At 39.8% G+C, this 72,089-nt stretch overlaps 1 protein-coding gene across 1 annotated transcript; it reads left to right on the top strand.

Annotated features, from left to right (window-relative positions):
- Window positions 1-35,137: 35,137 nt before the first annotated feature.
- LOC111879942 (triose phosphate/phosphate translocator, chloroplastic) lies at window positions 35,138-40,594 on the top strand. Its single transcript, XM_023876368.3, has 12 exons — window positions 35,138-35,545; window positions 35,644-35,712; window positions 36,278-36,343; window positions 36,448-36,526; window positions 37,236-37,356; window positions 37,450-37,545; window positions 37,651-37,763; window positions 37,855-37,932; window positions 38,043-38,159; window positions 39,242-39,341; window positions 39,435-39,535; window positions 40,378-40,594. Exons 1-12 carry the CDS (start codon window positions 35,268-35,270, stop codon window positions 40,393-40,395), a joined length of 1,236 nt encoding a protein of 411 aa, XP_023732136.1. The 5' UTR covers window positions 35,138-35,267; the 3' UTR covers window positions 40,396-40,594.
- Window positions 40,595-72,089: the final 31,495 nt, after the last annotated feature.

Raw genomic sequence — 72,089 nt, 5'->3', positions numbered from 1 at the left:
AGAAGATTTGGATCTTGCTGACTATGATCTAACCAGTGAAGAGTACGCCCTGATGGTTTCCAACCCTAGAAAGTTCATCAAAAGAAAATTCCCAGCCAATAAGAACCGAAACTGGCAGGGAAGTTACAGTTCTAAAAAGGTGAATGACGAACCGAAGATAGGTTCGAAGTTAGAAGAATCCAAGAAAGAGGCGAAGATTGGTGGTGACTCGGGATTTGATTGCCATTATTGTGGAGGCGAGAATCACTTCGCCAAGGATTGTATGCTGAATAAAAAGGCAGAAAAGATAGATGAAGATGATGAGGATGCAAGCCTCCTGAGACGATTGGAAGAGATCAAGAAAAGAAATCAGCAGCTAACAATAAAACCATGAATGCTTTGATTGTACAGGACACAGGTAACAGTGATGAATTCGGTGGAGTGGAAGTGTGGTCCACGGATTGAGAGGACGAAGAAGTAAGAAACCCCACTCATGGCAAGGCGATGTTGGTGAAAGAAGAACATGTTGCAGGAAGGTGTTTAATGGTGACAGAAGGAGTATCTCAGATGAGAGGATATACAACAGATGATGGGATGGAAGATGAGAAGGAGTGAGAAGACAGGTGTTTTGCTGCGAAGTCTGTCAGTTCACAGATCAACGAATGTGATGAGTTGATCAAGAAGGTACAAAATATTATTGCTTCTCTAAAAATACCTGTTACTAACTATGAAAAGGAACTGAATAGCTTAAAATCTAAATTTTCTAGCATAAGTAGTAGTCTTACCCAAACCCGTGTCACAAACTCTAACCTGACTGATCAAATTAGCAGGATATCATCGAAGAGTGAGGAAAGGAGGATGTGGATTGAGCAGAAGGAGAAAGAGTTAATTAGGTCTAAGGATGAATCAATCTATTTGCAACGAGACAATCTTAAGCTTTTAAAACAACAATATGTTTTTTGTTTAATTGCAAAAAGACTTTATTTTAATATCACTCAATTGCATCTTGATTGTGAAATAGGAAAGAAGATACATCGCATGATTTTACCCTTCCTTGAGTTAAAGGAGGATGAAGTCGATGTCGAAGCTTACAACTGTGAAAATGTTGTATTTTCTGATGAAGTCTCTCCTGCATACAAAATTGGACTTGACAAAATAGAGTCCTACATAAAGTCCAAAGACCATAAGGACATGCTCAAAAATCTATTAGATGAAAATGATAGATTGAAGTTAAGAACCGAAAGTGTACAAAATTTTGACTCATTGAATGCCAAACTAAGTTCAGAAAATAAAATTGATGTTGAAAATGCATCCGAACTTAATGAGGATGATAATCTGAGTGAAATCTCTGTAGAGGATGTGGTGGACTGCTCTGAATTTGTCAAAAGCGAACCTGAAAATCACAAAAATCTCATTTCTAAAAATTCCGTTGAGTTCGCTCACTCGTCAACAAACAAGACCAAAATTCTCAAGGCAAAAGTTGTTGTGTATCAAAAGGTTCAAACCACTCCCAAACAGGTCTACACAATTCAAGGAGTCACTCCTCAACAAACCGCAGAACTAACAGCTATGGTAGAAGAAGATAATGCAGCTGGATGTGAAGAGTTCTTTTGGTCAGCACCAATAGATAACGCTGACGAAACAAAAGGCCTATCTCAGAAAACTTCATGGAGAGTGAAGGGTAGGTATGTGCCGGAACCACTTAATGAGCCTGCAAGATATGATATGCCAAGCACAAGTGGCACCAAAACATCTTTGGATGATCCAGTGTTAACTACCAGTGAGACATCTTCGTCAAAGAGTGAAAGCCATACTCGAGTTCCAAAGAAAAAGGCCAACATTCACAAAAATCCAAAACAGGTGGCAGAACGAAAACACCAACGAAATATGAGATACAAGAAGAATCTCTCAGAAAGAAAATAGTTTTGGAGATCTCAAAACCCTCATTATGTCATGTATGATAGGACGCATAAGTCTCGAGGAGAATCAAGAAGCGACCAACAGGAGGGTTTCTGTCCTTGGAATGAAAGGAACCGAAAGGATAGTTTAGGTTCACAGCAGGTAAGGAACCGAAAGGATAACTTCGGTCCTCAGAGCATCAGCAACCGAAAGAACGGTTTCGGTCCTCAACAGAATAACAACAAAAAGAATAGGTTCAGTCCTAAGTTCAATCAGAAGAACAGAAGGGAAGAGTGTTCCCGTTCTCAACTAAGGAAGAGTAATAATCAACGGTCCAACATCTCTTCTAAACCCTATTCTTCTCATTCTCATTCTAATTCTTATCCTTCAAAAGATTTAAAGGGGAAAGGAAAGCTCTTTCCAGAAGACAACAGATGCCCGAAAGAGATTCATGTCACACCCCCGAACCAGACGGCGGAAACGTCTGAGGGCTCGCGTGACTTTAATTGAATATCATCACAACGAATATACATGAATCATAACATAAACATCACCATGCATCAATATATTACAACTGGAATTGTTCACATCAAGTACATTGTTTTAACATTACACATTCATAACATAAATTGTTTGAGTGTTTTCAACAACATCACATCCTAACACTACTTCGTATAACCCTTCCGCTTACTTGTTACCTGAGAATACAAGTTATTTTGGAAAAACGTCAACATATGAAATGTTGGTGAGTCCATAAGCAATTTTGTGATAAAATGATTTGTGTAGTTTGTAAAACCCAAAAAATCCAATATTTTCTGAAAAGTCTTTTGTTTATCAAAGTGTGAAGATCCATAAGTTGATGCATGAATGATTTCAAAAACATATATATGAAGGGTATTTTGTATTATAGTTATAAAAATTTCGAGCGAGTAGTATTGAATTCCCCGGAAAACCTCCGATGTTTTCCGATGTTGAAAGGTATCCGTGATTACTGATTTTTGTATTGTCATATCGAATGAATATTGATTACTCCACATTGAATATCGTCCTAATTCCGTCTACTTTGATTTCTCATAAGCCTTAGCGAACGAAGAGAAGAGGAGCACTATGTCCTGCTACTATCGTAAGTACCTTAGGCTGTCGGGGAGGCGAAAGACACGATGGTCCAACTTACATTTGATTGCTTTGACCTTACTAGCCTTACTAATGGGCCGCTAGGTCCCAATAGCACATAAAAGCTATTGAAAGTCCTTTTACACGGAATTGGGTCATAGGAGGCCCAATAATATATAAGCGTTATCCCTTTGGGCCCAATGATCATTTTGATGGACTTGCAAGATCCATCAAGCATGATTTGAAACTCTCAAGCCCAAAGTTTGTAAGTTTACTCATCGTAGTTATCACGTATCTATTGAAGTGTTTGATTTAACGATTATTGTTTTTGTATTGATTCGAGACCGAATCGATTCGTTTATAACGATATTTGGAGTTAAACGTGTATTCTTTTTTTGTTTTGTCGGTAGTCATGGATTTTGTATTTTGACTTAATGAATTAATTTGTTTGAAAGTAGAAGTTTGACATTTTCACTACCTTTCTTTTTATAAAAATAACAATTTTAGTCCTTTATATAAAAGAATTTCATTTTTAGTCCTTAAAACATTTTCTTGACACTTTTGCATCATAAACTTGTTGAAAAGACAGTTTTAACCCAAAATTTATTTTGTTAACAGATTCAGCCCTTCCAGAATGGTATTTGTCGGTTAAAACCCCATTTTTCGCAACTTTTACAGTTTTGGCCCAAAATCCAAAAACTTTACATTTTTGGTCCTTTTTGGTAGTGAAAAGCATTTTTGACCCTTGAAATAGCTTTATTACGCTATTTATCCCCTGTTTTGAAGAAAGTTTCATTTCAGCCCCTTAAATTGTCATTTTTCGCAATTTTAGGCTTATTGGGCCAAAAAGCCCAAAATTAGCACATTAAGCTAAAAATTTACATTTCAAGTCCTTTAAAAGTTTTATTATTCAGAAAAACAATTATGGAAACTGGTTTGACTCTTTTGGCCCTTAAGAAACCGTGACTTGACGATTTTTAACCCTAGTTTTGTATATTTGACATTTTAAGCCCAAAAATGGGTTTTTATGTTGAAATATGTTTATCATAATCTTATAAGTTATTGTTCTTGACTTGTTTAGTGTAAAATAACTTAGATTATGTTTGTTTCCCTTCTCATATCATAGATCTTGAGATTCACCCCTTTTTAGTTACATGTTTATCACAAAAACACATAAAAATACACATACGTGCATAAAATCACACATAACATACACATACACATAGATCTACACATTTTCTTGTATTCTCCCCCATAAAACACATGAAAACCGAAAAGAGAGGGGTATGAAGCTCACCTTGAGTTGTAGTTTTGGTTTTGAAGAGAGAAATGAAGAAAGTTTCGATCCTAGCAAGTCCTCTTGGTAAATCTCGAATTTAGTGGCTTCTTGGATGCAAGATCACAAGTTTGAATAGATTTAGAAGAGATTTTTGATGAAATGAAGTAGCTAGATCATAGATCCAAACATAAACTTACCTTGGATGATGATTTTTGTGGAAGAAACTCCTTATCAAGCTCTAAATCTCGAAATTTTTATGAAGAATGGGGAGAGTTTCTTTGAGAGAGAGTTTGAGTGAAATGTGTGTGTGTGTGTTTGTGTTGTGTTCGGCCGAGAGAAGGGAAGAGAGGAGAGAAGAGAGAGTGGATGAGGTGATGTGTGCATAGGGACATGAGTTTTGCATGGAGATCCAAGAGATAATAAAGAGGTGGCAATGGAAGTCAACCCTCTTCCATTTTGGTGTAGTTGGGCCAAGAAAGGAGAGGGGAAGAGAAAAGAATTGGGCCTTGCATGCTTAAGCCCATTTTATGGTTATGTTAGATGATTTTTGGCCCAATAAAAATCAAATAAAGATTTTTATGACCTATTAAGGCTAATTTAAATTTGTTTTGACCCAATAAGGCCCATTAAAGATAACCTAGTTCATTTTTGGCTTATAAGGCCCAAAATATTAAGTTTCATGTTTATAGGTCCAATTAGGTCCTATTTGAGAGTTCTAGGTTCAAGATAGTTAAATTGGAAATTTATTGATCCATTAGGTCCAATAAGGAAATCCTAGCCCAAAATGGACTTAAACCGGGATTTCAAGGGTTTTCCAATTCTTTGTTGACTATTTGTAGTGCTTGAGTGAAGTATTTGATGAAGTTTTCTTGTTACTGAATGAGCATCATACATGCTTTCACATTGTTGTCTCACATTTGTTATCATTGTTTAATGCTTACAAGGCATCAAATTCCTAGTTGTGACAATTAAAAAGAAAGCAGACGTCAAAATCTCAAATCCTACATCTAATGAATCAAAGCCAAACAAAATTAAAGTTTTCACAATAAAAAGAAAAGATGAAACAACTTTAGTTAAAAGAACTTATTTGGTTGATATTTCTCTTACTATTCCCTGTCCTGTAAAAGTCTCAAAAGGACCCAAGAAACTTTGGGTTCCTAAATCTGCTTAATATTTTGCAGGTTATACGTGACGAGCAGTTTGACGAAGAATGGTATATTGATAGTGGCTGCTCGCGTCACATGACAGGAAGAAATGAAGAACTGAGAGAGTTTCGGTCTCTCAAGGATGGTGGAATTGTGAAGTACGGCAACAATTTATATGGAACTATCAAAGGCTATGGAATTATTATGAATGGTGATTTCTCAATAAGAAAGGTCGCATATGTTGAAGGACTGCAACACAACCCTATGACAATTTTTATGAGTTTTATGAAACTTAAATGTGACTTTTCATATAACTTGAGGACAAGTTACAAAAACACATTTTAGAATCAACTCTTACGTTAAAATGGATTGAAATCACATAATCTGAAAGGGAGGTCATTCGAAGCTCTGTTGGTGATGTTCATTCCATTCTACTTCATCTTCTTGATGCTCATGATCCTATTATGACTATCACCATCAGACGTCATTTGGATGAAAAACTCAGACCTGCATTAGACATCCTCAGTCGAATTGAGGGTGTTTCGGTGACTAGTGTCCAGCCGAAACAAGGGGGAGAAAAGGCGAAAACTCAACCTCCTCCCGAACCTAAGCCAACAACTGAAACGAAGGATAATGAAGCTTCGGTCAACAAAAGGAAAAAGAAAATCGGCGAAGATGATACAGATGATGAAGATGATTATGAAGATACTTTGGGTGAAATTCCCTCTAAGCCTTTTCAGAAAACAAAACTTTCTGAGAAAGAGTTACAGAAAAGATCAAGAAGCAAACGGCTGAGGTGGAACAGAAGCAAAAAGAAAAGGAGATCTTGGAGAAAAAGAAGTCTATTTTTCCAGAGTGGACCATTTATTCGCTTCAAAGAAGTGCTATTGATGAACCAAGTACTCTATGGCTCGAACCTGTCATGTCGTTTGGCCTTGAAAACTCCAGGGATGCACAGTTTGACATGCCAATCACTCGAAAGGCATTTATCTTTCATTGGTTCAACTTAACTGTTGCCATCCACTCTCCGGACCCGAAGGTGGATCGGGATATGTTATTCTATCTAGAGTTCGCTCAGCCACAGTACTTGACCTGGTGCTCACAGAAGATTACTACTGTCAAGGTACTGAAGCCTTATTTAGCTGGGAAGTTCATCAACGTCAAATTCAAAGTGAATCGAGGCTCATAAGGCTCGGTTCATAACTTCTCTCTGGCTTATCTACCGAACCTCAATCCTCACGACTGGATACTCCTCAACAACATTCTGCTGTCGAATCCTCAGGAGTATCAACCGATAATAGATCACATCAAGCAAATGCTTGTTTGCTACATTCATGAAGTAGAAAAGATGGATCAAGAAATCGCCTCTGCTATTCACAAGCGAACCATAATCAAACCAATGGGTAGAGCAAGTGATGTGAATACAATGATCAAGGGCAAAATTGACACAAAATATCACACTGTCATGTTTCTCAGGGGCGAAGGTCAAAATGTTTGTTCGTTCTTGTTGACAAGCACCTGTTCTCAACTGCTTGCTTGGAGCATATTTTAGAGATCATTCAGAGGTGTAACCAGAACTCAGCAGCCGACAAGAAGATGTTTACTGACATGCTGAGATGGTACATTCAATTTCGACAGACTCTTCTTGCTATCATTCCTCAGCTGTTTAAAGTTGTGAAGACAGTGAAGCCTACTAAAAAGAAATGATTTCTTGCCTCATTTGACACAAAGGGGGAGATTGTTGGGCTTATTGTGTTGCGTTATAGGCTCGGTCCTTAGCCCAGTTTTGGTATCCGGTTTGGGCCTGTCCAACCGTGATTATTTTACTCTAGGGTTTTAGTATTTAAGGTGCATGCATGCATCCTTTGTTAGTAACGCTTTTATTATTTTTTCATCAAGTATTGTAAACCCTAGCTCGCCTCTACAGTGGAAGTTCTTCATCGAACTCTGCTAAGGCGTGACTGTATTTGAATCATAAGCTTTACTTTGATTCCATACTGTGTTCATAATCGTATTGTGTTTGAATTGTTTGTTCTTCATCATTATACCGGTGAAAGATCTAATCGATCAGAGATTTATTCTCTTCAGAGTTCTATTATGAACTTCAGGACAGAGACTGTTCAAGACTAAGAGTGACCGTGCCGCCATGCGAACAACTTAGAAGCCAAACAAATGCCTTCCCACCGGTTAGGGGGAGAGATGTAGATGGAACAGAAGTTTCTATCCTTTTTCCTTAATTCATGAGTAATCATACTTTCTTTTCGATCTTCACGACATATAATATACCACAAGGTTTTGATGTCATAATCAGTATGAATTGGTGGAGTCTACATCGAGCCGACAACAAGTGCTTTGAGAAAACAATTCGTATTAACCTCCCTTTCAACGAACCTTTAGTTATTTACGGCGACAAACCAAGTACAAACCTTCACATTATTTTGAGTATTCAAGCTCAGAAGTGCTTACGAAAGGAATAGCATACATTCCTTGTGCACATCGTCGATACGAGCCAAGAAGTGAAAAACATTCCAGAAGCACACGACTTTCCCAACATTTTTCCAGAAGAACTACCGGGATTACCACCACAGCGTCAAGTTGATGTCCGAATCGACTTAGTTCCAGGGACTACCCCAGTAGCCAAGTCGTCTTATCACCTATCTCCAGCAGAGTCAGCTTAACAAACTTCTCAGAGAGGGATTTATTAGACCAAGTTTCTCACCAATGGGGAGCACCGGTCTTGTTCGTAAAGAAGAAAGACGGATCGTACTGTATGTACATTAACTGCAGAGAATGGAGCAAGCTACTATCAACAATCCTTATCCTCTACCCTATATTGACAACTTACTTAATCAGCTTAAAAGAGCGAAATACTTCTCGAAGATATATCTAAGATCCGGGTAGTACAAGTTACGGGTACTAGAGGAGGATGTTCGCAAGATAATCTTCCGAACTCGTTAGGGAGACTACGAGTTTGTAGTGAACCCCTTCAGATTAACTAACGCACCAGTATAATTCATGTATCTAATGAATAAGGTGTGCAATCCTTACGTGGATTAGTTCGTCATTGTCTTCGTCAATGACATACTTATCTACTCCCGATAGTGAAGGGCTCACTAGGATGCCAAGCGAGGACCTAAATTCACTTGGGGGCACGAGGATCAGATGAAACTAAAACTTCCATCCTTATAGTGGTTATCAATTCTTGCTTAAACTCTAATTTCGGGACAAAATTCTCTCTAACGGGGGGATGATGTGACAATCCAAAATTTCTATCTTGTACAATCAATCAATTCAATCAAATTCAGACTCGTTTTTGCCATCTTTTAACACTGTTTAGAGTCTGTTTAAGTGTTCTAAGCCTAGTACAATCAAGAATCAGGTGTTAGGAAGTATCTGCTTGAGTCCATTGTGCCCTAATCAAACTTTAAACCCATTATGGGTAGTTTACGGCCAAACCTTCATGTTTGGGCCGTAAACTCATGTGGTGGCCATGAACTCATGTTAAATACATGAGTTTACATCATTTTCCTCATTTCTCTTCCATTTCAAGGCAAGAAACTCCATTTCTCTCTCAAGTATCATAAGATCTTCATTTCAATCTTCCAAAAATGTAAGTATTTCATCCTTTGATTTGTTGTTATATCACCTTATTTAGTAAGGATCATTGATTTCATCCATGAAATCATTCCATTTTGATAGATCTTCAAGTGTTCTTCATTTCACCAAGAACACCAAGAACACATACTAGTGTTCTTGGACTTTAAACACCTTTACAAGCTTCTATATTGTAAGTACCCTTACCCTAGCTTGTTATATGACTAAATCACTTAGTTTACACCATGAAAACAACACAAAATCAAGATCAAAAGGGAGTTTATGGCCAAGGTAATCTCCTTGGGCCGTAAACTCTATTGATGAGTGCATATGAACCCTAATTCCTTCTTAAGGCTTAGACTTGATCATAGGACACTTCATTATGACATATAAGACCTTATAACACATCTTAGTACTAAATACCATGAGTTTACGGCTGTAAACTCATGGGGAAATTACCTTGGGCCGTAAACTCATGGAGAGTTGGTCCTTGGGTCGTAAACTCTAAAGCAAAGCCATACAACCCTTAGATGCAACCCTTTAGTGCTTATAACACTTGAATCAAAGTTCTTTCCATGTTCTAGGTTGCCTATACTTGTTAAATTAGTTGTTTAATCACTAATTAGATACAAATATGTGTCATTATATGTTAAATAGGATTTGTGTGTGTGTGTTCAAATCTTCACTTGACACTTAGCATCCTATACCATCCGTTCATCCAAACAACTCACTGCAGGTGAGTTTATACCCCTTAATCTATCCTTTTAAATGATTTTAAATGCTTTTATGGGGAGGGGGATACAAGTAGAAAACATATAATTATATACTCAATCACATGTGATTTATAATTGTGTTTCAAACAATAGGATTTCATTTACTTCAAACTGTGTTTCAAACAATAGGATTTCATATACTTCAAACTATGTTTCAAACAATAGGAATTCATATACTGTAAACTGTGTTATCAAACAAACTACTTTTAAATCGTTTTATAAATTGACATCAAGTCATCCATATTTATTATTAAACTCTTCAAAAGGTTTTTACCAAACTTCCTTTTTAACTTATATATTGTCAAATGCATGTCTATATATGTATAGTTATATAAGTAATGTTCAAAGGACTTAGAACTGCTAACCCACATTATTTCCTTTTCCTTGTTTGGATGTGTACTTAGAGTAATCGGTTAGTTGTCTGAAGGTCGTTTAACATTAGTTATATATTATGTATACATATGTAGATATAAAACTACCAGTTAATCATTCAAATACTACAAAGAAGAATACTATAACAAAAATTTGTAATATCCGGATTCCCAGGTATCTTATTTTAAGTATTTATCTTGAGATTTTGGGAGGGAACCGGCGAGTAGGCGCTCAAACTCGCCGAGCAGGATCGTGAATTCTGTCTGGATTAATGACCGAACTCGACGAGTCGATGAGTGGACTCGGCGAGTCCGCGCTGTTAAGTGAAACCCTAAATCTCAGGGCCTGAGCCCTATATAAAGGCCCTTATGGCCGTCATTTGCGGCCATTACTCCCCTGTGAAAACCCTAGAGAGCAAAGAGAGCTTAGAGAGCATTTTGGAGGCTAATTCTTCATCCTTTGGTGTGATCTTGCAAGAAGGAGTGGGAAAATCCAAGCTAGATCGATTGTGGGGCTTGGATCTGTATTGTTCACACTAAGATTCACGTTTTGAGGTACAAGTTCCTTCCCATTTCGTGTATTTGATAGATTCCTTGAATCTAGGGTTTCCTTTGCACAATTTTGAGTTAGATTGTGAAGTATATGAGGTCCCTTTGGGGTATAGATGATAGATCTGGACCTTGAGAGGTCCAAAAGGTCCCTAGCTTCCAACTTTATGGGGTTTCATGTGATCCTTAAGAGTAGAACCCCACTTTAAAGGTTATTTCTCCATATTTGGTCTTATAAGCATTGCATGAACGTAAAGTTTGAACCTTTACGTGACATCCGAGTGTTAGGAGGTTAGATCTACTGGATGGTTAAGCAGATCTGAACTCAAAGGATCGTTTGAGCGTTTTCATGGGAGGAACTCGCCGAGCCCATAAGGGACTCGACGAGTCGAGTCGGGTTGCCTCGTGATTCGCGACCTGTGGTAACCCGTTGAGTGTAGGGTTGACTCAGCGATTCAAGTGAGGACCTGGGGCGAAGAGGACATGCATGGACTCGCCGAGTCACACGAGTGCACTCGACGAGTCTGGTCAAAGTTTGACCGTTGACTTCTGTTGACTTTTAGGGTTTGGTCAACAATTGGACTTGTGGACCATTTGAAGGGTAAAATGGTCTTTTGGCCTTCTAAGAGGACATGGAAGAGACTAGTCTAGCCTGGAGAGCCGTTATTGATTTGAGATAATTGCTTATGTGTTTAGGCGGAGGCTAGATCAGTGTATACGTGTGCGAGATTATCTGAGATAGCCGAGGTGAGTCTTCTCACTATACTGTACCTAGAAGGGTACCTATGTGTGACCGGAAGGTCTTATATGTTATGCGATGTATGTGATATATGCTGATATGTCATATGTATGTGTTATGTATGCTATGTATGTGTTATGTATGCTATGTATGATAAGGACCGGAAGGTCAATATGACATGGACCGGAAGGTCAAGAGGACATGGACCGGAAGGTCAGGAGGTTACGGATCGGAAGGTCGATACGGGTAGGATCGGAAGGTCTACCAGGATTTGGGATGGAAGTCCCCTGAGACACTTGGACCGGAAGGTCCCACAGAGTTACGGCCTGGAAAGGCGTATGTGTTGTATGTGGTATTTTGGGGAACTCACTAAGCATTTATGCTTACAGTTGTTGTGTTATGTGTTTTAGGTACTAGTGAGGACCGTGGGAAGGCGCCGGCATGATCCGTACACACTGAGAGGATTTATCTATTTGAAATATTTTAAGCTTATGGGATTTGTTTGTTATGATAACATTGGATACGGTTGCTTGATGTTGTTTTGATGATTGAAAATATGATTTAAAAATTTAAAATTGTTTTGAAAATTTACGTTGTTACAAGTTGGTATCAGAGCCTTGGTTTGAGGGATTCAGGTGCAACTTCGGATGTATCTGAACTCAAACCGAGGATTTGAGAAAGTTTTTCATAAATAAACAATTTTTCCAATAGAGTAAAAGATTTTGAGAAAGGCAGAACGGAGCAAGTGTGTACGATCAGCCGGCGCCCGAATGGTGATTTCCCAAAATACCCTTATATTGTGTGTTATGAGATATGTTATGATATGATATGCATGCTAGATTAAGCTAGGTATTCATATTAGGACTAGAGTGGCCTGATTTGTGATGCCTTAGCCTAGGAAGATTTTTGCGGCTATTAGATGCTTGAGAGTGAGTAGGTAGCAGTGAGGAGCTTATGAGAGGTCTACCGAACGGTAGCCAATGCTAGCGAGATGTAGAGTACTTGTGATCTGGTATCCAAGGAGGAGGACTTGGGATGAATATTGATACGGAGTGGACGGTAGTATAAGGGCCCATACTACCGAAGACACCATATCAGTGAGCAGTCCAAGTAAGAATCCTTAGGGTACTAGGGAACAAGTAGGGTTGTGTTATCGAGTGCGAGTATGCTCGAGTGGATCTTTGATATTTTATTTTGTATTTCATAGAGACATCATGATTGGCACACGCCACACACCTGAGAGCAGTGGTGTTAGTGATGAGGAGATCCGTAGGCTGATTCATGAGGAGGTGGTTGCGGCCATCTGAGTCTATCAAGACCATGTTGATCGAGACTTTTGATGAGTGGTACGCCGCTCTTACTGATGTCGCTGTTGCTGCGGCCTCCACAACCGTTGCTGTTGCCAGGCCACATGGAGGTGACTCGTTATTGTGTCGGGAGTTTAGCAACATGAAGCCACCAGAGTTTGATGGGACGCAGGACCCGATCGTTGCGATGAGATGGATTTCTGATATAGATGGATGTTTCTACACGTGTTCATGTCCGGAGCATCTGAGGGTTCTGTAGTGCCTGTGTTTCCGGGCTTTCCATTTTTAGCAATGTAATGGTCTAAGTTAACCTTTGTAACCCGTTTTGAAATAATAAGAATGTATTATTTGAGTATTATGTGTTTTGTGCTTAATTGCTTAATTATGTGTTCTGATTAATTAAGAATAAAAATAAGCGTCAAAATTTAAGCGTAAAATAAACTTAATATCTTTGGTTAATGTTGTAGTAGTTGAAACGAGGTTTCCGAATATATATAGAACACCCAAATCTGACTTCGTATGAGGAAGTTATGATTTATCGAAGTTTCGACTTAGCGGTATGCAACCTGAAATACTCGATTTGAGATCGAGCGATTTTTAGCCGAAGCAATCTAAATGAGAATCGAAGATCTCATTGTTGGTATCGAAGCGATAAAAAGTTATGCGAGAACGGACGTCAAACGAAGAAGTTATGAATTTATAACGAAGTTTTTCTGTCGCGGCCTATTAAAAATAAATAATAAAAATAAAATCAAAATTAGGCGACGAAGTCTAAACGAAAGTTATAGAGCGTAGTCTCACCTTTCCGTGGATATAAAGAACGTCGAAAACGGAGTTCGTATGAAGAAGATATGAATTTCCGAAGTTTATTAATTATTTTGTATTTAAATTAAGTCATTAATTCGGAAGCATTATCCGAAGGCGAGTCACCGATCTGATCCGAGGTACGCGTCGCGTACTCGAGTATGCCCCGCGTACTCCGAAGGTGTCGACATCGCAGCAAGTGGCTTCGGATGACGCATGCAGTGACGACTTCGGACCAGTACGCCCCGCGTACTCCGAGGCTCCAGCCTCCTATAAATAGGATGCGAAGGCAGCCGAGTCTTTTGCCAATTTCTTCTCTTCTCTCTCCCGTTTTGCATCGTTTTGCGTGCCAGAAATACCCCGAAGCCCCGGTATCATACTCTAGCCCCGAGGCAAGTCCCGAGATCCCGAAGATCCCGAGAAGTGCGGTTCCCGAGCCGAAGCTCTGCCCGCGAGAAGTTCGATTTTTGTGGAGATCTTCCAGATCTGCTGTGGATTTCTACTTCTGCAAGTCGTAGTGCTGTCCGATCATCTTCTGATCAAGTGAATGTATACTACCTTTCATAAACACGATAATAATACAAGTGCGGTTTGAGTGTATTAAGTAAATTGTGGTTTATATGTGTGAGGGTGCAGTTACTTTCTTCTAACAAGTAACTATGAAGTATTTTATGCGATATACTTGTTATGTGTATATTTTGTGATTGTATGCGTGAATGGATATTCACTTTATTCCATCTCATAGATCTGAATTGCTTTCTATGAAATATGTGTTATGTGGTATGCCTCATCTATTATGTGGAATATATATATTGAATGAAAATGATATACAGGTTATTAACTATGTATGAAAATTATATATTCTTATCTACTAATATGTTGGGTAGAACATGGGTAGATAGTTGGTGTGTAATAAACAGATGAGAGGCCTCGATGTTGTTGTTGTTGTTGATCTAGTTATTCAGCGGAGTATGGATAACGAACACGGACTCCTTCTAGACAGTCCAGTGGAACGCTAGCAGGTTCATAACCTGTAGGTGTTGTGAACGATGTGTTCACCGGTGTACTCTATCCCCCTCATGGTTGCCTTTAGGATGTCTATTGTTGAGGAAACCCCTTAGCAGTGATGTCCGTCCCGATAAAAATCCTAGATTAGGTCCCTTGAGATAGATGTTGTTTTAGGGACGTAAAGTGAGGATAACGGGAATGGGTAATCGGGATAGTGATTGGTTGGTGAAATTAAATATAACTTATTTATTGTGGGTTGAAAACCCTATATGCTCACCAGGCTCCCAAGCCTGACCCACTCAGTTTTATTTGTATTACAGGAAGTGGCACAAGGGCGTAAGATGGATGGATCATCTTGTTGTTTTGTTTACAAGTCTGTATATGTATATATTTGTTGAATGACTTGTAATGTTATCGTTTATGCTTCATGGTCTGTATCGGAACATGACATCCCGAGTTTTAATTATATAATGAAATGCATCTCTTGATGAAATGCTTTGATAAATACTATTTTATCATGTTTTGTTTTGGGAACAAATTCCGCAACTCTTTCAAATCAAAAGGATTTACTCTGAAATTATTTAAAAGCATAAATGAAAATCGGTCTTTTCTGGCCGAGATTTTGGGAATGTCACAGGTTCGGTTCGCCTGAACCAGCTTCGCTTGGGAGCGAAGGACTGGTGGAAGTTCGTGACGGCAAGCTTCACTCTTGTAGAGATTTCGGAGGTGACCTGGGAGAGGTTCACCAGCATGTTTAGAGACGAGTATGTTCCCCCGGTGGAGATGGAACGGTTGGCTCAGGAGTTCTTGACCCTCAAGCAGGGTACTGATTCTGTTACTATGGTTACCAGGAAGTTTCATGAGAGAGCGATGTTCTGCCCCGAGCAGGTGTCTACTGAGCAGGCATGCATGAGCCGGTATTTGGGCATTCTGAGGAGGGATATGCGGGAGTTCATATAGAACTCGACTTATTGAGCATTTTCCGAGCTCCAGGAAAATTCCCAGAAGAGGGAGATTGAGTTAGAGACTTAGGCCAGGGAGGAGGCCGAGTCTCGGGGGATGGATCGGCGGCCGACACAGTCTCAGCCGGCAGCCAAGCGGGTAAAGCCCGCCGATTCGAGATCTGGAGGCCAGAAGGGCCGCACTTGCGGAAAGTGCGACAATGGTCATGAGGGGGTTTGTCGATCAGGTGCTTGCTACAAATGTGGCAAGGAGGGGCATATAGCCAAGGATTGCCTCAAGGGATTCATGGTTTGTTTCCATTGCGACCAGACGGGCCACCGGAAGGCCGAGTGCCCGCAGCTGCGGGGGACATCACAGGGAGCACATCAGGGATCTACCCCTGCCGCCTTGCGAGCTACTGAGGTTCGCTCGGTGAAGGCTGAGGCACCGAAGGCTCACGGGAGAGCCTTTCAGTTGACAGCGGAGGAGGTCCGCGCAGCGCCCGATGTCATGGCAATATGTTTTCTATCATTTATTTATGTTGAGTTTGAGGTCTTGTGCTTATATTATGATATACGTAGGTACTTTTCTTGTGAATTTTGTACCCGCTTTGGTGTTATTTGACCCGGGTGCGAGTCGGTCATTTGTTTCCTTAGCGTTTAGTCAGCACATCAGTATCCGGCGAGAGGCGTTAAGCCGACCTCTGCGAGTTTCTATAGCTGAAGAGCGAGCATTATATGCTACAGATGTGATTCGAGGATGTGTACTTGAGATCTTCGATGTGGATTTCCCGATATATCTGGTACCGATTGCAATGGGGGACGTGTGTGTCATAGTGGGCATGGATTGGTTGAGTTAATATGGGGCTGTTATAGACTGCGAGCGTCAGTTGGTGACGATACGAGACGCTAGTGGGGGAGTGCTTACGGTGTACGACAAGGGTACCCGATGTGGGTCAGCGTTTTGTTCAGCCGCCAGAGCGAGGCAGAGATTACAGCAGGGCTAGAGCGGGTTTGTAGCCTATGTGATGGACACACGAGCGGCCGCTGGGAGGCCAAGTTCGATTGATGAGGTTCCGATAGTGCGCGAGTTCCCGGATATTTTTCCCGAGGAGTTGTCGGGTGTGCCTACCGAGAGGAAGGTAGAGTTCCGTATCGATTTGGTTCCGGGGCCAATGCCTATCTCCAAGGCGCCTTATCGCCTTGCACCGCCAGAGATGTAGGAGTTATCCTCGCAGCTTCAGGAGCTGCTGGGGAAGGGGTTTATTAGACACAGTAGCTGTAACACCCTGTTTATTTAATAAATAAATAAATAAATAAATAAATTAACGAATATATAGTAGCTCTAAATTCAATAATTATATATCGACGGATGGTTTCGAAGAGTTAATGGTCACGATTTTAGAAGTTGGGCGTTAAAAGTGTAAGTTCGGAATTATTTTTCAGTATTTATAAATGGCAGAGACTAAATGGTAACTTTTGGGACATCATTTGAAGAGGTTCTAGAGGTCAAGGGGCTGTTTGGTAAATTAGGGATCAAATTTGAAAGGAATTATGGAAGCAGGGTTCAAATGGTGAATATCAGATTAAATTTGAAAATAAAAATGTGAGGAGGTGCTGAAGATACACATTTGGATTAAAGTTTAGAGGAACACGGGATATATCCGGTAACCTCTTTATCTCACTGTTTCATTGTAAAAACCCTAACTCATCCCTAACCCTATTCACGTATGAAGCAGCCGCCACTTCTCTCCACCCTTATGCCTCCTCACTGACGCCGCCATCATTCCGGATCCTTCCTACCGCCGTTCGTCAACCTCCAGCCGACATCCTTTGTTCATTGTTCCGATCCGACGAGTTCTAGCCAACTGTTGTCGCTGCTCGCCTCCGTGAAGAAGACGAAGATCGAACGAACGCCTTCCTCCGTCGCTGAGGTTACTGTTGCTTGTTTTATTCTCTCTTCTCGGATCTTCGGTGCTTCACACAGTCACGACTCGCCGCTGCCGCCTGTGCAACTCTCATGTGCTCCGGTCACCATTTATCGCCCCAAAGGATTGCCATGATCGTGTTTCTCTTGAGTTCGAGTGTGCTGTTGCTTCAAGTCCAAGTAGTGTGCGTTATTTCTTGGGTATGTAGTCGAGTGTTCATGTAGTTGTTGTATTGTGAGGATTATTGGAGCGATCTTGGTCGGAAAACCCACCACCACCACCTCAAGGTGGTGGCTGCCACCGCTTTTACCGCCGCCAAACGCCACCAGGTGGGTGGCTGTGCTACTGTTCCGAGTATAGCGTGTGTATGTGTGTGAGTGTGTGTGTTAGTGTGTGTGTGTGTTTCTTTTGGGTTTTCCATTGTAAATTGTAACAAAAAAATGGAATAATGAGAAAGAAACCCTAACCACCACCGTGAGGTTGAGGTTGCCGCCACCGGCCGTTGTGTCGGGTGGCGGTGTGCCTCGTTGTATGGTGACTCGTTTGTGGTGTTTAGACAAGGGACATAAACCCTAATGGGCCTAATAGACCCTAATGGACCCAAAGAAGCTTAATGGACATAAAAGCCCAAACATTTAATTAATGGGCTTAAGGAAACCCTAATAGGTCTAATGGACCCTAGTTAACCCAAAGAGACCCTAATGGGCCCAATAAGGCCCATAGTGACCTAAAAGCCCAACCAATGGGCTAATGGGCTAGTGTTGGGTTTGGAAAACCTTAAGGGCATAAAACTCTAATTCTGAGAACTAATCGGGACACACACACGAGAATTATTTAATAGTTTGAAATATTAAATAATAATCATTGGCAAAGACTAATCTAAGCAATATAGGACTTAATAGATTAAGTTCTTAGTGGATTAAGTCCTTAATGGGTTAAGTAGGACATTTAACCCTAATCATCATGTTATGTGAAAACCTAATCCCACTTGGGTTTATAGTTGGGCCTTTTATCAGGCTTTGATGATTGAGATAATAATGGGCCATCCAAAAACAAACAATTAGGCTTGGATAATTTAATGGGCCTAGGGTAAGGCCCATGTAAGGGGTTTAGGCCCAATTTGGAAAATTGGGCCATATATGGGCCATAGTTGGGCCATAATGATTATATAATGTTGGGCCTTAGATTAAGGCCATGTATAGGCTTGGGCCCAATTTGGAAAATTGGGCCATATGATGGGCTTTGACTCATAGTTGACTTTTGGGCCTATGGATTGGGCCTTGGGCTTGAATGAGCCAAGCTTGGGGTAATGTAGTAATTATCCAAAGAATGTACTGTTGGTTATGTGTTGGGACCCAATTATTAATTGGGTGATGTTTTGATATTAACAAATCGGAAATCTGTTATCCAGCAGCTGGGGTCGAGTCTGTGGGACTTTAGCAGTGTGGGGTTGAGTCTACGGGACTTCAGCAGTGCGAGGTGAGTTACCTTCCAGTACTGGTGGGTCTAGGCAGTATATGACTTATGTGTTTATGCTATGCTTTTATGTGGTAGTGTTAGGGGTGAAATAGTCCCCGGTTACCGGTTGAAAGATACCGAAGGGGAGGCCAGCACCCAGATATGCTAGGTAGTATCCGGTCGAGAGGACCGAAGGGGAGCCCAACACCTATGTATGCTAGGCAGTATCCGGTCGAGAGGACCGAAGGGGAGGCTAGCACACAAATATGCTAGGCAGTATCCGGTCGAGAGGACCGAAAGGGTAGGTCGGGCACCTATGTTATATGATCGTATCGTATATGGTATGATGGGGGAACTCACTAAGATTTGTGCTTACGGTTTACAGTTTTGGTTTTAGGTACTTGTTTTCAAAGGAAAGGAGCCGGCTTGATCGCAGCGCATCACACTATGTTTTCCGCACATGAGATCTTTGGGATGACTCTGATATGGTTTTATGATAATATGTTTTGATTATTTCTACTTTGGTTTTGACATGACATAATATTACGGATGTTTTATTACACTGTTGGTTTTATAATGACGTATTTAAAAATGAAATTTTTGGCCTGTATTTTTGGGATGTTACAAGTTGGTATCAGAGCCTTGGTTTGAGGGATTCGGGCACACTCTCGGGTGTGTCTGAACTCAAACTAAGGACTTGGTGTGAAAATTTCCAAAAATCAAATCATTTTATAAAAGAAGTTTGAAAAGAGAAAAGAACTTTGAAAAGAACAAGGTGTGTGATGCGTGCAAGCAGCCGAGCTCAAGTAAGTCTTCCCCAAGATATCCATACATGTTATAAGATGTTATAATATCATATTATTATGAGAACTGCATGCTAGATTAGGGCTAAGGATCTAGAGAGGATGCCTTATATGCCTATTGTATGTACTTGTAGACTTGCATGTTAGTACTGATCAGTCAGTAATAGGATAGCTTGTTTAGGTTATGCCTGATTGTATGAGCCTTTGAATTGCATGTACAGATTCTTGATTAGAGGATAGAATGATTTGATTGGAATATGATAGTTAGATTTTCCATTGTCTGAATGTTGCTTGCTTTGTGCTTTGTGGGACTCTTAGTAATGTGAGTTAGCTATTAAGTGAATATGCTAAGTCACATGTGACACAGGCTGGATAATCTCAGAGTGATAGATTTGATCCTATTGCGCAGCTCTCATTTGAGTGTAACTGTTATAGGGATGAGTCTGTTACTTGAAGGATTATCTGATCTCTGTTGCATGTGGCTATATTCATGAGGTAGCTAGTTGATATTATTGGGAATCTTTCAGCAGCTGAGGATTGGGTGAGTTCGGGAACCTAGGGAAGCCTATGATATATTTCAGTGAGTTAGTAGTGAGGCTCAGTTAGACTTGGGTGTACCAGTTGAGGAAGTGACTCGGAGGATCCGGGAGGATTGCTGAGGAAAGTATGGATATGTGTGGAAGGCAGTATTGGGCCCGTACTACTGAAAGCACAGGATTCATACTCGAATCGGTGAGAGTCTTGGAGAATCTAAGAAGCTTCAAGGAAGAGTTTGTGACCCAGTTTGGGGACAGAGGATATTCCAGTTGTTGCAACTTAGCCATTGGCAAATGGGTTAGTGGGCGTGGCAGGGTGTCAGACCCTGAGGGATATGATTTCCATGAAGTTGCAGATGCGAGATCGATTTGGAGCACTTTGAGAAGAGAGGTTTGTGCTAGGTGCGTATAGTAAGGATCCCAGGAAGAGACCCATGATTTCTGATCATCAGGTGAAAGGCCAGCAGGGCCGGAGTCAGTGCAGCACGTACATGACAGTACACAAGGGAGTTTGTCGCTCCGAGGGTTTAGGCTACTTCAGGGTAGCAGGGTTGATCATGTCAGCAGAAGGTGATTAGTAATCCTCTAGATGTTGCGGGTATGTCATCTTCTATTGCTACTAGATGGATGTTGGGGGATACGTATCGTGTTGGAGTTATGAGTAAGTTTGGATAAGCTAGATCTCGGGTCGGTTGCCTACTAGTGTTTGGGTTATCAAGGATCATATATGCCATCATGCATGTCGAAAAGTCCTTGATGAACCCATATAAGGATGCATCTTGCGGAGCGGGTTCTGTGTTTACCGTTATCATTCCGGATCTTTGTTGAGATCTGGGTAGGAGTGCTGTTTGGAAGATCCTCAGTCAGGGTTGGAGTGATAGTTCTCCAGTGAAGTCAACGTTCAGGGGTTCTATCCTGGTTCTGGTATGGTCGGTAATTGTCTATGGATGAACTTTGGAGTTCAAGGTACTACTATTGCTAGGACAGGACTGGTAACATGAAGAGGGTAGTGTCAGTTGCGAGTGCTAGGCGCATAAGTGGTTGGTCATCGGATTTTCAAGAGAATTGTATTTTCGCATGGGCTGTGTTCGGTTAAAGTTCAGCGGTATTGAAAGATTGGGAGTGGGAACGAGGATTCGTCAGCTAGAGTGAAGATTAAGGTCTTCAATTGACAGCATGTTAGACGGATTGAGGTGTCAGACTGGATCAGATTTCAAGAGTACTCATCGAGATTTCCGAGGATGGGAGATCTCAAGGTTTAATCGGCGATTAAGCGCTAGCATTGGCAGGAACAGGATGTCATCAGTGGGATATTAGAAAGCGAGAAGGATTGGGAATCCTTCAATTCTCATGTAATGTGAAGACATAGTCGAATCTAAGTAGGGGAGAGACTTTTATAAAGTTCTCCAACTAGGAGTTCTGGTTGCGCGGGGTGCAATCTCTTGGGCACCCTGTCAACCAGAAGGGTATTCTAGTCGATCCGGCCAATATAGAGGTCGTGATGTAGTGGAAGATTCTGAGGTCTCCATCTGAGATTCGGAGTTTCCTGGGTCTAGCGGGTTACTACCGAAGATTTACATGAGACTTCTACGAGATTGTGGTTCCTTTGACCCGACTGACCAAGAAACCGGTGGCCTTTCGCTGGGGGCCTGAGCAGCAGGCAGCCTTCGAGACTCTCAGACAGTGGTTGTGCGAGGCACCGATTCTCACCCTGCCAGAGGGTGTAGATGAATTCGTGGTTTACTGTGACGCTTGGATCACGAGCATGGGTGCGGTACTGATACAGTGGGATCACGTGATAGCAGGTTTCGGGAACCAGGGTAGAGTTTTGGTTAGAACTCAGGTTCAGTGGTGTGTTGGGACGAGTGCGTGTGCGACCCAGTTTGGAAAGTGTTGTAAGACTACGGGGGTAGCCATAGCATTCACTAGCAGTCAGACAGTTTGGAAAGTGCTATAAGACTACGGGGGTAGCCGTAGCATTCACTAGCGGTCAGTTAGTATGGAAAGTGTTGTAAGACTACGGGGTAGCCGTAGCATTCACTAGTGGTTAGTTAGTATGGGAAGTGTTGTAAGACTGCGAGTGTAGCCGTAGCATTCCCAAGGTTAGCGAATAGTACTTAAGTGATGTAAGTTTGCGGGTGTAGCCGTAGCATTCGCTTGTTTGGTAGATAGCATGAGCGCGTTGTTAGGGCGTGGAATGAACAGTGGTACGCACCAATTTGAGTGCAACATTGAGGATATGGAAAATCCACGAACCGTATTTCGGATTTATCCAAATGGATTAGACCTGGTTAAGCCAGTAATGAGATGGTAGGGACGTCACTATAGTTATGAGATCAGGGAAGCAATGGGCTGCTTAAGGTCGTTTGTGATGTAAGACTACCATTGGTTAGGTAGCAATCACTTTTAGTCCTGGATTTGAGTATGTCAGGATTTGACACATGGACCCGGTCAGTTAGATTAGAAGGTTATTAGACCTCAGTGGCATGATAACTAGTGGCAACTAGTTCCAGAGAAGGATTTCGTTTGGAAGTCGTGTGAGGCGACTAAGTGGGAGTCCCTTGGTTCCGCAGCCAGGCTGGAACCCGGTATTTCAGATGATTGGCGAATAAATTGAGACCAGGTAAGTTTCGGTAGATGTTGGGAAGCAATATGTAGCAGCATACTGCTTCAGGCAGTTCAGTGTTTGAGCAGTTTCAGCGTTTGGGCAGTGTTAACATTTGTGCTTCAGATTGCGAGTACGGACGGAATAGCTAGATGATTCGGGGAGTGACAAGTCACTCCCAGCGGGATTAGCTGAGCCTCGACCAAGAATAAGTGATCTGCAGGGATAATTAGGTCTGTGACCCTGAATTATAGTGGAAACCTCGAGTTATCGAAAGTTGAGTAGTTAGTTGAGGGATAAATAGGCTAGATTCAACGATAATGATTCAGTATGAGTGGTCTGCTAGGGATTCAGATCATATCGAGACAGAAGACTTCAGACGGAATAGATGAGACCTGGTTTCGAGGAATTCGTTCACCTGTAGACTTTAGGGCTTTACAAGGACGGGTCATAGCTACCCTGGGAAGGCTAAGGAGTGCCCAGAATGGTGACCATGTTACTAGAATGATTGAGCGTGTAAGGAATGGTAAGGAATGATTTCGAGGATGAAATCTAATTTAAGTGGGGGAAAGATGTAACACACTGTTTATTTAATAAATAAATAAATAAATTAACGAATATATAGTAGCTCTAAATTCAATAATTATATATCGACGGATGGTTTCGAAGAGCTAATGGTCACGATTTTAGAAATTGGGGGTTAAAAGTGTAAGTTCAGAATTATTTTTAAGTATTTATAAATGGCAGAGACTAAATGGTGACTTTTGGGACATCATTTGAAGAGGTTCTAGAGGTCAAGGGGCTGTTTGGTAAATTAGGGATCAAATTTGAAAGGAATTATGGAAGCAGGATTCAAACGGTGAATATCGGATTAAATTTGAAAATAAAAATGTGAGGAGGGGCTGAAGATGGACATTTGGATTAAAGTTTAGAGGAACACGGGATATACCCGGTAACCTCTTTATCTCACCGTTTCATTGTAAAAACCCTAACTCATCCCTAACCCTATTCACGTATGAAGCAGCCGCCACTTCTCTCCACCCTTATGCCTCCTCACCGACGCCGCCATCATTCCGGATCCTTCCTACCGCCGTTCGTCAACCTCCAGCCGACATCCTTTGTTCGTTGTTCCGATCCGATGAGTTCCAGCCGACTGTTGCCGCTGCTCGCCTCCGTGAAGAAGACGAAGATCGAACGAACGCCCTCCTCCGTCACTGATGTTACTGTTGCTCGTTTCATTCTCTCTTCTCGGATCTTCGGTGCTTCACACAGTCATGACTCGCCGTTGCCGCCTGTGTAACTCTCATGTGCTCCGGTCACCATTTATCGCCCCAAAGGACTGCCATGATCGTGTTTCTCATGAGTTCAAGTGTGCTGCTGTTTCAAGTCCGAGTAGTGTGCGTTATTTCGTGGGTATGTAGTCAAGTGTTCATGTAGTTGTTGTATTGTGAGGATTATTGGAGCTATCTTGGTCGGAAAACCCACCACCACCACCTCAAGGTGGTGGCTGCCACTGCTTCTGCCGCCGCCAAACGCCACCAGGTGGGTAGCTGTGCTACTGTTCCGAGTATAGTGTGTGTATGTGTGTGAGAGTGTGTGTTAGTTAGTGTGTGTGTGTGTGTGTGTTTCTTTTGGGTTTTCCATTGTAAATTGTAACAAAAAATGGAATAATGAGAAAGAAACCCTAACCACCACCGTGAGGTGGTGGTTGCCGCCTTCTGCCGCCACCGGCCGTCGTTTCGGCTAGCGGTGTGCCTCGTTGTATGGTGACTCGTTTGTGGTGTTTGGACAAGGGACATAAACCCTAATGGGCCTAATAGACCCTAATGGGCCCAAAGAAGCTTAATGGACATAAAAGCCCAAAAATTTGATTAATGGGCTTAAGGAAACCCTAATGGGTCTAATAGACCCTAGTTAACCTAAAGAGACCCTAATGGGCCCAATGGAAGTGGGAACAGATTTCTATGGATTTCATCACCAAATTGTCGAGGACCGCGAGGGGTGTCGATGCAATTTGGGTGATCGTCGACTGGCTGACGAAGAGCGCTCATTTTCTTGCTATCAGTGAGAGCTCTTTTGCGGAGAGTCTGGCAGAGTTGTATGTGAGGGAGGTGGTATCACGGCATGGAGTGCCGATCTCGATTGCATCAGATCAGGATGTACATTTCACTTCCAAGTTCTAGAAAAAGGTCCACGAGGAATTGGGCACGAGGCTGCATTTCAGTACCGCTTACCACCCTCAGAAGGACGGACAGAGTGAGCGGTCGATTCAGACGCTCGAGGACATGCTTCGGGCATGTGTGTTGGACTTCGGAGGGAGTTGGGACATGTATTTGTCATTGGCTGTGTTTTCCTATAACAACAGTCACCATTCGAGCACTGGTATGCCTCCCTTCGAGTTGTTGTATGGGAGGAGGTGTCGGACTCCCATCTGTTAGGGAGAGGTAGGGCAGCGAGTGATGGGCAGCACTGAGATATTGCTTCGGACGATAGATCAGATTTAGCAGGTCAGGTAGAGGTTGTTGACAGCTCAGAGTCGCTAGAAGTTACGTGGATAGGCGGCAATCCGAGCTCGAGTTTCAGGTCGGAGACTTCGTACTCCTGAAAGTGTCTCCTTAGAAAGGGTGATTCGATTCAGGAAGAGGGGCAAGCTGGGGCCCGATATATGGGGCCGTTTAGGGTGACTGCGAGGGTGGGCAGGGTAGCATATCGGTTGGAACTACCTGCGGAGTTGAGTCAGATACATGATACCTTCCACGTGTCTCAGCTGAGGAAGTGTATAGCCGACGAGTAGGCGGTGGTACCATTGGAGGATATTCAGGTGGATGCGAGCCTGAATTATGTTGAGAGGCCAGTCGCGGTGATGGATCGTAAGATCAAGGTTTTGAGAAACAAGGACGTGCCACTGGTTCTAGTTCAGTGGCAGCATAAAAAAGGATCCGAGCTGACCTGGGAGCCTGAGGCGGAGATGCAGAAGCTCCATCCAAAGCTATTTGTAGAATGAGACTTCAGGGGCAAAGTCTGTTTTTAGTGGGGGAGAATTGTAACATCTGGATTCCCAGGTATCTTATTTTAAGTATTTATCTTGGGATTTTGGGAGGGACTCGGCGAGTAGGCGCTCAGACTCGCCGAGCAGGATCGCGAATTTTGTCAGGATTAATGACCGGACTCGACGAGTCGATGAGTGGACTCGGTGAGTCCGCGCTGTTAAGTGAAACCCTAAATCTCAGGGCCTGAGCCCTATATAAAGGCCCTTATGGCCGTCATTTGCAGCCATTACTCCCCTGTGAAAACCCTAGAGAGCAAATAGAGCTTAGAGAGCATTTTGGAGGCTAATTCTTCATCCTTTGGTGTGATCTTGCAAGAAGGAGTGGGAAAATCCAAGCTAGATCGATTGTGGGGCTTGGATCTGTATTGTTCACACTAAGATTCACGTTTTGAGGTACAAGTTCCTTCCCATTTCGTGTATTTGATAGATTCCTTGAATCTAGGGTTTCCTTTGCCCAATTTTGAGTTAGATTGTGAAGTATATGAGGTCCCTTTGGGTATAGATGATAGATCTGGACCTTGAGAGGTCCAAAAGGTCCCAAGCTTCCAGCTTTATGGGGTTTCATGTGAGCCTTAAGAGTAGAACCCCACTTTAAAGGTTATTTCTCCATATTTGGTCTTATAAGCATTGCATGAACGTAAAGTTTGAACCTTTACGTGACATCCGAGTGTTAGGAGGTTAGATCTACTGGATGGTTAAGCAGATCTGAACTCAAAGGATCGTTTGAGCGTTTTCATGGGAGGAACTCGCCGAGCCCATAAGGGACTCGACGAGTCGAGTCGGGTTGCCTCGTGATTCGCGACCTGTGGTAACCCGTTGAGTGTAGGGTTGACTCAGCGATTCAAGTGAGGACCTGGGGCGAAGAGGACATGCATGGACTCGTCGAGTCACACGAGTGCACTCGACGATTCTGGTCAAAGTTTGACCGTTGACTTTTGTTGACTTTTAGGGTTTGGTCAATAATTGGACTTGTGGACCATTTGAAGGGTAAAATGGTCTTTTAGTCTTCTTAGAGGACATGGAAGAGACTAGTCTAGCCTGGAGAGCCGTTATTGATTTGAGATAATTGCTTGTGTGTTTAGGCGGAGGCTAGATCAGTGTATATGTGTGCGAGATTATCCGAGATAGTCGATGTGAGTCTTCTCACTATACTGTACCTAGAAGGGTACCTATGTGTGACCGAAAGATCTTATATGCTATGAGGTGTATGTACTATATGATGATATGTGATATGTATGTGTTATGTATGCTATGTATGATAAGGACCAGAAGGTCAAGATGACATGGACCGGAAGGTCAAGAGGACATGGACCGGAAGGTCAGGAAGTTACGGACCGGAAGGTCGATACGGGTAGGACCGGAAGGTCTACCGGGATTTGGGACCGAAGTCCCCTAAGACACTTGGACCGGAAGGTCCCATAGAGTTATGTCCTGGAAAGGCATATGCGTTGTATGTGGTATTTTGGAAACTCACTAAGCATTTATGCTTACAGTTGTTGTATTATGTGTTTCAGGTACTAGCGAGGACGGTGGGAAGGCACCGGCATGATCCGTACACACTGAGAGGATTTATGTATTCGAAATCTTTTGAGATTCTGGGATTTGTTTGTTATGATAACATTGGATATAGTTGTTTGATATTGTTTTGATGATTGAAAATATGATTTAAAAATGAAAAATTGTTTTGAAAATTTACGTTGTTACAAACTTACTAGTAAGCTATTATAGGTATAGTTTAGGAGAATACTATCATATACAAATATTAGACAGAGACTACTATAACAAAGAATACTAACATATACAAGTGCACACAGAGAACACTATCATATACAAGTACATACTAAGATATTATAATAGAAAGAACATACTAAGATGCTATAGCATGGAACAACTACAGGATCTAACTATACCAATGATCACTAACACATTGTTTTAAACAAAAGGTGATAATAATTGGGCATACATGATTATATAACTTTAATGTGGATATTACGGCCTAATAATTCGTTGCGGAAGTCACTCTTGTTTCCCATAATCTCTTGTAGGGAGAACGTTTAGTATGGGAACTACTCATCACATTATAACCTTAAGGAAACAAATATGTTTTCAGGTAATTAGTACTGCACGTTGTCAATTCTGAAGACCCCTGAGTACTTACTTTTCCCATTACTTTCATATAGTGACAGTTCTACTTGAAAGTCAATGCAAGCTATTTTTGAGTTAAGATAGTTATAAATTAGGGAAAAATATCCACTTTTATAGAGAAACAAACATTCAAAACAGTCGGGTCTTGGTAGAAGACTACTTTTTATACTAGTAGGAAATATGAGATTTTCTAGGGGTTTTTAAACATATACAAACATTTACATTGAACATTTACAAACATTTTCATTCAAACTTATACAAACATTGACATTAAATACTTATGAACTCACCAGCTTAAATGCTGATCTACGCTTTCAAAATAACATGTATTCTCAGGTCGCTAGTAGACATGTACGATGACCAGGTTTTGAGAAGATGGAGCGTTCAAGACTCGTCTTTTATTTTGATTACTTGTTTTGGTGTCATATTACTATTAAAGAACACACATGTATTAAAATATACTATTAATGTAATGGATGATGTTGTTGCTTGTTTACTACTTTGCATTGTTATGATACTGTACATGACGTCCTCCACCACCGAACTTTTCTGCCGTTCCAGTTTTGGGGTGTGACATATGTGGAAATGAATGACGTCGTTTCCCGACAAACCCGATGTTTTCCGATTTAGATAGTATGTTTGTTTTGTATTATCGTGTGAATCACTTTATATGGCCACAGTGTATGAATATGATTTCCCATGAATACTTAGATGGTAATAATTCTCTATGTGAGTCGTTATAACTACGCATAATAGTGACTAATTCGCCTGTCTTTGCATTTTTCCAAACGCCGGTTCTGATCAAGATTTTGTCACCCTAGACTGGCCGAGTCTAACTGTAGCGAACAACTCAGGTGTGGGGAGTCACCCCCGTATAGATCGATACACAAACTCTCGCTCTACCTCTAGGAGATTCTGATTATAACTACAGGCTACGGCCGACTCTTATTGGTGTCACCTGATATTTCTCACTAAATCCTGTTGAAATTGAATAACATTGTTTTACAACCCGATTGATGTTTACGTGAATATGAAGTAAGCCTAATAGAAACGAAAGAGGACAACGGTGGCCCACTAATCATGTATGTTATTATAGGCTGTCGAGTATGCTACGGACACATTATAGCCCATTAATCATATGATGAATGTTTAGGGCCATATTAGCAATGCAAATGGGCTACGAAGGCCCAATAGCATGTTAAAGCTGATAAAGGCCTATTGGACATGTAATTAGGTCACCAAGACCCAATAAACATGTTTGAATATATTGGGCCCAAGAATCATGGAATTGGGCCACAAAGGCCCAATAGCACAAATAAAAGATTTTGAGCCCAATCATTGTATCATTTATCTGATTAGTGATTTTAAGTTCGTAGTGTAGGTTTTGTTGTATACCAGATGTTTATTCGCGATGTTAAAAATACTTTGAGTTTTGATTTAAAACGAAGCTTTGGTTATATATATATATATATATATATATATATATATATATATATATATATATATATAAGCATTTGAAAAACCATGCATTATAAATTTAATATTCTTGACCCAATAATTTAAATATTAGCCTATCTAACCCAAAAATATTGATTTTGACCATTTCAGTCCCTTTATTAATAAAAATGACACTTTTAGTCCCTTTTGATAAAAATTGACATTTTTGGTCCTTAAACAATTTTTTTTTGACATTTTCGGCCCAAACATAATTTAAATAATAATTTCATCCCAAAACTATTGTATTTTCCATTTCCAGCCCTTATTTGTAAATAAAAGTTTACACTTTTGGCCCATTTGCCGTAAGTTTTACACTTTTGGCCCAAAATCTAAAAACTTTGCATTTTTAGTCCAATTTAGCAAAAAGGGTCACTTTCAGCCCCTGAAATAGTTTAATTATGTTTTAGACTCACACTTTTATGAATTTACAATTTCAGTCCCTAAAGTTCTTCATTTTCACAATTTTGGGCCCAAAAACCCGTGAGGCCCAAATGTAAGCCCAATAAGCTATAATTTATGTTTTTGGCCCCTTGAGAAGTGTTATTTTCATAAAAGTCAGATTTTTATGTAAATAATACTATTTTATCCTTATAAAACCCAAAATATCATATTTTACCAAAATATTTGCTATTTTTGCAAAAATGACACTTATAAATTTTTTTGGCTTTGTTTTCACTTCATAAGCCTAAAGACTCTTAGATATTTGATGTATGTTGTCGTATTATGTTTTTTTTATGAATCTTTAACACTTTGGCTATAGATCTCTTGATATAACATTTATTAACATAATTTTTCACAACATAAATCAAAGGAATCACATATAACATGCAAGAACACATAGATCAACACATAATACTTGTATTCTCCCCCTAAAAAACAAGTAAAAATCAAAAACAAGGGGGTATGAACTCACCTTGGGTTTGTGGTTTCGGTTTTGAAGAAGAAATGGAAGAAGATGGTATGGTTTTCGGCCTTAGCAAGCTTCTTGAAGGGACCTTCAAACTTTGATGAGTTCTATAGAGTATGATCAAGAGATTAAGGTTGTAAGAGGGGTGAATGAGTGTATAAAGAAAGTATGTTTGTAATATGTTACCACTAGTATATAACTTGAAGTGATTTTTGGATGAAATCCTCTTTCAAGCTCTTATGATTCTCAAAATTTTTGAGAGGAAATAAGAGGTTGTTGTTGTGAGTTCTTGAGAGAAACTTCAAGTTAGTTGTGTGTGTGTGATTCTCGGCCGGAACAAGAAGAAGATGGAAGAAGAGAGAAGCTTGAAGTGATAGTTTCTTGGAGATATGGGAACTTGCATGGAAATCCAAGAGATAAAAATTAGGTGTCTACTTCTCCTTAATCCATATCTTTCTCTTTTTTTGTTGTTTCTATATATATATATATATATATATATATATATATATATATATATATATATATATATATATATGGCCGAGAATGGGCTAAAGGAAGAAGAAATGGATTAACTTGGCCCACTTCAAATCTTGGTTCGAGATTTTTAAGGCCCATAGAGAAAGTTTTCGGCACATTGGGCCTTTAGAGTAGTTCACGGCCCAAATTGTATAAAGGAATGGATTTAGGGCCCATTAAGGCTAACTAGGTTAGTTATCGCCCAATAAGGCTTATTAAGATAAACCAATTCATTTTGGATCCATTATGGCCCAAAATGTTAGTTTCATGAAAGTGGGTCCAATTAGAGCCCATTTAAGGGTTCTAAGCCCCATAATAGTCAAATTGGAAACTTAATGGTCCATTAGGCCCAATAAGGAAATCCTAGTCCACATTAGACTTAAACCGGAAATTTTAGGGTTTCCAATCTTTCGTTGACCAATTGAAGTGTTTATATTGGGTTTTGGATGAAATTTGTTGTCATTGAATAAACACCAAGCGTGCTTTCAAATTTTTGGTTACAATTGCTATCATTGTTATAGTTACAAGGATATAGAATTTCCTAGTTGTGACACATCATCAAGAGTTGCTTAAGATGATTGTCTTTGTGATAGTTATCTAAGTTTGCTATTATCTGTTACGTTTTATGTGCTAGCATGATATGACGTTATGTGATAGTGTTAGTAGGGGGAATAGTCCCCGGTTACCGGTCGATAGGGCCAAAGGGGGGTAGCCTAGTACCCAACTACGCTAAACAATATGTTTATGTTATGTTATATATTTATGTGGTAGTGGTAGGGGTGAAATAGTCCCTGTAACTGGTTGAGATACACCGGAGGGTAGGTCGGACACCCAGATATGCCTGACAGGGTAGGTCGGTCACCCAGATATGCCTGACAGGGTAGGCCGAGCACCCAGATATGCCTGACAGTATGTGATTTGTATAGTATGTGGTATGATGGGGGAACCCACTAAGCTTTATGCTTACAGTTTTTAGTTTTGTTTCAGGTACCTCTTCAGTGAAGGGGAAGGAGCCGGCGCGGTAGCGGTACATCACACACTCATCAGTTTTCCGCATTTTGTTATCCATGAGATTGTACTCTAAATTTTACTACTACTTGATGATACGATTTTGAGACATGATTACTATAATGTTATGGATTGTTATATTATCGACTATGTTTGGTTAAATAATTTTCTAAGTTATATAATTAAAAATGAAATTTTTGGACTCGAATTTTGGGATGTTACATAAGAGGAATCGATCTCCAAAGCATCTAGAACTCCAAAATCTCATTCACCTGCTCTCCGGAACGTACGTATGAAGTATGGGATAAAAATGATCAAGTTTAGCTTTTAAAACATGTTTTCTTTTGATGCGCATTAGTCTTGCATTCAGGCGTTCTCGCATAGATTTTCATGTCAACTTCAGACAACCGTAACTTCTTCATACAAACTTATATTTTGATGTTCGTTATATCCTTGCGTTCGTATTCGAATCGACTACATTTTTTACTTTTCTTCTACCAAAAAGGATTATATGTTTATTTATAATCCCATATACCAAAGGATACACGTTATCCATCCTCGAAACTGTAGAAACACATATTTTACACCCGCCTTTCGTATACTCCAACAAAATACATGTCTTAACATTTTCTTTAACTTATATATATATATATATATATATATATATATATATATATATATATATATATATATATATATATATATATATTACACCCTCTAATAATATTAGTTATAAGAAATGGGTATTACAAAAAACTTTAAAAAAACCTTGTAACTCGAAGAAAGGAATTCAATCGACAATTGTAACACCGTTCAAAAGTCCAAAATAACATATAATTTATATATTATATTAATAGTCATGGTCTTTAGGAGTAAATAAGTAATGTATTTTGTATGTTTCAAAATTTTGCAACGATATTTTGTATAGTTTGACAATTTTTTTTCAAGGACTTTTGTAATTAGAGATTGACAATATGTCTTTTAATATTTACCACTTTAAGTCTCTTTGACCATTTTCACATTCTTTTTTGTCAATTTTTTCATTGTACTACTTATTTTCATTACAGATTGGCCACACGTGTTTTAATATTTCTAACTTTCAGTCTCTTTGACCATTTTGACATTCCTTTTGTCCCTTTTCTATGTACCGATTTGTGCTTTCGTTTTGAGCTTCATTTTGTCATGGTTTCTCATCGTCATCGTTTGTGAATAAAATAATATGCATTTCAGTAATACTTTTTTCAATAAACATACAAAAACAGCCATAAGGGTGACCCGTGGTTCACCACGGGCTCACCCACTAGTTAAAAATTAATATCAATACAAGTTATAGGAAATGAATTCGATTGATGTCTAAACTTTCTCAAAAGATTGTTTTTCTCTATTTTGTGGCAAGACACTTTAAGTACATGTTACTTCTTTCGATCAAACATACAAGAATGAGCATTTATGGAAGTTTAGATTTAATTATCGTAATTAGCTTCGATTTAAACCTATTTAGACATTTATTTTTTGTATGATATGTGTATTATGATTGAGAAGTGATTCGAACACAATATTTTTTTGTCATACACAACAATTCATACATTATAGAGTTGTATAATATAACATTTGAAAACACTAATTGTTGTGTATGAAGAAAAAATTATTGTGTACGAATCAGCTCCCATTACGATTGTATTGAGCGCGAACTTTTGTGGAGGTTTAGATTTAATTACCGGGATTAGCTTCAAGTTAAAACCTATTTAGATGTTTATCTTTTGTACAATGGTGGACATTGATATTTGTATTGTGATTATATTGATGGTAACACCATATGCTAATTAGAATCATGTGTTGATAGGAACTTTTTTTCTATTATTTTGAAAGTGTCACTTAACTTCAGAGGAGGTAAGTCGTTACTTTTATCAAGTGATTTTTTTTGTTATACTATACTATTAGTCAAAAAATGTTGTCATAACAAAATGTAAAGGTTTGTAGTATAATAAGATCTCAATCCATATTTACATATCTATTTTGGTTAATAATCATACAATAAGGTGTGAATTATAAAGGAAAGTCATGGGTATTCTGAGGGTGATGGATGTGAAGACATATTTGATATTACATTTGTTTGGCCCTTAGCCTCTCTCTTCAGGATAAGGTAACTCTAACAATATCTCTTTCTTTATCTCCTTCGATTTCTCTATCACACATTACAAGATACTTCTTTAATCACTTCCACCATAACTATCCTGCACCTCTCCCACCTACACCGTTGATTTCATTACATTATTCCGTTATGCTTTTATGCATTTTGTTATTTTATATCGACTTAAATCGTTTTCTATATGATCATTTATTTTAATTTGAATAACAAATTGTTTTTGGATGTAATACAATTATGTTTTATTTAGAGCATAAATATCTAGCATGACTTGAATGTGGTAAAGTGACAACGTTAAATATATGTTTGTATGACAATGTTCTCTTTTATATTTTAATTAATATACTATTGTTTCAACTTCTAATTTTTTTTTATTTTTTTTTTATAATTTACGATAATATTTAATTTTCTTTATCAGTTTAAATAATATAAGATGCAAACATATTTAACTAGTTAATTTACATCTAAAATATAAATATAAAATATGTTATATTTGTTCTAAAATGGAAAGTTAATTTGAAAAATTATTTCATCCACATAAAATACAACACCACACCGGCTATTATATAAATTAATAAAACATATATTTTATAAAAATAAATTAACTTTTAAATGGAAAAAATCACATTCTTAAAAGTAATTATTGAAAAAAAAAAATAAAGATTCACGAAAACCTAAATCAAAATTATTGAACAATTTATATACGAATGTTTTATTTATTTACCAATTTATATACGATTGTTTCGGATTCTTTAGTAATTTATTTAACATTATTTGATATTTTTTATCAATTTTCATAACCAATAGGAATTAGACTATCGAGTTTCAACCAATTAAATATTGTTAAATATATAAAATCTTATATATTTTTCTTAAAATAAAATATCACCGGATATATTTGATTAAAAATACAATTAGTAATTTAAATTGAAAATACACAAATTACTAAATTAGCATTTAACCCTTTTATTTTGATTTAAGAAAAATCCAATCGAAGGGATTGAAAGTCCATGAAACATAATGGTGGACAAAACCACAACTGATTGCTACTCCTGAGAGCAAGCAAGATAACATCCCCTGTTCCTTCTGTTACATGGACACCAGCCATCACAAGCCACAGGTAGTAGACTAGTAGCCCGACACCATTACCAACCATTTTCTCTCTATAATGGAGTCTCGAGTCCTGTCCTACGGGGCCACCGCCACCACCGTCGCCGGCGGCATTCCCAGGCTCACCAAACCGGCGGCCAGGCTCAACACCGTCGCCGTCTCATTCCCAGCCAGGCTCAATGCCGACGGAGGTAATCTCGTTTGCGGAAGGCAGCTTCGTCCGAGCTTACTACTAAACCTCGATCACTCCTCCGCCTCCGCCGTGCCGCTGCTTACATCGACGGCGAAGCGTGATGTTCTCAAACCGTGTTCCGCCACTGCTAGCGATTCCGCCGGGTGAGATCCGTTCGCCTCCATTTGAATTTGATTTTGGCTTAATCAGAACTGTAAACTGTTCTTAACTTACTTTTTATTGATTAATTTGATTTTTGTAGTGATGCTGCTCCGGTCGGATTCTTGGCGAAGTATCCGTTTCTGACAACCGGATTTTTCTTCTTCATGTGGTAGGTCACGTTAATCACAACGCCTTAATTAATACGCATAAATGAATTTTTCTGTAAATTTATTACACGAATCTACTTAAAATAGCGACACTTGTCCTAGAATCCATTGAGTATTAATAAACAAATAAAATACTCCTTGGTTTGTTATGAACTTTTAACGAATATTTTATGAAAAAAGTACGATTTTATATATATGTTTTGAAGTTTGATGATCATTAACAAATAACTAAATCATTTTAGTATGAATAATTTAACTCGATTTATTAATCTTTTACGCTCTCACGATTTGCAAGTTATACGATTTTCCACTAATAACTTTTTCGTCATATGTTTTTGTTTACTCTAAGGTGACATCATTTCGAGTATACATTATTTTCTACCTAAAATAATATACCTTGGAATATATACTATAATTCTACATTCATTTGTTGAAAAAATTATGTCCAAATTGAATATTTTTATTTTGGGACAAAACTATAGTAGAATTTCACATAATATTAATAATATCTTGCATTATTAACTTGAATGATCACATGGTAGTGATTTAATGTGCTTTGTTTTGAAGGTATTTTCTGAATGTGATCTTCAACATCCTGAACAAGAAAATCTACAATTACTTCCCATATCCCTAGTAAGTTGTTGGATTTTATTTATTTATTTTATAATTATGTTATTCAGCAACAACAAAATATAAATCACTTTCCTTACTTTCTTTATATATATATATATATGCAGTTTTGTCTCAGTCATACATTTGGCTGTTGGAGTGGTTTATTGTCTTGGTAGTTGGAGTGTTGGTCTACCCAAAAGAGCTGTAAGTAAATCTTCTCAAACTCATGCTACACTCATATTTTTTTTATTTTTTATTTTTTGCAAAAATAGCAATGTGATTTTAGAGCATCCACAATAGGAGCTTATTGAGTCAAATAAGCTATGGCTATTGTGAGATCTTTTTCACATTGCATTTTTCATGTGTTTTTAATACTAATTTTATTTATTCACACTATAAAATGATATTGGTGGGACCCATTGTTATGCCTTTTGGTTTGTTGATGTGGTGATGACATGGAACCAACTGTTCTGTTCAAAATATCGGTTTTATGCAGAAAAGTCTCATTATTTTGGGAAATTTTTTGATAAAATCCTACTTTTTTTTTTTGAATAGAAAAGTCACGATTATTTTTAACATTTTGCCCAAATTAATGAAAAAGTCTTTTTTTATTTTAACAGGAAATGACAAACTATGTGATTTTCCCAAAATAATGAGACTTTTCTTTAAAAAAAAAAAGAAAAAACATTTAGGACTTTATCAAAAAGTTTCCCAAAATAATGGGATTTTTCTGTTAACAAAAAAACATTTAGGACTTTATCAAAAAATTTCTCAAAATAATGAGACTTTTCTGTTGAAAGAAAAAAAAAAAACATTTATGACTTTATTAAAAGTACATTGGTATTTTTTGGTTAAATTGAAGAATTATAATTTTAAATATGAAAGAAATTGTTTGTGTGATTTTACTGTGTAGCCAATAGACTCGAACCTTTTGAAGCTTCTTATTCCTGTGGCTGTATGTCATGCTCTTGGCCATGTCACAAGCAATGTCTCATTTGCAGCTGTCGCTGTCTCATTCACCCACACAATCAAAGGTGACATCATCATCATCATCATCATCATCATCATCATCATCATCATCATTTTATTCTAATTTTTTTTTAAATTTTGATTATTGTTTTGAATAGCGCTTGAACCGTTCTTCAATGCTTCTGCTTCTCAATTTATCCTTGGACAGTCGATTCCCATAACTTTATGGCTATCTTTGTTACCCGTTGTACTTGGTAATCATCTTTTTCTTTAATCTTTGTTTTGGAATTGTAAAGGAATGGAATGGAATTACAAAAGAATGGAATGGAATGAGTAATTACTCTCCAATTGCAATGCAGGTGTATCAATGGCATCATTAACTGAGCTGTCATTCAACTGGCTAGGGTTTATCAGTGCCATGATTTCCAACATCTCCTTCACTTACAGGAGTATTTACTCAAAGAAAGCCATGGTCTCACTTTTTATAACAATTCCTTTATTCTTCACCCATAATAATAATAATAATTAATTAATTACTAATTATACTTACAATTACAATGCAGACTACTATGGACTCTACCAACTTGTACGCCTACATTTCCATCATTGCCCTCTTTGTCTGTATTCCACCTGCCATAATTGTAAGCAACAAAATCTTTATATAAACAAGACTTGAAATTTTAATATATCAATTACTTTTTACATTTTTTAATTAAAATTTAAAATAATGTTTGTTTTTTTTGTTTGATAGTTGGAGGGACCACAACTTCTAAAGCATGGGTTTAGTGATGCAATTGCTAAAGTTGGTATGACTAAGTTTGTATCTGATCTCTTTTGGGTTGGAATGTTCTATCATCTCTACAATCAGGTATCAAAAATATATTTTATAAGTTTGCCAAAAAAAAACTTTATCTATTTTTTTAGGGTTAATATCATAGAAGACTTTATATTTTGTGTTTTTTCTAGATTAAACCTCAACTTTATTTTTTGCCTGAAAAAGACCGTTTTTTTTCCGAAAAAAACCTTCAACTTTGTATTTTTTTTTTCGAAAAGAAACCCTCAACCTTCTAACTGCTTCCAAATAAACCCTCAACTTTTTAGTTTTTCTCGAAAAAACCCTCACATTTTTTAAATTTTTTTGAAAAAAAATGACTAGAAGAGCCAGATTGGAAAAAAATGAAAAAATACTATGTCGTTTTCAGGCAAAAAATAAATTTGAGATTTAATCCATAAAAAACACAAAATAGAATGTCTTTTATGAGATTAACCTTTTTTTTAATAAAACCATAAAACTCTTTGGTCAAAACAAGTTGGGTTCACTTTTGGTCCCTAACTTATTTTTTTAACTCGGAAGGTCCCTACAGTTTGATTTTGTTACGTGCTTGATCCCTGACTTACCTAAAAAGACTATTTTGCCCTTGATTTTTTAATTTATTTAAATAAGGTGGGGTAGGTAAGGTAATGTAATGTGAGGTGGAAGTGAGATTTGCAGTGTGTTTATTTAAATAAATTAAAAAATCAAGGGCAAAATAATCTTTTTAGGTGAGACAGAGACCAAGCGCACAACAAAAACAAACAGCAGGACCTTCCGAGTTAAAAAAAATAAGTTAGGGACCAAACTTGCAAATTACCCCAGACCATAGGGACCATTCGTGTAATTTACTCTATATTTAATAGCAACATACTTTCATTTGTTTATTCATTATAGCAATATGTATACAAAATACAGTTAATAAAATGTAAGCACGTTGTTATTATGGGTATGAAAATATAATTTTGTTGCTATTATTAGTAAAAAAAAATAAAGATATGTAATCGTTAATATTGGTAGCAAAATGTAAGTAGATTTGCTATTATGGGTATAAAAAAAGCAATTTATTTTTATTTTTATTTTTTTTATTTTTTATTTTTTATAATTAATAAATTAATTGTGTTGTTTTGGGTTGACAGCTTGCAACCAACACGCTTGAAAGGGTGGCACCTCTCACGCATGCAGTTGGGAATGTGTTAAAACGAGTGTTTGTCATTGGTTTCTCAATCATTATCTTTGGTAATTTATATATTTATATTATAGTATTTTATAATTTAACCTATTATTTTTTTATTATAAATTTTATAATTTATAATTGATGATTTTTTGTAGGTAACAAGATTTCAACACAAACAGCCATCGGTACATCCATTGCCATTGCTGGTGTGGCAATTTACTCGGTAGTCAAGGCCAAGATAGAAGAGGAGAAACGGGTAATGATTTTGAATTTTCAACACATATTCTTTTTACCAATTTATACAACAATATTTCTAATTATTACTTTTTTTTTTTTTACTAATTTATACAACTTATACGAAATATGGTTTGATATTATTTTGTATTAAAAAAAAAACCATTTTGTTACGAAAAAATTGTATAAGTGTGCAATATTTACTTTTTTACTCTAACAAAGTTTGTTCCAAAAGTCAAAAATATATATTAAATATTGTAACACATTGAAAGATTCATTTTGTCCATGAGATTTATTTTATTTCGTTACCTATGTTGTATGTTATTTTCGGAAGTTAATTAATAGACAAAGCATTTTTATTAAAAGATATATCCAACCAAAACATTGAATGAATTTTCGTTAAAACATGAGTACGAGGAAATGATTTCATACCCAACCACATTTTAATATTATTTATTTTTTGTTTTCTTTTTAATAGTATGTTCAAATCTTTTTTTTTTTTTCGCTTTACGCACTATCCATATAAAATAGTGTAGTTAAATGATCTTTAAAAATATTTGAGAAAATGAAGACCGTTTTATAAAAAGTTTGGATGCAATTGGGAAAAAAAAATCTCATTTTTGTGATTAAATCAAAAGTTTTGGAGAAAATTACAATTTTGGTCCCTGAGTCTGTTCAAAAGTTATAGTTTTGAACTCAAATAGTTTTCTCTACCTCCAATTTTGGTTCTATATGGACCAAAATCGTTACACCAGTTGAAAAAAGTCATCAAAGTTGCAAGAGAAAATTATTTGGGTGCAAAACTGAAACTTTTGAATAAACTCAGGGACTAAAAATGTAATTTAATTTATTGTTTATGGACAGAATCCGAAGACAGCATGAGGGTGAAAGTGGCAAAGGGCATGAGGGAAGGAATGCAATTTAATTACTTGGTAGCAAATTTGCTACAAATGTGAAGTATTTTTTTTATCTTATTTGTGCGTCTATGAGAATAAACAAACTAGACTCCAATAATGTATCATTCTATATCTCTTTTACTATTATTAATATATATATTTCTAACTCTCATGAGTTTAGAGGAGTTCATGTTCTTGCAATTATAAACTTTTTCGTGTAGAACAAAATGTGGTTCTTAAAAGATTTATAAAATTATATTGAAACAAAGTTATAGTTTTGATCTTTTGTTTACTACTGATTCACCATTTGTAAGTTATTACTACTGATTAACCATTTGTAAGTTATTGTGTTATGCTTGAACAAGAGAGAACTATTTATAATTTGTTATGACATTGATTCAAATCAAAACTTATTAGAAAATCATGATCTTTAACTTCTTGAAATAAAAATTGAAACATATTACCAAAAAAAAAAAAAAGACAAAATGTACATTTTATTATAAAGCCAATATATGAAAATTCGTAATATAAATCATGGAAAAATGTCATGATTTTGTAGAAGTTATTCTTACTGGAAAAGTTAGGTTTTCTCATTTTTTTAACACGAAATTCGAACCATAAACATCATTAAAATTGACAAATTGTTATATGCTTATCTTCGTTTTGGTACATCACATGCCCAAAATGAATTTACATTAAAATTGACAAATTGTTATATGCTTATCTTCGTTTTGGTACATCACATGCCCAAAATGAATTTAAGATGCATGAGAAATTAATCATTAAAGTGAAGTAGTTGGACGAAGTTAATAAAAAAAATTTAATGAGTTTTTCGTTCATCTCACATAGGTGGGAGAATGAAAACTGCAACACCCGGTCCTTGCAGGTAAATTCATTTCTCTATTTGTTAAGTGCAAGTATTAGTCATTTTCCTTTAGAAAAGTTAGTCTTAGTCTAAGGACTTGTCAGTTTGAGATTTTACCTCGGTTTTGATTTAAAGCTTTTTGGTGAATTGATAATGTGAGGAGTTCGGGAGTCATCAACTCTAGGTCGTGTTATCTCTAACCGTTGATTGAGGTGAGTTCTTGCTTACTGTACTCGGGGGTCGAAGGCACCAATGTCGGCCCTATGTATTTTGTATGTATCATAGGAATATAAAATGTGGTATGCTGTAGTGATTGGATAGTCAATAGATCTGTATGATTACATGTTTTGTTGGTTATTATTTGTTATTTGATTATGTGTATATGTCGACATATTGTGATGGTTGGGTTGAGGTGGTCCTGTTTGGTGCTGAAGGCCAAAATACCCGTAGCGGTCCGGATAGACTATAGGCCTTGCGATGTGGTCCAGTCAGGTCGTAGGCCTGGAGAGCGGTCTAGATAGGTTGTAGGCCTTGCGAGGCGATCCAGTCAGGCTGAAGGCTCATATATTAAATTGCACATTATGCTTTATAAGTCGTTAGTGGAGTATGTATGCTTAAGCAACACACTAATAGGGATTACAAATAGTATTAATGGGCATCTCAAGAATTATCATTATTTATGGAGCATGTGTGGTTAAACAACACATCAATTAGAGATTGTAAATGACATCGAGGTTGCCAAACACATTTGCATGATTATTCACATCTTGTTTGTAATCCTCGGTATCCCAGTCACAAACAGAAAGAGCAAGATTTTGAGATTCAACCTTCCATTGATAGATTCAATGAATCTCAACAGATCTAGAAATTTCATTTTTGATTAAAATTGGTAAATTGCTTTTACCTACCTTTATAAAATTTACAATTAGATTACGACATCCATCTTTTAGATTGTGAATTTCATAGTTGGTGCTTAGCCTTAAATATTTATTATGGTTAAATATTAAGGATTATTTTATCATCTAACTAAAACTACCTTTTTCTTTATAGATGTCTACTCCTGGTGATGCTTATGCTCCTTCGTCGTCTACCCACAACTCGGGTTTCTCCTTACTCTCAATTGTGTCCAATGTGACATTTGATGGCACCAATTACAATGACTGGATTCGTAAAATCAAGATGGGTCTTCGACTCGAGGGCAAAGAGTATGTCCTTGAAGAAAAACTTGTTGAAATCGATGAAGCTTGTAACACCCAGTTCTGAATCGTTTCCTAATTCGGGGTCGTGACCCGAAGATCGGTTATCATAAGGCTTAGGTCCTTAGGGGAAAGAGAGATTTAGACCCCCTTTGGTTGTGGGTAATGTATACTAGGTGATCTGAGAGTTTGGTTGGTGGTTTGGAGCCCAAGGGTATAACCGCAAAGTGATAGTTCAAGTATTTTATGAATTTTGGATTTAAGTTCGGTACATTTTAAGGCAAATGAGAGTTGATAGGGTTGTAGATCTTCTCAACACCTTTTCGTGGATATAAAGATATTCGAAATCGGAGTTGAAACGAAGAAGTTATGACTGTTCGAAGTTGGAAAATATTTGGGGGAAAACTGATCTCACGACATGAGTAGTCAGAACTTACGATGTGAGAAGCGATTAAATGGAAATGTTGATTTAAACTGTGCTCATGACGTGAGAATTAAGGGCTCACGACATGAGGATTGTGCAACCCAAGCCCACGAGTTTTTAGGGTTTTCAACATATATATAAAGGTTGGTTCCGTGTTTTTGGTAGGGATGGCAAAAAAACCCGAACCCGACGGGGAAACCCAAAACTCGATTATTTCGGGTCGGGTAACAGGTTGCTATCGGGTTTTTTATTGGGTTCGCGGCAGGGAGTGGGTTATATTCGCCCCGATGGGAAAACCCGAACCCAACGGGGAGCCCCGGTAAGATACCCGAAAGATATCGGGGCAGGTTTGGGAAGCCATGCCCCGCCCCGAACCCGCCCCATTGCCATTCCTAGTTTTTCGGGCATTTTATGACCGTCCATCATATCTAGATCATCTTGAGAGAAACCCTAGCCCCCTTTTTACCATTTTCAGCCTCCCTTCTCCTCTTCCATCCATTTGTGGAAATTTTGGTGCTTTGAAGAAGAAGAAGATGTTGTTGGTGCTTAGATCCAACAAGCAAGCCCCCTCACCACCTTAAGGATCATACCTTGGACCATGGTAAGTCCTCAAGTTCCAAACTTTATGTGTTATTCTTCTAGATCTAGAGCTTTTTCCATCTTATGTATGTTATTGCATGTTTGAGTGAATGGATTCTAAGAGTCCCTAGATCTTAATATTGTTCAGATCTGAAATATGGTATCGATTTGAGGCATGCATGAAAGATTGAAGCTCATTTCTTCACTTTTAACCTAGAAAGAGGTTGGATGGTGCATGGTGTATGCATGACCATGAAGAAAACATTTTTATGGACCTTAGGAGTCCCCTTTATCTTCTGGATGAAATGGGTTCAAGGGTTTAATGGATTAAGGGATTAAAATGGTAACCTTTAGCCACAAACAGTGCTCACGACGTGAGATGCAAGATCTCACGACGTGAGATGCAAGATCTCACGACGTGAGATGCAAGATATCATGACATGAGATTCGAGGAGCCCTGTTTTTTTGTTAAGATGATTGAAGCTCAAGATGTGAGGAAGAGTGCTCATTTCGTGATGACAGCTTATGTGAATTCTTTAACTGAGTTGACTAGGTTGGACTGAGTCAAGTTGGAATCGGACCGAGAACATTGTCACTACATGACTAAGGCCTGGTCACGACGTGAGTGCCAACTAATGGAAATGTTAACCGTTGACTTTGACTTTGAACCAGTTTGACCTTAAGGATATTTTTGGTTTTTTGGGATTCTGGCTGATATTGGTCATTTGGTTGAAATAGGAGGCAATTAGAGCTGAGATTTAGAGTTGGGACCTTATCAGTTATCGTTCATACTGTGAGGTGAGCTTTCCTCATTGTACTTATAGGTTGAAGACACCAAGGCCGGCCCATTGGTTTGATATCTTGATATTCACTGATATGCTGAGTATGGAATAGATATACATGGTTATGCTAGTTATTGATATGCTAGTCTAGTAGATCTGTAGGATTACCTATGATTCTGTCTGCATGATTATCTGTATATGTTGTTATTTGTAGAAATATTGTGTTGGGTTGAGGTTGTACTGCTTGGTGCTGTAGTCAAAAAATCCTGGATCATTCCAGATATGACCTGAGGACCGGGTCGTATGCCAAACTCATACTAAGGGCTCAGATGCATTCCAGATACGAGCTGGGGACCGGGTGGTATGCTAGACTCGTACTGAGGTCTTGAGGGTATTGGAGCATTCTAGATATGAGATGAGGACCGAGTAGGGCATGCCAGACTCATACCGAGGTCCCAATAGCATTCCAAATACGAGCTGAGGACCGTTTGGTGTGCTAGACTCTTACTGAGGGCTAAACATTTGTATTCTAGTCTGTGGACTGATTGGACTAGGGAGCAATCCAAACATATGTTGTTGGCCCTAAAGGCAAGCCAGACGTATGTTGTGCGCTCAAGAGCAAGCCACACTTATGTTGTGTGCTCAAGAGCAATCCAGATATGAGTTGTGAAACCAATACGCAAGCAAGACTCATACTGCAGGTTTGTTATGGACCCAATACATGCTGTTATTGTTGGGTTTTGGTATAATACAACATCCTATGGTGCACATACAACCCTAAATACCTTGGATCTATGTTTTCACTAATTATACATGCAAATGATTTCCAAGGCATTAAACCTATAACTAGCATACATTTAACATAAACCATATAAGATACTAGTTAGGATAACATACCTTTTGATGGAGCTTGAAGTCTTGGTGTATTTGGCCTTAAAGAGATTAGCCCCAATAGTGTGTAAGCCTCAAATGAAGTCACAACACATCATAGACAAAGGTAGAACTTGAGAGAGAATTCCATGCACCCAAAAACACCCATGAACTCCAAGAATGACTCAAGTGGCGTTTTTGAGGCCAAGAGCATGTATTTATATGTGTGGATTCCAAGGGTCATGGGTATAACCCAAATCCATACCCATGGGTTTTAGGATCCATGGTTCATGTGGCCCAACTCTTTATGTATCCATACATAAACTTGGTCCAACATGGTGTTGGATTAGGTGTCTAAGTTCATAACTATTACTGGAATGTACTTGACCCGATTAGCATGGTCCATTTGGGTTGCATGGTATCATGCATTTGGATAGACTAAAATGAGAGAAATAACACTTAAGGTTTATTAATATATTATAAGTTTTAATATATTAATATTATTATTTAATTAATATTAATCAAGAATTAATTTGGAATTAATTAAATAATCAAAAGAAGACTAATTAAATATATGAGTTGATTGTGTAAATCACCCATACTTGTATAGTGGGCTTATAGTTCATGGATTATCAAGTTGGGCTAAAACCCATAGGATGCTCCATGGATGCTCCATGGATGCTCCATGGTGTTTATAGAACCCATGCGTCATGAAAATGAAAGGTCATGACAATTAGGGTTTACGTGGTGTAACCCTAATTGTAACACACTATATAAGCTTCATATTACACACCAAAATCGGCTACTAAGTAAGACAAGTGAGGGCTAGCCGATTTCTAAGTGTTCTTCATTTCTCTCTAAGTTATTCCAAGTGCATTTGGTGTTGTGTGAGAAATTTGAGGCATCACACTTGAGGTGCTAGGCTCACAAGGTTTTCAAGGAATCCAATCTACTACAAGGTATGTTTTCTTGCTTACTTTTATGATTAAAAGTTCCCCATGTATGCTAGATAGGATATGAACCTTGGAATTTTTTTTTTCATGTATCATAGATAAAACATAGATCCAAGGTTTCTAGGGTTGCATGTACACCATAGGAGTGTTAGAATGCTCAAAACCCTACAATAGTATCAGAGCCTAGGCTTGTTTGTTTGATACTTGATGCAAAATTGTGAAAAAAACTCAGTTTTTATGCACTCTGCAGCATGAACTCGCCGAGTCCATGGGGGGAATCGATGAGTCCATGAGTAAACGCATCCTACTCATCGAGTAGGTTGTTGCACTCGATGAGTTGGAGCCACATAATGCAGTTTTTTGAGTTTTGCTGCTGGAAATGGACTAGAAACATTACCCTAAACTGTTTTGGTGCTATAAAACTTGTTTTAGATGGTGTAATGGTTATGCTAATCCATTTTCAATAGCTATTATCAAAATTTCAAGTTTTATATGGTTACTTTTATGATTCTTGAAATTGTTGATATGCATGTTCATGAACTTATGAGTTTAGAAGATCATAGGAATTATTTGTAACTTCCTTGTTAGTTTAATTCTTGATCATTATGTGTTTTAATGGAATCCATAATTTGTCCTCAAGTTATGGTTTACCAAAATTCACACTTTTAAAGTCCATTATTAAACACATAGCTTACATAAAATGAAAAGTCACTCATTTTATTTAACCATTAACTCATAAGTTATGAAAGATGAAAAGTTTTGAAAGTTACAAAAGTTGTTCTCAAGTTTTGGAACATGTAAAATCACTTTAAAAACTTTAGTTCCAACCCCTAGAATTATAAAAGTTAGAATTCAACCCTTATACTTTATAATATTATAAGTTTAATAATAATTATATATGTATACGAACAAAGTCGGTTTACCGTTAGTAGGCGTCATTCACGAAGCCGATCTATAAGAGGGGGGGGGGGGTATAAGGTTCTTGCCTATAAAATGGCAGCTTAATGGGTGTCCATTCTCACCCCCCGCTTCCATGATCGGTGGACGGTCTTTAGGCGAACGGGTAAGACAAGGAATTTAAATTCTCATTAAAAGTATGATGAATATAAAGTAACTAAATGTTTTATTTATAAATTCTCTGTAACACTGTAAAAATTTGAACAATTTTTCACTTTTGAAAGCCATAAAATATCATTTGTAATCATAATTAAAAACATTGTGTCAACATTGTATAAGTACAAAACCCAAGATCAAAATACATAAACTCCGGTGTGCGTGTGTACGAATCATGCCGGCGCCTTCCCGCGATCATCACTGGTACCTGAAACACATAACACATAACACTGTAAGCATAAATGCTTAGTCAGTTCCCCAAAATACCACTCTAACACATAATAGCCACTCGAGGCTGTAACTCTGTTGAACCCCAGGTCAATATGTCTCAGTGGGGCCCTCCGGCCCCAACTCTCTATGGGCCCTCTGGCCCTAACTCTATAGACACGAAGGTCCTAACTTTGTAACTCTGAATCATGCATATCACATATCACAATAAATCACAACACATAAATAACATGCAATTACACTGGCATATAACTCTAAAATACTCTATCACATAACTCTGTTGATGAGTAATTAAAACTCTTTGATCGATTAGATCTTTATAACAGGAAAATCAATAAAGTAAAAACAATGAGATAAAAACACAAGTATGGATCTAAATGAGTCGAATTATTCGATTAACTCAATCCTCAGCAGAGCTCGATGAAGAACTTCCGCTGTAGAGGATTCTAGGGTTACAAAAGATAAGAACTTGAACGCTATAAAATCTCTATCAAATCTTCTCTTATCTTCAAGAATGCATGCAAACATCTATATATAATAAACCCTACAACGTACTCACGGATGGACAGGCCCATACCGGAGACAAAACTAGACTAGCTAACGAGCCCAAAGACGCAACACTAAACTGGACCTAACAATCTCCCCCTTTGCGTCAATTTGGAGCGAGACTATCACTTCTTCTTGCTGGGTCCAGCTGCCGGAACCTTCTTGGTGGTATCAAATAGACGAGGGATAAGAGCGAGGATTGTCTGTCTGAAGCGGATGTACCACTGGATCATATCATCAAAGTGTTTCTTGTCGTCAGCTGAGTTTTGCTTGCACCGATGAATGATACTCAAAACATGTTCCAGGCATGCAGTGGTATAGAGATGTTTGTCTGCCAAAGCGAATAGGCATTTTTGGCCTTCGTTTCTGGTAAACATAACAAAGTTTCTCTTCGGGTCTATCTTCCCCATCTGCATCATGTTGAGATCACTTGCTGAGCCAACAGAAGAAATGGTAGGCTTTTTCTTGAAGACACTCGCTATCTCCTCATCCATCTTGGCGACTTCCATGATGTAACAAACAAGCGTCCTCTTGAAGTGGTCAATGATCGGACCATATTCTGCTTCATTTGTAAGAAGGATGTTGTGCAAAATTATCCAGTTGTGTGGATTTAAGTTGAGAAGATCAGCAAGCGAAATGGCATGTTCGGTCTTGACAGATCCTCTCAGCACCTTAAACCGAATGTTGGTGAAGTTTCCTTCCCGATACGGCTTGAGGACCCGAACATTGACTATCTTTTGAGCTCTCCATGTTTGATACTGTAGCTGAGCAGCCCTCATATAGAATTCGACCAAATCCCGGTCAACCTTTGGATGAGGATGAGGGAACTCGGCAATGTTGTCAAAGGCATGGAAGACGAACGCCTTTCGGGTCAGTGGCATGTCGAACTGAGAATCGATAGAATTAACGCGAGCTAGAGAGATCACTGGTTCGAGCCACAAGATGCTCGATGTTTTGATGGCTTCTTTCAGCAACTTCTCAAGAGTCCAAGGAGGAAAAAGAGTTTTCCTACTCTCGAGAAGGTCGTGAGCTTCTTTCTTTTTTCGTTCAGCTTCTTCAGCCTCTCTAGCAACCCGAGCGCTAATGTCAGCGTCCTTGTCTCGGCCTTGCTTTTTCAAGAGATCAACAATCGTCTCTTTGTCATCGTCACTATCTTCAACAACTTGTTTCCCTTTATCTTTTACAACCGAACCTGAGGCTTGGCCTGTTGGAGGAGGTTCGGTTGTTTTTGTTGCTGTAGAAGTGGGAGGCAGTTGAGATACATTCTCTCCCCCTTGTGTCGGAATGGACACGAAGTCAAGGAGCCCTTCGATCTTGCTCAGGAGAGAAAAAGCAGAAGCAAGCTTTTTCGCGAGAGTACGCCTCACAAAGTAATTTAGTATCGGGTCATGTGCTTCCAGGATGTTTGAAATGGCTGCGTGGACATCCGAACACACGAAGAAATCACCTCTCTTTCAGATCGAAGAGACTCAATCTCCTTTTGAGAATTGGAGAGTTGAAGACTCTTGACCTTAAGAGCAGTGGTCTTTCTAGCAAGAGCGTCCATGAGGGAGTTTTCAGCAGCAAGATCTTCTTGAAGCTTGGTGAGGCGCTCCTCAATGGTCGCCTTAAAAGCGGAGTTGTCGTCGGTGAGAGTTTGACGAAGAGTGCCAAAAGACTTCAGTTATGAGGCAGCTGAGGTAGTCAGCTGGTTGACAATGTGTTCCAGTGTTGTTTTGGTGTTGTCACCAGTCTCCTGTAAAGATGTCAACAGAGAGGAAGCATCAGTAAATAGTTTTTCGACTTTTTCGGTCGCAGCCGCACAAGCTTTGGTGGATGCATCAATGGCGGCAGTAGCTGAGTCTAGAGAGACTTGATGAGCTTTGGAAAAAGCAGCAACAATCTTCTGAATAGCAGGTTCATAAATGGTAGACTGTGATGAAGAAGAGGAGGCGATGAGTGAATCTATCTTTTCGTGAAGCTCCTTGAGATGCTTCTTGGTGACCGGGGCATCATCATCGTCATCACTCTGCACCTGATACGAACTGTAATAGACCGAATCAAATGTCATATCCTCCCCACCGAGGAATGGTTCTTCGTCCTCTGCTGCCTGAGGTGAGGGTGGAGGTGAAGGTGGAGGCTCGGTAGTGGAAGTAGGTTCGGGTTGTGAAGTAGGTTCGGTAGTGGGAGTGGGTCCGGGTGCTTTAGTAGGAGCCCCCGTATCAGATACGTTGGTTCTTACTTCAGCAGTGGTTGTGGTAGCTTTTGTAAAAATGGGAGGGGGTACTGGGATGGAGGTAGGTGGTATTTGAGTGGTGGAGGTTATGGGGGGAATGGAAATAGGAATAGTGACGGGTGGAGAAGAGATAGGTGAACTGGAAAAATGAACTTCTGGGGTAGGCGAACGTGGAGGAGTGTTACCACGAGGAGACTCATCAGAGTCTAAATGTTCTTCCTCAGATTCGCTTGAGGAGGAAGCTAAGATCAGCTTTCGCCTGGGTTGGGTTTTTCTCTTCTTCAATGGAGGGGATTGAGCAGCTTTGGTGGTTTTACGTTTCTTGGGAGAAAGGCCTTTCGCTCCCTTGCCAACCTGCTTGTCTTTGACTTTTTCATTCTTCTTTCCCCTTGGGGCAGGCTTGTCAGCTTCATGAATGTATTTGATCATCTCAGGAGTTAGCTCTCTAGGACCAGAGCGACGAAACTCCTTGTAGGTCCGGATGATACGGCTATCGGCAGGAACGTCTCCATACATCGACTCAGGGATAGAGCCAATGAATTGAAATTTTGAGGCACCGGAGACGATGATCTTCGTGGTATGGAAAGTACCAATCGAAGACAGTGGAGAACCAGCAACAATGGGGACGTGATACTTGTCCATCACCCATTTGGTGACCAACGTCCAGAATTGAGCGTAGGAGATCTCGGAGTGTCGAGACGTGGATGCAAGGCTCTGGATCAGTTGCTGCCATAACACCGATCCATAATCTAGGTTGATACCGTTGTAAACCCCATACAGAATAGTGATGAACAGACGAATCGCTCCGTCTGATCCAGCACGGCGTTCAGATAACCCGTTGAACAACACTGTAAACAACCCGTTCCACTGAGGAGGCAGGCACGATTTCTTGAACTTCGTGACCGTTTTCAGCACCTCAGTATACCCCATATTGTAGAACATTGAGAACATGTGACCCACCGAAATGGATTCAGGGTTAACCCTAGATGAATCAGGTCCAAACCCTAAAAGTGAGCAGAATCGCTGCTTAGAGATTGAAGCCTTGTGATCAAAAACGTCGAAGAAGATCCTGTCGACAGACTTGTCGTAATGAGCAGTGGCGAAAATTTGGGATAATAACTCCATAGGTACAGCTTCAGCTTTGGTGAGTGCAGGAGCAAGCGGCAAGTATTTGGGACACTCGATGATTGGGAACATGAAGGCATCATAAACCTGAGGAGTAAGATCGATGATCAAACTCTGTTGAGGACGAATCAGCAGGATGTGGGAAGTGGCATGAACTGATGATGAATCCGCCATTGTTGTGAAGAAGTTGGGAGAGATGATGAACAGTAGAATACGTGAAGAATTTCTTGCTCTCTGAAATTTGGGTGCAGTAAAGAGGTAAATAATGGTGAAGATTACCTTTTATACTGTGACTAAAGGAGAGAGAAGAATCTGTCCCAAATCTTCGAAGGAAATACGAAGGGTTTTTCGAAAGTGATTGATGCGTGACAGTTGTTAGCACCGATGATTACGCATGAGAGAGAATATCTTTCCCGATTCACACGCCTTCCCATCAGGCGCCGTTTTTAAACGAAACGGTTCCACTTCGCACGCCTGGCCTTCAAGCGCCGTTTGAAAATCAAATCGATTGGACTCCCGCCTGAGTCAACATCTTATCCTTTTAGATTAAACGTCATCTTAAAGCAAAATTGACCACGTGGATCAATGTGAGCCACAACTCTTTTATGACTTCAAATCCCATTTAAAAAATATGCCTTGTAACTAATGAAACCAGGATTGTGGAAAATCAAAAAGATTTTCGTGCTTAGTGTGTAAAAGAAAAGGAAATAAAGCAACCCATATAAGGGAATTTGTGATGTCAATAAAGACACGAAACAATGGATCCCGAGCACGAATCTCTTCCTTCAAAGTCAAGAGAGACTTTAAAGTGTTTGTGTGGTTTCCCGTTGAATAATGATCAGACACTTATTGAGAAGTGTTGAAAGGCTTCTTTTAATCAGGCTAATTTGGGTGGCTTTCGCTTCAGTTCAGAATTCCTGATCTTGATATAAGACAGTAATCGAACGAAGTACTTGTGAGACCAATGTAGTCTGTTGAACAAGTAGGTTTGAAATAATTTAAGTGGTAATGTAAAATAGTTTATGTAAAATCTCAAAAAAAATTTAAAACTGGATTCCAAGGGAAGAAATGTTATGGGATTTAACAATTTCATAGGAATCACACAAAAGAAAATTAGAGATTTTACTTTCCATCCTCATTGAGAAGTCCGCCAATTCGTTAGTGAAAGCTAGAGAAAAATTGATTGTTCACCGTCAATGCATAATAGGTATTGAGTTGTGGGTTTCACTTAGTATGTAGTGACACGAAGCTAAGATCATAAACACAAAAATTGTGTAACCATAAACCTCAGTGGTAATTTCTGAGATTCTCAAGGGTTACGTTTATGAAGCGAATGAGATGGAGAAAAGTAGTGTAGATGGTGTAAAGAAAAACCAAAGTACCTCTGCTGTGAAAATAAGGACCTAGCAGAAAACTCTTATCTCATGTGAGAAGAGAGTTAGATAGCTCATGATTAGAATAAATATGAAAGCCTAATTGGGAAGACAAGGTTTGTATGTACCAAGTCAGTAAGGCTATTATTCAGAATCAGGTGAGGTTTGGACACATACAGCAGCATGCTTCTAGGGACATTTAACTTAATGAAAGAATTTCCCCACAAATATCCACACAAAAATATAAGACACAAAACAAAAAAAACAAAAAATTATCGAACTAATAAAAATAAAAAAAATATTTTTGGAGTTTTTGATTTAAAAGAATAAAAAGATTTTTGAATTTTTGATTTAAAATAATAAAAAAAATGAGACACACAAAAAAAATTTTTGGAACAGAACCCGAGCGTTCGGTCTATTTCGGCAAAAAAAAAAATTTAGAACCGAACCCGAACGTTCGGTCTATTTCGGTTGCAAAAAAAATAAGTTTGAAAAAGAAAAGAACTTTGAAAATAAGAGAAAATGATAAAGGTTTACAACCAAAGAAACTACCTTTGAGTGATAAGCAAAGATCAGATGATAGGACCGAACCGAGCGTTCGATTCATTTCGGCATACCAGAACAGGACCGAACCCGAGCGTTCGGTTCATTTCGGCACATATGTGAACCGAACCCGAACGTTAGGTTCATTTCGCTTCCGACTTTTAATTTTGAGAAGTAGTATTTGGAACTGACTCCGATTCCATCATACCTAGCCCTTGAAGAATTTTATTGAAACTTGCTTCAGGAAAAGCTTTGGTGAAGATGTCAGCCAGTTGATCAGTGGTTCGAACAAAGTGAATTTCGACGTTCCCATCTTCCACATGATCCTTAATAAAGTGATACCTCAGTGCTATATGCTTTGTCTTGGAATGTTGCACTGGGTTATGACAGATCCTAATTGCACTTTCTGAATCGCAATATAGTGGGATCTTTTTCATATTGAGTCCATAGTCCCAAAGCTGGCTTTGGATCCAAATCACTTGAGATGTACAGGAGGCTGCTACGATGTACTCTGCTTCGGCGGTAGACAGAGAAACACATGCCTGTTTCTTTGATTGCCAGCTAACCAATTTCCCGTCTAGGAATTGGCAGCCTCCAGTGGTGCTTTTCCTGTTTAAACCACATCCTCCAAGGTCTGCATCTGAGTAGGCTTGAACGAAGAAACCTGAGTTTGATGGATACCATAGACCGAGGGAGGTGGTTCGTTTCAGATACCGAAGTATGTTTTTCACTGCAAGCATATGTGGTTCACGAGGATTTGCCTGAAACCTAGCACAGTAACACACAAAAAACATTATATCAGGCCTGCTAGCAGTGAGGTACATTAAAGACCCATTCATCTAGCGGTATAGTGTAATATCGACTGCAGGTTTTTCCAAGGATGGTGTGAGCTTGGTGCCGAATGGCATTGGAACTTTAACCTTTGAGTCTCCCATCATGCCGAATTTAGCAAGAAGAGTCTTGGTGTATGCTTCCTGGTTAATAAAGATGCCTTCGGGTTCCTGTCTAATATTTAAACCAAGGAAAAAGGTAATCAGACCCATTGAGCTCATTTCAAATTTAGTCTCCATCAGCTTTCTGAATTCAGCTGTTAAGCTAGGATTCGTTGAGCCAAAGATGATATCATCGACATAGATTTGAACAATCATAAGGTGGTTACCTTCCTTCTTACGAAAGAAGGTTGGGTCAACCGAACCTTGTTTGAATTTTGACATCTTTAAAAACTTGGTTAGCGTTTCATACCATGCCCTAGGTGCTTGTTTCAGACCGTAAACTGCCTTGTCCAGAATATAACAGTGATTTGGGTACTTTTCATTGACAAAACCAGGAGGTTGCTCCACATAAACCGTTTCTTCAAGTTCTCCATTCAGAAAGGCGCATTTCACGTCCATTTGGTAGACCTCGAAGTTCTTGTGTGCAGCAAAGGCCAGAAATATTCGAACAGATTCCAGCCTTGCTACCAGAGCAAAAGTTTCCTCATAATCAATTCCTTCTTCCTGGCAGTATCCTTTCACCACGAGACGAGCTTTGTTTCGAATCACATTGCCTTCCTTGTCCATTTTATTTCTGAATACCCATTTGAGACCAACAACTGAGGCATCTTTAGGAGTTGGAATGAGGCGCCATACCTTGTTTCTTTCAAACTCGTTGAGTTCATCTTGCATAGCTTGAACCCAGTCGGAATGATCAAGAGCAGTATTTACTGTCTTCGGTTCAACTTTTGATACGAAAGAATTATACATGCAGAACTCTACTTTGGAGAATAGAGATGTTTGCTTTGCCTTCAGTTGAGATTGGGTGAGGACCTTTTCAGAGACATTACCCACTATATGAGATACAAGATGATCTCTAGTCCATTTAACAAGAGGAGGGTAATTTGGATCAAAGGATGGATCCAATTCAACGTTTACCATTTCTTCCAATTCAGATTGACTATCGTCATCGAAAAACATGTCGGAGTTCTCCCCCTCGGCTGATGAGCTTTCAGGTGTAGCTGGATTTTCTGGTGCTACAGGACTCGCGGGTGCAGTTGAGCTTTCGGGTGCTGTTGAGCTTTCGGGTGGAATTGGAATAGAATTCTCCCCCTCAAGTTGTGAGCTCGGTTGTTTTGAAGAAAGAGGATTCTCCCCCTCAACTGAAGCGCCTTGCTAAGGAGGTTCGTTTGGAACTTGTTCTCCTTCACCCATTCGTTTGGCGGCATCTTCGACAATTTGCTTTAGATGGTCGACTTTGTTGTCTGCTGCCTTGGCTTCCGAGAGAGTAGCTTTCTCAGGTTCATTGAATAATTCCACAAACTGATCGAACAGATTAGCAATCGAGGCCGTGACTTGACCTGTTTGAGTGAATATCTATCCAATTGCTTCTTTAGAAGCCTTTAGCTTTTTGACGTGGTTATCATCGAAAGTCACATAATATGTTTCTTCGATCTTCCTTGAACGCTTATTTAAGACCCGGTAAGATTTTGAAGTAAGAGAATATCCCAGAAAGAATCCTTCATCAGCTTTAACGTCAAACTTATTACGATGTTCTTTGGAGTTGAAGATGAAGCATCGTGAGCCGAATACATGGAAGAATTTCACGTTCGGCTTCCTGTTATTGATGATCTCATAAGGAGTAAGAGAGAAACGTTTGTTGAGATAAGACATGTTCTGTGTAAAACATGCTTCAGCAATAGCATCAGCCCATAAATATAAAGGAAGAGAAGCGAAACTTAGCATCGTTCGGGCCGCCTCACACAAGGATCGGTTTCGTCTTTCGACAATTCCGTTCTGTTGATGCGTGTAGGGGGCTAAGAAGTTGTGACTGGTTCCTTTTTCTGCCAAAAAGTCTTCAAATTCTTTGTTCTTGAACTCCAGTCCATTGTTGCTCCTGATGTTGCGAACGACTTTTCTCAGTTGCACTTCAACCTGCTTGATGAACATCTTTAGCTTAGGAGTAGCCTCAGATTTGTGCTTCAGAAAGAACACCCATGTAAAACGTGAGAAATCATCAACAATAACAAGAATATACTTGCTACCGCCAATGCTTTCGATTGATGATGGACCACACAAGTCAATGTGAAGCAATTCAAGTGGTTCAACAACTTTTGTGTTTATAATGGATGGGTGACTTTGACGACTTTTCTTCCCCATTTCACACGCAGCACACAAATGTTCTCGATCAAACTTGAGCAATGGGAGACCCCTAACATGACCTCCTGTGACAAGCTTGTTGATGTCTTTGAAGTTGAGATGTGAGAGCCTTCGGTGCCACAACCAGCTTTCGTCAGAGTGAGCTTTGGATAAAAGACATATAGCTGGATTTCCTTTGATTGGTTTTAGATTGAGAGGAAACATTTCGCCTTTGCGTTCTGATTTGAGAATCACCCTTTTTGATTTCTTCTCTATGATTTCTGAACCTTCATCGTCAAATGAAACCTTGAGACCGGTACCTCCTACCAGTTGAGATACACTGATGAGATTATGTTGTAGCCCTTCAACGTACGCCACCTTTCTAATTGTGAAGTCTCCATTAGTTATCATACCATAACCCTTTATCGTTCCATAAGAATTGTTTCCGAACTTGACATTCCCACCATTTTGAAGAGATCGAAACTCCCTTAGCTCTTCCTTCCTCCCTGTCATGTGACGTGAGCAGCCACTGTCAATGTACCATTCTTCGTCGAACTGCTCGTAACTAATAACCTGCAAAAATTAAGTAGATTTAGGAACCCAAAGTTTCTTGGGTTCGCGTGAGCTTTTTACAGGAACAGGAACAGTAAGAGAAACATCAACAAGATATGTTCTTTTTATTAATGTTGTTTCATCTTTTCTTTTAATGGTAAACACTTTGATTTTATTAGGGTTAGCAACAGTTTATTTGGTTTCAGGTTCAGGTGTTTGGGCCTTAGACTGCTTTTGGTCATTCTTGACAGAGGAAATGTTCGATTTTCCTTTCAAATCCGTTGAAGATTTTGAGTTTCGTGCCGGAACAGAATAAGATTTAGAAAAGGATCGAGAATGAGAGGAATTAGAATGAGAGAATTTGGACTGAGAGTCTTTCCTGACTTGAGGTTCGAAGTGACCCTTTTGATTATGATCATGAGAGGGACCGAACCTGGATCTTCGGTAGCTGTTGCTTTTGGGACCGAACCTATCCTTTCGGTTGTTGTTGTTCTCTGAACCGAACCTGTCCTTTCAGTTCTGTTCCTTATGCGGTCTGAAGGTCTTTTTCTCTGGCTTTGAATTTTTATCATGATAGGAGAAATGGGCGTTTTGAGATCGCCAAAACTGCTTTCGCTCTGAGAGATTTTTTTGTATCTCAGATTCCTCTGCTGCTTTTGATCTTTCACTCGTTTCGGCTGTCTGTGGATGTTAGCCTTTTGTTTCAGCTTCTTGTCAGCCGATTCACTTTTCACAGATGATGTTTCGCATGTGGAAGTGACTTTCTCTATAGGTATTTCTTTTGTGCCACTTGTGCTTGGCACGTCAAAGTTGTCAGGCTTATTCAGCGGCTCTGGTACATATATTCCTTTTGTTTTCCAGGACGTTCGCTCTGACAAACCAATTGTTTCGTTGGCATTATCTATAGGAGCTGGCCAGAAGAACTCATCACAGCCATCTGCGTTATCTTCGTTCACTATGGCAGTGAGTTCAGCTGTTTGATGCTCGGTTACTCCTGTGACCTTATACACCTGATTTGGTGTTGTTGTCACCTTTTGGTACACAACAACCTTTTCTTCAAGAATCGGGGACTTATTTTGGGACAAACGAGCGAACTCCACAAAATTTTCAGAAATCAGATTTTTGTGGTTTTTGGGTTCGCTCTTGACAAACTCAGAACAATCGACTACATCCTCTACAGAAATTTCACTCATATCATCGTCCTCATTAAGTTCAGATGCGTTTTCAACATCAATTTTATTTTCTGAACTTAAATTAGCACTCAATGAGTCGGATTTTTGTATAGTTTCGGTCCTTAGTTTCAGCTTATCGTTTTCATCTAAAAGATTTTTCAGCATGTCCTTATGGTCTTTGGACTTTATAAAAGATTCTATTTTGTCCAGACCATACATGTAAGTGGGATTCACATCATCAGACGATACAACATTTTCACAGTTGTATGCCTCAGCATCGATTTCATCCTCCTTAAACTCAAGGAAGGGTAAACTTATGCGATGTATTTTCTGCCCTATTTCACAATTCAGATGCAGTTGAGTAATGTTAGCATAAAGTCTTTTAGCAATCAAACAAAAAACATTTCTTTGTTTTAAAAGTTTTAAATTGTCTCTTTGTAAATAAATGTTTTCATCCTTAGACTTAATCTGCTCTGACTCCTTCTGCTCAATCCACATCCTTCGCTCCTCACTCTTGGATGACACCCTGCTTATTTGGTCAGTTATGTTAGAATTGGTGACCCGTGTTTGAGTTAAACAACTATCCAGATTTGAGATTCTTGAATTTAAGTTATTTAATTCCTTTTCATATGATTTCTGTGGAACTTTGAACGAGATAAAAAGAGATTGTACCTTCTTGATCAAGTCGTCAAGCTCATTGATCTGCACACTGAGAGGTTTTGCTGTGAAGCATAAGTCCTCTCGCTCCTTGGTGTCCTCATTTCCACCATCTGTATTGTATCCCCTGATGTGAGATACGTCAGTCGCCATCAAACACTTTTCGCTGCTTTCACCACCTCTTGCCACATACGCCTTTCCATGTGAAGGCTTTCTCACCTCATCATCTTCTGATTTGGTCGACCACACCTATACACCACCAAACTCGTCATCCTCTGCCGAACCCTGTACAATAAGAGCATTCATAGAAGGATTAGTAGCAGCTTTCTTCCTCTTGATCTCCTCCAGCTTTTTCATCAAGACAACCTCTTCATCTTTCTCCTCATCTTTCTCTGCCATTTTCTTCAGAACACAATCTTTGGCATAATGATTCTTTCCTCCACAGTAGTAGCAGCTAACACCAGAATCTCCTTCAACCTTCGCCTCTTTCTTTGGTTCCTCAGTCTTCGGCTCCTCCCTTACCTTTTCTGAACTATAGCTTCCCCGCCAATTTTGGTTCTTATTGGTAGGAAACCTCTTCTTGATGAACCTTTTTGGATTGGACACCATCATAGCATAATCTTCTGAAGTAAGATCGTAGTCCTCTAGGTTCAGATCTTCATCTTCTACTACATTCTTTCTTTTGGACAGGAGGGCAAGGACCCCAAAATTGAGACCACATTCTTCTCTTGCATCACAATCTTTTCTTGGGATTTCAGAATTCCCACCAGTTTCGCCAGCGAATATGACTTGAACTGCTCGTGAGCTTTAACTGTAGACACAACAGCTCTCCATTCGGATCTTAAGCCATTCAAAAAGGTAACCTTCTGGTCAATCAAATTCCTTTCGATATCATGCTTGATCATCTTGCTAAGAAGATGATTGAAGCGATCAAACGTTTGAGTGACAGACTCATCGGTATTTTGCTTAAATTCTCCAAACTCAGACAAAAGCAAGGTCTGAATTATTGTTCTAAATCTTCATCTGTAGAATACAGCTCTCGCAGCCTATCCCGGATTTCTTTAGCGGTACTGCAGGAACTCACCAACCTAAACGTGTCAGATTGAAGAGCGAATCAGATCAGTCTTAATGCTTTGATGTTGCACTGAAACTTCTCCTTTTCGTCTTGAGCAACGTCTTTTACATCTTTTAACAGATCATTATACTCTTTCTGAGTTTTAATGATTCTGGATGTTCCTGAGTGAGAAAATGGTCCAGACACAATGGCTTCCCAAATAAGATACCCATTACCTTTAGATCCGATGACATAGTCTTCAAAATGATGAGCCCAAAATTCGTAATCCTGGGTGTAAAGAATAGGAATCTTCGTCGTTGATCCAATACTGTTTGAGATGTTGATAGGATTAGATTGAGAATCATCCATGCTTGATCGTTTAACCTGTTTGAAAGATCAGACTTGTTATATGCAATATTAGGGTAAACGAATAAATACTGAGATACGTCAATTATGGAGTGACGGCTCAATAAATATCAGTTAATGCGGAATAAACCCTAATCACTTCTTTCACAGAAGAGATGTGTATGAATTACACAACCTCCTGCTCTGATACCAATTGATGAGTATTTAAAACTCTTTGATCGATTAGATCTTTATAACAGGCAAATCAATAAAGGAAAAACAGTGAGATAAAAACACAAGTATGGATCTGAATGAGTCGAATGATTCGATTAACTCAATCCTCAGCAGAGCTCGATGAAGAACTTCCGCTGTAGAGGATTCTAGGGTTACAAAAGATAAGAACTTGAACGCTATAAAATCTCTATAAAATCTTCTCTTATCTTTAAGAATGCATGCAAGCATCTATATATAATAAACCCTACAACGTACTCATGGATGGACAGGCCCATACTGGAGACAAAACTGGACTAGCTAACGAGCCCAAAGACGCAACACTAAACTGGACCTAACATCTATTACCCCACTAGGTAAAGTATAGTGAGAAGACTCACCTCGGGTATATCGGTAAATCTCTGACTCGGTAAATGATGGTCTAGCCTCCGCCTAATCATATGAAATAAATACCCTAATTAATATAACCCTCAAAGGCTAGACTATGTCCTCTTATGACACTCTCAGAAGGGTAAAAGACCATTTTACCCCTATTATAACTCAAAAGGCCCCACAATAGACCATACCCTAAAAGTCAACCAAAAGTCAACTTTTTTGGGTTACGCTGCGCGTACCAGATGTGTACGCTGAGCGTACCCGGCTGCATCTCAGAATCGGGGAACGCCACCCAGTACGCGGCGCGTACTGGAATTACGTCCGACGTACTCCCCAGCTTCAGCCTCTTAGCTCTTGAGGTCGTAAACAGTTAAGACCCACGTCCAATCTCTAGATCTGACCACATCTAAGCCTCTTAATCCATAAAGTTGATGACTTTAAGCCTTTGCATGGCTGAACAAGCCACCAACTCCCATAATATTCCATCCTCTAACTCTAGAAGGCTTATTACTCAAGCATGACCTCAAACTAACAACCATAATGGAAACTTTATGGTTCTGAATCACTAATATCACTGAAAACAGACAGATCTCGGACCATGGAGCACCTTACACTCATAAAGTCTCCACCTTTGGGGTTTTTAGCCCTAGAAATGGCACATGCAACAACAAATCAAAAGAAGAGGAAGGTTTTGAACTTTATACCTCTAAATGTAGCCCCTTTCCCTATAGATCTCAGATCCAAAATGGCACCTCAAGCTTTAGCTTCCAAGAACTCCTTTCCTTTTTCTTCACTAAGTCACCAAAGCACAATTAGCTCCAACAACACTCACACACACTAAGGACGATGGGAAGCTCTCTCTTAGGGTTTCAATGAGTGATATGGAGGCTGAGAAATGAGCCTTAGCACCCTTTAAATAGTGCACAAGATGGATTAGGGTTTTGCACCTGGGCCGGGTACGCCCGACGTAACTCTGGGTACGCCCAGCGTACCTTGGCGACTCCGCGTCCAAACTAAGCGCATGAGTACGTGCAGCGTACCCCTCTGGTATGCCCAGCATACTCACTTGCTAAGTTCCCTCCACTTAAGGACTAAACATGAACAATTGACAAAGAATAAGGGTGAAAGAAATGCACTTGAATCTCGGGGTGTTACAATTCTCCCCCACTAGAACCAGACTTCGCCCCCGAAGTCTCATTCCTCGAACAACTCTGGATGCTGCCCTCGCATCTCCGACTCTAACTCCCAAGTCATCTCGGACCCCTTCCGATGTTGCAACTGAACCAAAACTAGAGGCACTTCCTTGTTCCTCAAAACCTTGATCTTCCGATCCCTAATCGCCACCGGTCTCTCAGCATAATTCAGGCTCGCATCCACCTGAATATCCTCCAATGGCACCACTGCCGACTCATCGGCTATACACTTTCGCAACTGCGACACGTGAATGGTGTCATGAATATGACCCAACTCTGTAGGTAGCTCCAGCCGGTAGGCTACCCTGCCTACCCTCGCGATCACTCTGAAGGGACCGATATATCAAGGTCCCAACTTGCCCCTCTTCCTGAATCCGATCACTCCTTTCCAAGGAGAGACCTTCAGGAGAACGAAGTCGCCAACCTGGAACTCGAGCTCGGACCGGCGCCTGTTCGCATAACTCTGCTGACGACTCTGAGCGGTCAATAACCTCTGTCTGACCTGCTGTATCTGCTCAGTCGTTAGAAGCACAATCTCTGTACTACCCATCACATGTTGCCCCACTTCTCCCCAACAAATGGGGGTCCGACACCTCCTCCCATACAACAGCTCAAAGGGTGGCATACCAATGCTGGAATGATGGCTGTTGTTGTAGGAAAACTCTGCCAAGGGTAAGTACGTGTTCCAACTCCCGCCGAAGTCCAACACACATGCCCGGAGCATATCCTCGAGCGTCTGAATCGTCCACTCGCTCTGTCCATCATTCTGGGGGTGGTACGCGGTACTAAAATGCAGTCTAGTACCCAATTCCTCATGGAATTTCTTCCAGAATCTAGAAGTGAAACACACATCTCGGTCTGAGAAAATCGAGATCGACACTCCATGCCGTGATACCACTTCCCTCACATACATCTCTTCCAACTTCTCTGCGAAAGAGCTCTCGCTAATAGCGAGGAAACGAGCGCTCTTCGTCAACCTGTCTACAATCACCCAAATTGCATCGACGCCCCTCGCAGTCCTCGGGAATTTGGTGATAAAGTCCATGGCAATCTGTTCCCACTTCCACTCGGGAATCTCTAACGGCTACAACTTGCCGTGTGGTCTCTGGTGCTCGGCCTTAACCCTAAGACAGGTTAGGCACCTCTCCACGAACTATGCAACGTCCCTCTTCATACAGGGCCACCAATACTCCCTTTTCAGGTCCAAATACATCTTAGTGGCCCCGGGATGGATCGAGAACTTCGATCGATGAGCCTCTTCCATCAAAATGGTACGCGTTCCGCCCACATGCGGCACCCAATCCGACCCTGAAACGTCATAAGCCCCCAACTATCGGTAACGAACTCCGACACTTGCCCTATAACCCACTCTCTTTTCTGGTTTTCTGGTCTCACTGCCTCGGCCTGAGCTCCTCGAATGGTGTCCAACACCGGAGTCATCACTGTCAATCTCATACAAATGTCACGCATCGAAACACTCTCCGCCCTACGACTCAAGGCATCGGCTACCACGTTGGCTTTCCCTGGGTGATACAGGATCTCGCAATCATAATCCTTTACCACATCCAGCCATCTCCTCTGTCGCATATTCAGGTTGGGCTGATCCATCAAGTACTTTAGGCTCTTGTGATCCGTGTATATGGTAAACCGGACCCCATATAGATAGTGACGCCAGATCTTGAGGGCGAACACTACTGCCCCCAACTATAAATCATGGGTAGGATATCTCGCCTCATGAGGCTTCAGCTGCCTCGATGCATACGCTATCACATGGCCTCTCTGCATAAGCACTGCTCCCAACCCTGATATCGATGCATCACAATATACCACAAAATCCTCCATTCCCTCCGGAAGGGCTAACACCGGGGCTTTGCATAATCTCTGGCGAAGTGTCTCGGAGGAGGCCTGCTTGTGACAACCCTATATTTTTCCAAAAGCAGTGTAACGCTCGAATGTCAAATACAACGAAAACAATTTGGAATCAACTAAATTAACCTCAAAAATAAAGTGTTCAAATATCTAAGTTGGGATGCATCAAATTTTAGATATCGTGCCAAGGTTTCCAAAAACATAAAGAACGTTCGAAACCGGATTATATTAAAGAAATTATAACCACCCGTATATTTACGACACACCGTTAAAACGCTATTTAACGTAAAAAGTGAAATTTCAATAAAATGCATTTTTGCCTTAAGTATCTAAACAAAAGATGTAGAGTTCATTAATCTATAAACATACATAAAAAGATCGCCCAAATTGGACTTCGTATGAAGAAGTTACGAATTTCCTAAGTTTCGTAACAGTAGTAAAGGGCTAAAAACTCAAATTGAAGATTGAGTGTTATTTAGCTATCACCACCTAAACGGAAGTTGAAGATCTCCACAATAGTAATAAAACGATAAAAAGACAAACGAAAACCGACGTCGAATAAAGAAACTATGAATTTTTAATGGACTTTAGGAGTCCCGGCCTATTAAAAATTATATCATTAAAGATAAATTCAAAACTAGCCGACGTAGTCTAAATGAAAGTTGTAGAACATAATCTCACCTACGCGTGGATATAAAGAACATGAAAAACGGATCCCGTACGCGAAAGTTACGGAATTTAGAAGACGGGAGCCGGGATTACGCCCCGCGTAATATGGGAGTACGCCCCGCGTACTAGACCCAGAGTCGAGTCCCATCGGCTGCACCTCTACGCTTAGCTAGACTGGATTCGTAAGCCATGACGCATTTCTACGCCCCGCGTAACCGAAGTACGCCCCGCGTACTACGTACGCCCAGCGTACTCCGGAGGTACGCCCCGCGTACGCCATCCTCCAGTACTATAAATAGAAGGTTTGAGCCTCGGGTTTTTTGCACACTTTCTCAAATCCTCAGTCACTCTCCCATACTTCTAAGCTCCGGAGATCATCCCGACGCCCTCGGTTTCCGCACTCGAGCCTCCGACGAAAGATCTACGCTGCAGAGATCCCCGAAGAGCCCGAAGACGCAACTTTCCGCGGTCGAAGTTCTGCTCAACTCTAGCCTCTCTCTCTTCAAACCAAACGGGTGAGTTCATACCCCTACTTTTCAATTCTTTTCATGTTTTAAGGGGGGAAATACAAGTACATTACAAATCAAAGTATCGTTTTATAAACATAATTATAATATCTATCTTATAGGGTACTGATACAAACATCTTTATGTTTAAAAGGCTATTATATCACTAAGTTAATCTTACTAAATGGAAACATACTTTTTGAGAAACTATAATGAGTATAGTTAACAAGTTATTCATATATTTTACATATACATCTTGACAAATGAAATACTTTCAAATGAAGTAAAGTCTTTATTATCGTAAATCTGTTTATACCAAGTAATGTGAGATATTCAAACTTCAACGTACTCGTATGTATGCATTTCAAGTCCTGTATTATCTACCATAATCTCTTGGAGAGAGAGCGTGATACTTGTGTATAGATCTATACGGGATTGACAACCCCGCACCTAAACTATTAGCTATAGTTAGACCGGCAAGTCTGGGGTGACAAATGTCATAACACTACAACACCTGAAGAATGTTGTTACAGGCCGTCAGTGTCAATAGTATGGTTATAAAACTCTCATAAAAGTATAAAAACAAGTTTGATTTACGAGATTCATATATGCATTCAGTTTTCCAAATCATTTTTAGCACAAAGTTTATCATTATTATTCAAGTATGGAACACACTAACGCACACCAACTCTGGAAACTTTTCAAACCATTTATAGAAAATATTGGATTTTCTGAAAACCTCGTTCATTGATTTACTACTAAAAGGACATACTTTTCAATGCGAAACACTTATGAACTCACCAACTTAATTGTTGACACTTTTTCAAAACCACTTGTATTTCTCAGGAAATCAGTAATACAGGTAACTACCAGCTTTTGGAGAAGGAACGCTAAGGACGTTTTATTATCGAACATTTATCATCATATTGTAATATTCTTTTGCTAATATGTATAACGCAACAATATACGTTTTCATTATATATATGATGGTTGTGTTACTTTCTTTACAATATTCAATTGTTGTGATACTACGTGAAGTCATCCACCCCCGAATGTTTCCGCCATTCTGGTTTGAGGGTGTGACAGATTGGTATCAGAGCATTGTTTATAGTGAACTAAGTATATCGAACCACATAAGATATACAAACTATAAATGCAAAAGGGACCAAAAACCCTCTGACAAAACGTTTTCATGAACAATATACTTCCTTTTAAAAATATACATTTTTAGTAGCATGCATTAATCTCGTATCATGACAAGTTTTCTAAAAAGTATTCAGGCAAGTTACGACACTACAATTGGGCCTCGGGGTATGTAATCAGGTCGAGAATAAATATAGCCTGATCAACTATATTTATCATAGATTTGACCAACGTACGTTGAGGAATGGTCATAGTGGACAACAAGCCAAAAACTTACCAAATACAAATTATTTTAGATTTCGCCAAATTGAAATACTATAGGAGTATTGTTAAAAATAATTGTACAATAAAATATTTGCGCTCCGTAGGAATATAGGAAGTCGTTAAATAAAAAAAAATTTCTTTTCTTATAAAAATTCTCATACCTCTATCCTGGTACAGACAAATGGCCGGTTTCCATTTACCAGGAGATCCCTACTACCCAAACCAAGGCAACGGCGGTTGGATAGAAGAAGACCCAGAGGAAGGCCCAGAGGAAATCGAAGAAGAGGCCGAGGAAGAAACCGAAGGGGTTATCGAAGAAGAATTCGAAGTCGAAGTCGGAGAGGAATTCGAAGTCGACGAAGAGGTCGAGGAAATTTCTAGTGGAACAGACTCCGAGCCTGAAGTAATCGACCCTCCCATCCTTCATCCTCCCGAAATCAGACCATATCAACCGGGACCCATTCCTATGTGGGGAAGTCACCTCTACTACTGGAGCCGCCAGCAAGGTGTACGCCCTCCCTTCGGCATGTGCCGAGATTTTTACAATGTCAATGGGGGAGGCTCAACTGATCGAGCACTTCCTGTTATCGTGAACGCTATAGCTACTCAGAACTACCAGACAGACAAGCAAGCAGCCAGAGTTCGCGAGGTCAATGCTGCTACTCAAGGTAATGCCGCAGACATCCGCCGTTTTGAAGGACTACATGAGAATACCCAAATCTACACAGGGACGCTTCAGAACCAAATGATAACGGCACTGGATGAAATAAGGAAGATGAAAGAACAACAAGCAGATCTCGAGAGGCGCTTGATGGGAGTCAAACAGTCGGATGCCGAATCTAGCTCCAAACGTGCAACACGCCGCAAGTAGAGCTTGTTCAAACCCCAACAATTTTGTCATAAAATAGGATTTCGGATAAAAGTTTTCCCCTTATTTCCTTTTGTATCTGTAATAGAAGACCTCTAGGTAGGTCAAATTTTCCAAACAAGAAGCGTAATGTAACACACCTCAGGTGTGACCTATATATATGAATATGAAGTACTTCTTTGTATACCTCTCGGAACTTATGGGTGTTAACAAAAATTACTATGCCTACCTTGAAACCATAAACTAAAGTCAAAACAAATTACAAGATACAACTAACACACGATTATCAAAACATTAGAAACTTATAGTATTCATTCTTATTTTTCTCTACCAGAACATGCCTCCTCGTAGATCAACATGCAGAAACTCAACTTCAACACCACCTCCACCACCTCCTCCAATTATGGATGCCGTTATGTTCCAGACTGCTGTAACCACAGCGATGGCTCAAATGAGCAACAACGGATCGGGGGGAGGAACAAACAGCTTTACAAATGGCCAAGGTCAAGGCCGTTTAGGGGTATGCACTTACAAAGACTTCACCAACGGAAAACCTATTCCCTTTTATGGGACTGGGGGAGTATTGGCTCTATCTCAATGGATAGAGAAAATGGAAGCTGTATTCGAAATCTGTGCATGCCCTAAAGAAAGCAAAGTAAAGTTTGCTGCTTTTACTTTCTCTGAACGCACCCTGACATGGTGGAACGGCCACGTCAAGACACTAACCCTAGTGGTGGCGAACTCCATGGGTTGGGAAAACTTGAAACGAATGCTCCTTCGAGAATACTGCCCAAGAGGCGAGATTCAGAAGCTTGAACAGGAACTGTGGAGCCTTTCGATGGTAGGCTCGGACATAGCAGGTTACACCAACAGGTTTAGTGACTTAATAACACTTTGCCCAGGGATGTTAATCCTGGAAAGCCAAAAGGTCGAGAGATACATCTGGGGACTATCACCCCAACTTCGAGGAAGTGTGTTAGCTTCCAAACCCATGACCTTCGACAGTGCCAAGGAACTGGCGCAATCTCTCGTTGATCATGGTGTCTGTCAAGGAGTCACGGCTATCATGGCTGAATCAACCAAAGGGAAAAGCAACAACGAGATCAATGCAAACAACAACAAGAAGAAGAAATTCTGGAACAAGAGAAAGGGGCAAACTTCGCAAGAACCTTCAAAGAAACAAATGGTTGCGGTTCATGCTGCTACTACCCCCACCACAACTCCTGCTACCCCTGTGCCAACAAAACCATATGCGGTGAATCTGCCCAAGTGCAGCAAGTGCAACTACCATCACCACGGTATTTGCCGCGAGATGCACTGCAAGAACTGTGACAGGAAAGGGCACACAGCCCGTTTCTGTAAACCACCGGCACGACCAATCACTCAAGTTCCTGGTACTGGGGTAAGCCAGGCGTGTTATGGGTGCGGAGAAACTGGACACTTCAAGAGGAATTGTCCTAAGGAAAGGAATGCTGGCGGTGTGGGGAGAGTGCTGGCAATAGGGCAGAATGAAGCGATAGCAGACCCCACGGTGGTTACGGGTACGTTTCTACTCAACAACATTTATGCATGCATACTCTTTGACTGCGGTGCGGAGAAAAGTTTTGTGAGTCATAAATTCAAACACCTACTTAGTCAAAAACCCCAACCACTCAATAAAATATTCACTGTAGAAATGGCAAATGGTAAAACAGAAAACGCAAGCGATTTGTACGTAGGATGCACAATAAATTTAAACAAGTACTTTTTTCGAGTCGATCTTATGACCATCTCCATAAGAAGTTTCGATGTCATCATCGGTATGGACTGGTTGAGCCTTCACCATGCCGATATACTTTGTCACGAAAGGGTCGTTCGCCTAAATCTGCCAAACGGCGAAACCCTTGTCGTTTATGGTGACAAACCTAGTTCAAGTTTACAAATCATCTCCTGTGTTAAGGCACAAAAATATCTTCGTAAGGAATACCATGCCTTTCTAGCCCACGTAGTAGACCAGAAACAAGAACCAAAGAACATTAAAGACATTCCGGAAGTCTGCAACTTCCCAGATATTTTCCCAGAAGATCTTCCAGGAAATCCACCAAAGCGCCAAGTTGAGTTCAGAATTGACTTAATCCCCGGAGCTACCCCAGTAGCAAAGTCGCCTTACCATTTAGCCCCAGCCGAGATGCAGGAACTGTCCAGTCAATTAAACGAGCTGCTGAGCAAGGGATTCATCAGACCGAGCTTCTCACCATGGGGAGCACCAGTCCTATTCGTGAAAAAAGGACGGATCCTTTCGCATGTGCATCGATTATCGGGAGCTGAACAAACTGACGATCAAGAACCGATATCCCCTACAACGCATAGACGATCTGTTCGATCAACTGCAGGGAGCAAGCTACGTCTCAAAGATCGATCTAAGATCTGGTTATCACCAACTGTGAGTGCTGGAAGGAGACATCCCTAAAACGGCTTTCCGAACACGTTATGGTCACTACGAGTTCGTAGTAATGCCCTTCGGATTGACAAATGCTCTAGCGGTGTTCATGGACTTGATGAACCGAGTATGTTGTCCCTTCCTGGATAAATTCATGATCGTGTTCATAGATGATATACTCATCTATTCTAGAAGCCAGGAAGAACACAGCCAACACCTCCGCCAAGTTTTGGAAACGTTGAGGGCAGAGAAGCTTTACGCAAAATTTTCCAAGTGAGAAGTTTGGATTCGGAAAGTGGATTTCCTAGGACATGTAGTAAGCAAGGAGGGGATACACGTGGATCCTTCTAAGATCAAGGCAATAAAAAGTTGGACGAAACCAAGGACCCCTACAGAAATCCGACAATTTTTGGGACTTGCCGGGTATTACCGAAGGTTCATACAGAATTTTTCGAAGATTGCCAAACCACTTACCACCCTAACTCAGAAGAGTGTGACCTTCGACTCGGGAGAAAAACAAGACGCCTCGTTTCAAACGCTAAAGCGAGCCTTATGTAGTGCGCCCATCCTAACCTTGCCCGAAGGAACGGAGGACTTCGTGGTCTATTGCGATGCATCCAACCAAGGACTTGAGTGTGTCCTGATGCAACGAGGGAAGGTCATCGCCTACGCCTCAAGGCAACTAAAGACGCACGAAGTAAACTACACAACACACGATCTTGAGCTAGGAGCAGTCATCTTCGCTCTGAAGATATGGAGACACTATCTCTACGGCACGAAATGTACGATATTCACCGACCATAAAAGCCTCCAACATATCCTTAACCAGAAAGAACTCAACATGAGACAAAGACGGTGGGTAGAACTACTAAATGATTATGAATGCGAGATTCGACATCATCCCGGAAAGGCTAATGTGGTGGCCGATGCACTCAGCCGGAAGGAATACTCGGGCCGCAGAGTGAAGTCTTTAACCATGACAATCCATTCACACTTGTCCACACAAATCAAGGAGGCCCAGATAGAAGCCTTAACATCGGTAAATGTGGCAAGGGAAGCCTTAAGGGGAATGGATAAGAAGTTTGAGGTCAAGAATGATGGAGTTCATTACTTCATGGATCGGATCTGGACGCCGAAGTTTGACGGATTCAGAGAAGTCGTCATGAACGAAGCCCATAAAACACGATACTCCATACACCTCGGCTCCGATAAGATGTATCTCGACCTCAAGAAGTTGTACTGGTGGCCGAACATGAAGGCCGAAATTGCTACCTACGTGAGTAAGTGTCTGACGTGCACCAAGGTCAAAGTAGAATATCAAAAGCCCTCAGGATTGTTACCACAACCAGAAATACCAGAATGGAAGTGGGAACGTATAACCATGGATTTCATAACCAAACTACCCAGAACGGCAAGAGGACTCGACACTATCTGGGTGATTGTCGACAGGTTATCTAAATCAGCGCACTTCCTACCGATCAAAGAGACGAATAAATTAGAGAAGCTTACTAGGACATACCTCAGAGAAATTGTACGACTACATGGTGTGCCCATATCCATTATCTCGGACCGAGATAGTAGGTTCATCTCAAGGTTCTGGCAGTCGCTACAAAAAGCTTTGGGGACAAGGCTAGACATGAGTACCGCTTATCACCCACAAACCGACGGCCAGAGCGAGAGAACCATACAAACTCTAGAAGATATGCTGAGGTCCTGCGTAATCGATTTTGGTAAGGCATGGGACACACATCTACCCTTGGTCGAATTCTCGTACAACAACAGCTACCACACTAGTATCAAGGCTGCCCCGTTCGAAGCCCTCTATGGCCGCAAATGCAGGTCACCCTTGTGCTGGGCCGAAGTGGGGGACACACAGCTAGCAAAAGGACAAGCAACAGACAACACGCCCACTGGACCCGAAATCATAAGGGTAACTACGGAGAAGATTGTTCAGATTCGGGAACGTCTAAAAGCATCAAGGGACAGACAAAAGAGTTACGCAGATAAAAGACGGAAACCCTTGGAATTCCAGGTCGGAGATCGAGTCCTACTAAAGGTCTCGCCCTGGAAGGGGTTAATACGCTTCGGGAAGCGCGGAAAATTAAACCCAATTTACATCGGACCATTTGAGATCCTTGCCAGGATCGGTCCAGTGGCTAACGAACTTAGATTACCTCAGGAGCTCCACAACATACACCCTACCTTTCATGTATCAAACCTAAAGAAGTGCTTGTCCGATGAGACCCTTGTCATCCCTCTAGACGAAATTCCAATAAATGAGAATCTCCAATTTGTAGAGGAACCAGTAGAGATCATGGATCGGGAAATAAAAAGGACTAAACAAAGCCGCATACCTATTGTAAAGGTCTGCTGGAACGCCAAGCGAGGACCTGAATACACCTGGGAACGCGAGGATCAGATGAAACAAAAGTACCCGCATC

This window comes from Lactuca sativa, chromosome 1 (assembly GCF_002870075.4).
Source record: "Lactuca sativa cultivar Salinas chromosome 1, Lsat_Salinas_v11, whole genome shotgun sequence".
Taxonomy (NCBI): domain Eukaryota; kingdom Viridiplantae; phylum Streptophyta; class Magnoliopsida; order Asterales; family Asteraceae; genus Lactuca; species Lactuca sativa.
The sequence above is the reverse complement of the archived record's forward strand: the minus strand, read 5'-3'. Positions and strand labels throughout refer to the sequence as shown.

Excerpts from the sequence above, each read along its gene's own strand:
- LOC111879942 (XM_023876368.3), top strand. The coding sequence starts at position 35,268 with ATGGAGTCTCGAGTCCTGTCCTACGGGGCCACCGCCACCACCGTCGCC. Across the intron at positions 36,344-36,447 it reads AATTACTTCCCATATCCCTA|TTTTGTCTCAGTCATACATT; the intron begins GTAAGTTGTTGG and ends ATATATATGCAG. Across the intron at positions 39,342-39,434 it reads TTTCTCAATCATTATCTTTG|GTAACAAGATTTCAACACAA; the intron begins GTAATTTATATA and ends GATTTTTTGTAG.